We start from the raw sequence: 69104 nt of genomic DNA on the forward strand, positions 1-69104 counted from the left end.
TAAAACTAAAACTCTTAAAAATTCGTAACTTACTAATAATAGTAATTTTACTTTTTATAATAAGTTTCATATGTAGCTTGACCACGTTATTCTTCTAATTATTCTAAGCACTTTTCATGTTGGACACAACTCCTAAAGCCCAACGGATGAAGAATTATAATCAAACTAAAACTTACTATTTATTGTAAAAACGGAAATAAATATGGAATTCCGCCGTCAATATGATGGAATCTCTCAAATTCAGCGTGGGCAACCCAACATAGTAGAGTTGGTTGGCTAAAGTAGCTCCTCCTACCCCAAAATCATATGGTATGTCAAGTAACTCATTGATCTGGTTTGCGAGATATGCCTGTTTTAAGGTTTGACGGTCTTAATGACTTCTGTCTTTGATCATGCCATCTTTGATCCATCTTAGGCATGAAAGTGTCCGCAACACGCTCTACATCAAGTTGGCTCCCTCCTAGATTTTGATAAGATTATTACAATCTTTTTGTCAAATATTTGCTGGCTCCCTAGTAGATTTTGATAAGATTATTACAATCTTTTTGTCAAATATTTGAGGTATAGAAATTGATTACTCATTTTCTATTCGAGTATAAGCTGCCGAATATAACTCAAGATTTGAAATAACCTTAGTTTGTAATCTGAATTTTAATGCATTCCTAATACAAGCTCTTGAAAAAAAAGACCTAGGCTAGCTCCAAGATGTGACCCGAGGTATGCTATTTTGTTACTCAATGGAAATCCAACGGGCAGATTTGCTTAGCCATCCAATACCCACTAGGATGTACGGTTATGAATCTCCGTCAAGGGTTTGGCCTTAGCCAGATGTAGGCAATTAGCTGCGAAGCAGTTTCCACAGGAGCATCTGAGCACTTGGTTGCGTATGGTTTTCTAATATTTCCAGAGGCTGCACTCAACCACACACTAGACACGTGCAAGCTACGAAACACATGAGATCTGAGCTTTCCATTAGGTTTATAATAATGTTCGGATCTTCTACCTTTCAGACAATGATGCTCTGTAGGTGGGCCACACAGCAAAAAGTAAATTGGCCAAACGTTTTTCCTAGCCACTCATTTGTTTAACACGCTCTGGTCGGCTTGACGTGTGAAGTAGTCCAACTCACCCACCTGTTGTTGGGTGCTGATCCCGACCAAACACACCTGTGTTCAGCACTGTGGGCCCCACCGTAATGTATGAGGAGTTATATATCCACGTCGTCCATTCGTTTTGTCAATTCAGTTTAAGAATGTGAATCAAAAAATGAAGCAGATTTGAAGCTTATGTGGACCACACAACATGAAATGGTGAATAGAATGATACCCACCGTTTAAACCTTCCTAGGGACCATTGCAATGGGTCCACTTGGGCTTTTCCTTACTTCACTTTTGAGTTTGAGCAAAATAAGCGGAAAATCGGGTAGACGATGCGGATAAAATACACGTATTATGGTAGGCCCCACAGTGCCAACACTAGCTTGGCTGGGTGGTGTTGGGTCACCACTCAATCCGCTTCCACCTCAGATGTCACTCGTAGAATTATCAAACCATGGTTGGTTCACAGGCTCACATTTATCACAATCCAAACCGTCCAAGTTCGATACAAATCGTCAACCGTTGATGGGTCTTTTTTTATTTTTTTAACGCACGCACACCCACCTCCACACACACACGTTGCAGTGGGATTTCACCATCCATGGATGCTCGAACCCTTGACCGTTGATGGGTATTATCTGGAAAGTAAGATTGGTTTGCGTATCACACCTCCTTGTTAGTGGTTTCGTATTCGTGTGGATGGCGATGCTGGGCCAGTGCGCTCCATCAAAGTGGGTCCCAGTTTGGATTGCTTGAGTGGCATTCATATGCCACGTGTACGGTAGCTATGAGATCTAACTCCTTGAGTTAGATAAAGATAGAACACATCTCATTCTCAAAAGCCAGAGTGCGGCCTCACGATCTCATAAAGCAAAATTAGCTTTCCAAAGTATCCACGTGATTCATATGCACCCGGACAGTCTTCCTTCACCTTCGTTTTAAAAACACATTCGTTTTCATCATAATTTACAAATATAGCCACCAGTCTTTGCGGTCACCTAAAAATGCCGTTGCACTAGCAACGTCTTGCAAAAGGTTGAATTTTACAAGTGTGGTCCACCTCAAACATCAAAAGGATCCACCGTCCGATCTATCTATTCAATGATCAACACAATCTGATCAAGTAGGCCACAAATACATAAAATTTGGATCGTGATCTTGATTGAGGAACGTTTGTTTGTTGAATTTAGACTGCAGACTACATTACGTTCTTTACCATTTATTCTCTACTAATCAAGCATTTAAGATCATAACTCCGGCTTAAATTTCGGCCTATGATGAATCTGCGATGTGTCCCACTTTTTGGACGGTTCTGATTCCATGTACTTGCATTGTAAACATCAGGAGAGACGCCCTCTTGACCGAGCACCAAAATATCAGGACAATACAAAGATGATGCCACAGGCATTTTTGGGTGATAGTCCATCCATGTTAGGGCACAGAAGATGAAAGGTCAGGATTTTACACACGTGTGCCACCCGCAGTGAGATACCATCGGCAATTTCGTCCCGCTGGAGGTGACCGGCTGTAACTCGAGTAACGGAAATCCTCTCTTTGCTTCACGGGGCTTACCGTAATTTTTGAGATATATCCACTCTGTCCATCCGTTTCTACTGTTAGTTTTAGAACATCTTCTTAAAAAATAATAATAAAAAAAAAAAGAGGCCGATCAAATACTGAAGTGGTACACGCCATGGAAAAAGATGGGCCCCACAGCTTATGGGTAGGGGTGCACATCGAGCCGAACCAAGTCAAGCTGGCCTCAGCTCGAGCTCGGCTCGGTCAGCAATCGGACCAGTTCGAGCCGAGTTCGAGTCAGCTTTAAGCTTCGAGCTTTTGAGCTGAGTTCGAGCCACTTTACTTTCCCTTTTTTAATAATGCCCGTGCCAAATTATCAACTGTCCGACCAGGTATGCAGATTCATTCCCATGTAATACATTATGGTTTCGACTCTAATGTCTTTGTTAAGAATTCTCTCATTCAATTTTACTCTTTAATTGGGGACTTATATTTTGCACATAAGCTGTTCTGTGAAGGTCCTCACCGAGACTTGGTTTCGTGTACACCATGATGAATGGCTATAACCAAGGAGGACATCTTACTAATGCGTTGGGTCTCTTTGGAGAGATGCAAGTTCTGGATTTGAAGCCCGATGATTTCACCTTTGTTGCTCTGTTTTCTGCTCGTTCTTTGATAAACGATCTGGAAATTGACAAGCAGATTCGCGCGTTATTATATAAAAACTCGAGTTTCTTTAATTCTAATGGTCTATTGAAGAGTTCACTTGTCAACATGTACGCCAAGTGTGGGTTTAGAGAAATGGCAAACAGAGTGTTTTGCATAGCAAGTGTTAGTATGGGCACCTTCGCTTGGAGTTCTATGATAGAAATGGCAAACAGAGTGTTTTGTATAGCGAGTGTTAGTATGAGCACCTTTGCTTGGATTTCTATGGTATCTAGTTATGCCAAGTTTGGGGAAATTGAGATGGCTCGTTGACTCTTTGATGAGATGCCTGAAAGAGATGCTATTTCTTAGACTGAAAGAGACTCGGTGTGTATATATATATATATATACACTGAGTTGATCCGAGTCGAGCCGAGTATTGATTTGAGTCGAGTCCAACTGGGGTCAGCTCGAACTCATTTTCGAGCAGTAAAAAACAGCTTGACTTGGTCAAACTCAGTTTCGAGTCGAGTCCAGCTTTTTCAGGCCGAGTTGAGCGACTTGACCGAGCTGGCTCGGTTCGTGTACACCCCTACTAACGGGGGATTCCTGTCCCCTCCTACCCACTCGAAAGCCGCCGCTAAATGGCATTTCCGTAGTATATGGGAAAAAGCAGGGCATTTGCAAATTACCATTTCTATTTAATACTCCTCCACTGCTTCCTCCTCATCCCACCAAACGCTCACAGGGAAACAATTCCATCTCTGCTTTTTGAAAGAAAGAAAAGAGAAAAAAGAAATGGAAGGAAACAGAGCGATCGCCGGAAAGCAGCGAAGATTCTCCGGCCGGCCTATCCCAAAGCGCGGCCAGGTGAAAGCCGCGATTGTCATGGGCTTGGCTCACTCCTTCGTCTCTTTCTTCTCGGTCAGCCGGCGCGCAGCTAATCCGAGTCGAGCTGATTTCTGATGCAGGCGATCGGAGAAAGGAAAGTTACACGTTACAGCCAGGGACATCTCGGTTTCCAGGGTGGGAGTGATTGCGTTGTCGAGATGAGATTTGAGCCGCCCATGGAGGAGGAGAGTTTGGATGATGCAAGTGGGCCAATCTGAGCCGTTTGTTTTTGGATATTTTTGTAAAAGATGCAAATAATATGTATATTCTTTTTGCTATACATGGAAGTTAAAAGTTTGGAATATCCGAATTTCTTTTATTTTTCTTTGTTGAAAAGGAAGGACCTTGGTATTCATGGGATGTGCAGTTTAGCTGCTTTTAAGACCGTTTTGCTAACCTGCGCCGAGGGCGAAGGAGTAGGATAGCGCTGACCTGATATTCTGAACTACGAAATTGGAGAGTTACGAGACTGAGAGAGACCAAGCCATGTGAATTAGGGGACGGAGGCAGTAGGAATAGAGTGGAACGTGGCGCACGTTAGCATTTTCAATTTTAAGCGACGGGGACGCGCAACGGCGTCACATACGGGCCTACTGTGTTTGTGCTCGCGCCATCAGCTCCGTCTATCAGGTGGACCTTCTCATATCCACCGTACACTCCAAAAGTAAACCCAATCCAAAACGGACGCAGATTTCCTGCGAAAGCCTTTCGCAGGAAGTTCCTGCCTGGGAACTTAGGTGGGCCCACTGTGATGTTTTTGAGAAATCCTCCCCGTCCATCCGTTTCGTGAGTTCATTTTAGACATGTTTTCAAAAATGAACCGTATACAAAGCTCGAGTGATCCGTACTAAAGGAAAATATGGTTAGGGAAATTCCTACAATTGAAACCTTCCTGGGTTCAACAGTGATATTCAGATGCCATCCATGCCGTTAATAACGTCATTCCTATTGGGATGAACTGAAAACAAAAATATTAGCATGAATCAAAAGTTATGTGGCCCCACAAATATTTCAACTGTGGACATTTAATTATCACTTTTTTAGCTCACTTGGGCTTTGGATACGGTTCATTTTTGGTAACTTGTCCTAAAATGAACTTACAAAACGGATGTACGGATAGGATTTCTCACAAACATCACAGTGGGCCCCACCTAATTTCCCGGTGCAGGAACTTCCGCGTCCATCCAAAACTCAGGTGTTGGAAAGGAACGCTGTGGCCCACCTGTGTTTTGGATGAGTCTGATTATTGGGCTCTCTAGTCTTAGGACGGGGATTGGCTAGTGATGAGACTCACCTGATGTACCGGTTGGATGTGATATACACCATGTGGTCTCGTACGTAAACTTATGGTTGGTGTCCTCACCTCATCCTCCGCTGTGATGTGGCATACCTGAGTTGTGGATCACAAAGATATTTGGCATAAGGCCCTGTATTTGGAATGCAGACCTGATGGACGGAGTGGATGTAAAATAAATAAAACACGGTGGCCCAACGAAGCTCCGATGTCTTATTGTGGATGGACAATCTTTACATTCTTTGGGCGACCTATTCTTCAGTCCACACATGTGGCCCACCTGATGAGGAGAGCAGGCCGTTGATCGTATGGAACCTACTAGGGATGGGAGATTCCCCCAAAATATTCTAGATTGGATAATCTCAACCATTGGATCCATGGATCAGACAATCTCGACCTTTGGATCTATGGCATTGATATAGACGGTGTTGATGCAGTTTCCGGCTCACCCCCTTTGCTACTTGAACACCTACACAGGAAGTGGACAACCGAGACCCTGGCTAATACATGGAACCCTCCGATGCCTAAGTCAGGCTTAGAATCTCGGTCTAGCAATGGTATTAGGGTTAAGGGGTGAGAGAGTGTATTTGTGTATACCTTTCACCATTAGGCATCTCCTTTTTATAGAGGAGGTGAGATCTAGTAGTTTCGGGATCCTTCATTGGAGGGGATTTGATCGTTATCCAAGACAATCCCAATATCCTTAATCTCCTGCATTCTCGAGATCGGAAGTGATCTCCTGAAAATCTTGTAAGTCGCTAAGCGTTCAGCTCAACTCTGAGTCATATATGAATTCGTCGACCTCGGCTCGTTATATCAAAGTTTACCTCTTGTTTGTCGACTAATCTCGGACCATTTATGTATCCAGATGGCTTACACCGATCGACTCGTGCACGAACCATGCTGGGGTCAGCTGAGGATGGCCAAGCCCTAATCGGCAATTAGCTCTGGATAGGATCGAACCGTATTCGATCCATTGCCAACTGATGGCCAACCCATGGCCGACCTAGAGGGTAGGTCAGACTGGAGTCGAGCCTCAGTTTGATTGATTTGTACTCGATCTGTGGCCGACCTATAGATCGGGTCGACATTATATGGCCTCGTAAGGGCTCTTTGGGTGTCCTTAAGGGTGCATTGGCCTCCTTGGAGGTGTGCATCGGCCTTCAGTTTGATTGATTGGAGTCAGGCCTTAGTTTGATTGATTCGTACTCAATCTGTGGCCGACCTATAGATCGGGTCGACATTATATGGCCGCGTAAGGGCTCTTTGGGTGTCCTTAAGGGTGCATTGGCCTCCTTAGAGGTGTGCATCGGCCTTCTCGGAGGTCTCGCCTTTTGGCTTTGGACATGTGGGCCTCGATCAGGCTCGGACCTAGTGAGTCCGGGCCATGTCAGTAGTATTGGTCCATTCTATAAGCCGACTTTTCGACTTGGTTTATTTTCCCCCCAACAAACGGTTTTGATATAATCTTCCAAGCTTTAACTTATGGTTCCAGTGTGAAAAATGAAAAAGAAAAAAAAAAGAAAAAAAGAAAAAGAAAAATCAATCCTTAGATAACCAAAACTGCTTCACCTTACACTGCTAGCACAACGCCTGGTGGGGCCCACCTTAGAGACGTTACGAGCTGAAAATCATAACCATTGCATCCTAAGCTCATTGTGGGACCTACCCAATCATAATTGTCACGCCCCAAACCCATAAATCGGATTCACAGGAGTCCCGATCGCCGAATTCGGTGCCGACAGCCTTCGTAGTACCTCATGTTCGTCTCTCAGCGCCCATATGCGAGGTTTCGATCCTGGGATCCTACAAGGAGAATTTTTCCAACGTACATTTGTTTCGTAAGAAGCATAACCACAAACTTACCCAAATCACAAAAGCAACATCATCATCACATATCCACTAATATAAACTTTGAATACAATGTTGAAAGGGAAATACATATATCAAAATAAAATCAATGCTCCTTAAGACAGCTGCATGCTCCAAGCACAACATCGCTGCGACCAACGTCACCTGCACGCATATATCGTGCATAAGCTTATAAAAAGCTTAGAGGGTGGTGAAAGTGTGTGCATAAGATAAGTGCCAAGCACACAAATACAACGTCATAATCATACAATTTCGAAAATACTGGTAAGATCATGAATCATACGATATCAGAATAAGTAGAAATACTGACAAGTCCATAAGTCAATAATATCAGAGTACATAATACAGATCAACTATGCAAATGAGGAGTCACAAAGAGCCAAATAATGCCAAGGATGCAATGTAATATACAATTCCTGATGAGTTCACGAATACCGTCAGTTGTATCTAGACCATATAAATGCAGAGACACGGTAATCCAAAATACTATATGCCGCTGACGTAATGTAATATGCGGTGTGAATAGAATGACCATGCTGAAGTGTGAAGTTGAGATGATAATACGTAGTATCGCAGGCTAGGGGGTCCATCACAAGGGACTTCTATCCAAACCAGTTTCATACCTAATTTGGATAGTCAGACTCAATGTGGTAAACTCCTGATCTCAGGTTAGTCGCGGGCACCAGCCGAAATCCTGGCCGTTGTAAAGGTACACGTAACAAATAGCTGCGCACCACTAACTCGAGTAGATACTGAATGAATGAGTATGCAACTCTTGCTCAATAAGTCCACATATCAGAACTGTTCATTTCTGGGATCATCACTGGAGTCTAGTACACTCTACATGCAAATTGCTGCCCACTGACGTGCGACCATGCAAGTGGAAGAGACCTCATTATCTACATGACTAGTAGTTAGCTAATATCCACCCGGCACGTCGATAGCGGACCCATTCACGAGCTGGTCAAATTCAGCCTAGCACTGCCCCCTCCTCTAGGGCGGGTAAGGCTACACCCCCTCCCAACTGACTACGACACAGTGGGAGACGCGACCTCCTGATATTTGACACTCGAACGCTCATGTATCCACTTAATCTCGATGTTGGGGCGTCTCCTGGCCTTGGAGGTTTAGGAATTTTCACCCAGGGCCATCTATGACAGCCTGATGTTAATAATAGATTTTCGGTGTCTCATTTGGCCATCTATGATATGCCTGTGGAGGCTACAACTCTAATGTCGCTAGGGCGTACAGTAATCACAACACACAATGCAAGATGCATGAGTCATACAATCCAGTCATGCATCAATCCTTCGCATAACGTGCGCTCATGTGAGATAACCTCCGCCTATTAGGGAATATCATAACAACCTGCCCAATGACATATGCAATGATCAACCACATCTCATAACAAACATACAAATAATGCATGGGCATGTATCATGATGCTATGCTGTCACATACTCATAATCGGTATCAATAACCGGTATCGACAATCGACCTCGATAATGTGGATATTTAACTAACATTGCCCCTAAGGAATAACCCACATAAAGCCTAACATATAGTAGACCCATGGCCTCTCACAAGGGCTAAATATATAACACAATGAGCCTCACTCAAGAGCTTAATACACATCACGATGGGCCTTTCATGTGAGCCTAACATATATCATAATGGGCTCCATCGCCTGGCCCTCAAATGCATCACAATGGGTCATATCACATAGGCCTCTTATACATCACATTGAGCCTTAAACATGGGTTGAATACACATCATAACGGGCCTCAGATACGGGCCGTAAATACATCACATTGGGCCTGAAACACTGGCCGAATGCACATCACAATGGACCTTAAATACGAGCCGCATATACATCACATTAGGCCTCAACAATCGGCCTTAATATCTTGCCTCGACAATCGGAATCAGCTTCGATAATCGGCCTCAATAATCGGAATCGGAATCGACAATCGGAATCGGAATCGACAATTGGCCACGACAATCAAAATCGGCAAATTGGTCACGACAATCAGAATCGATCGATAATCAGAATCGGTAAATCGGTCACATTAATCGAAAATCAGCAATCGACCACGACAATTGGAATTGATCAATAATCAAAATCGACAAATTGGTCACGTCAATCAGAATTAACAATCGGTCATGATAAATGGCCTCAATTGCTAATCGGCAATCGGTCAAGTCAATCGGAATCAGCAATCGGTTATGATACATGGCCTCGATCGCTAATCGGCAATCGGCCACGACAATCGGAATCGATCGATAATCGGCGTCAGCCTCGATAATCGGTACCGATAATCAGTAGATAAACAAAGCGGGGTCCATAAATAATCAGCCAATCAACCATAGTATAAATATCGGCACTCAGTCGTGGTTATATCAAATCCGATAGCACAGGGTCATTCGTCTACGACAAATGGGGCCCACTTATTTGGGTTAACCTACGAAGAGAATGTGCCTAACAAGGCCTAAGGAAAGGTCACAATGAGGACGTCTAACCATCATTATCAAAATCGGTAAATCGGCCACGTCAATCGGAATCGATAATCAGTCACCTCGATAATCAGAATCGAAAAATCGGCCACGTCAATTGAAATCGGCAATCGGTCACGATAATCGGCCTCGATCGCTAATCAGCAATCGGCCACGTCAATTGGAATCGATCGATAATCGGAATCAACATTGATAATTAGAATCGGCATCGATGATCGGAATTGACCTTGATAATCGGCTGAATAAGGCCTAAGGGAAGGTCACAATGTGGACATTAAATCATCATTGCCTATCAATGTGGACATTTAACCAACATTGCTCCCAAGGAGTGGCCCACATAAGGCCAAAAATATATATAGTGGGCTCATAGCCTCACACAAGGGCCTCATAAATATCAAGTGCGCCATATCAATGGGCCGCACTAATGGGCCTCATAAATGTCAAGTGGGCCACATCAACGGGCCGCACCAATAGGCCGATAAACATCAGGTGGTCCTCATCCGATGGGCCTCATGTACATCACATTGGGCCTAATCAAATGGGCCGAATCAATAGGCCGGAATTACATCACAATGAGCCACGTCATACGAGTTGAAAATACGAGACAATGATCCTCAACGCATGGCTTGGAAATATATCACAATGGGCCGCTTATATGGGCCTAATATATATCACCATGGGCCACAACCCATGAGCCTAATGGACATTATAATGGTCCTCATTAAATGGGCTACAAAATATCACAATGGCCATGCCATATGGGCTGGGATACATCTCAATGGGCCACGACCCATGGGCCTTAGTACATCATAATGGGCTGCAACCTATGGGCCTCATATACACAATAAGTGGGCCCTGCACATGGGCCTCATATGCATCAAATGAGCCACGCATCTGGACCTTGAATACATCAAATGGGCCACGCGTTATGGGCTTAATACATATCACAATGTGCCTTACCCATAGGCCACAAATACATTACAATGGGCCTCAAATATACATCACAGGTGGGCCTTGCACATGCAGCAAGAGGGCCTACTTTTCACGGCTGGACCTACCTGCAGTCCAGCCAAAGAACGGCCTGGATAACTACACATCACGGTGGATCATTGGGGGCACCAATGGGCCTCATAGATGGGCTATAAATATATCAAGGTGGATCTCTCAAATGGGCCACAAAATACTTCAAAGTGAGCTTGACGGATGGGCTACAAAATACATCAAGGTGGGCCTCACAGATGGGAGCTTGGATTACATCTAAAATCACTTCAATAATTGCAGGTGCAACATATATATCATTGTATACATCATTCTATGGGGCACATGGCCCACTAATGATGATTTACATTGTCCAAACATTGTCTAGGTAAATCAGCGCTATCCAAACATTTCCCGTGTAAATCAGCTCTGTCTAAACATCGTCCAGCATCGTCCAGCACAATCTGGACGGTGTGGATTAAATACATCCAGGTGTGGCCCACCAGATCAGCTGGACGGCCTGCATACAATAAATATATTAAAGTGGGGCCACGTCAAATGGATGGGTGGTGGATATACAATACATACAACTAAGGTGGGACCCACCACCCCAATCCAGCGGACGGTGTGGATGAAATGAACACGTTAAGGTGGGCCCTGCACTCAAACAACAGGTACGTAGCTGGTGTGAGGGTACTCCAGCCAATTCGTTCCATATCAGGTGGGTCCCACGTACCCACATATAATATTATTTTATTATAATAATAATAATAATTATTATTAGTATTATTATTATTTTTTAAAAAAATCTGCCAATGTACAGGCTTTGGGCAGACGGCTTGGATATACACTGTATAATCAAGGCGGGTCCCACCTACCCACACGTGTCACACGTGTGGTGGGGCCCACCCATCAACAGATGGACAACGTGAATAAAGCACGTATAGCATGGTGGCTCCCACCTTCCCTGATGGACGGTGAGGATACAACAAATGCATCAGGGTTGGGTCTCACTACACGTGGCCCACCAGCCAGACGGCTGGGATTAAATACATACAGTAGGGTGGGCGGTCCTGCAGTTGTTGGACGGTGGATCTGTCCAGCAAGGCTTAGCCCTATAATGGTCTCTTAAAATGGACGGACAAGATGTAACACGTACCTCATGACAGAGCCCACAGGCCTTACTGACATGATACAAATAGATGGACGGTCTAGATGGAATATATAGTCCAGATGGGGTCCACGTGCTGGATGCAGCACTGCATCAGGTGGGTACCACTGTCCATGGTATCTGGATGGTGTGGATAAACATATACATCATAGTATGTCCACACCATCCCACATCCAGATGGACAACGTGGGTGAAACATTCATCTTGGTGGGTCCAGCACCGTCCCCAGGCTGCTGGACGGTGTGGATAATACACACATCAAGGTGGGGTCCATGTCAGCGTGGCCCATCTATTTGAATCAAATTGATATCTGGGATTCCCTTCATCTAGGGCCTGCCAAAATCCAGTAGCAAGGTGGGCCATGTCCCAACACCAAAATGAAAGAGAGAGAAATAGAGAAAAAGGGAGAGGTCGGAGTAGCGGAGGGGCCCCGCCACTATGGGCCCCTCTTGATACATATCATAAATCAAGATGGGTCCCACCATAAGTGAGCCCTTTAATCATCAAAATTAACAAATAAAATCACCCACCGATCGTCTTCTTGGACTTCTTCTTCCACCGATGCATCCTACAGCTCCATGGAATGCACTTCAACAATCGAGATGAATCTTGGATGGTGGAGATAGGAGGTAGGAAGGTGGGCCACAATAGCTTCTCCATGGAAGCTTGAGAAGCTTAGCCATTGGGGCTTGGATTGCTTGGGAGAATGGGAGAGAGAATGAGAGAGAGAGAGGTGATAGGAGAGAAGTGATGGGAGAGAGGGATGGTGAGTGATGGAAGGGTGTACTTTGTTGTAAGAGAAGTTAACTTTTAAAGAGGGGTGGTTGTACTTGGGGATGGGTGAGTGAAGGGGTGTGATGTGTACTTGATTGATGTGATGTGTCGTAGAGATTTTCTCGGTATTTGCAACGCGTGGCGCTTTTCTCGAACTAAACCCAGGCCCACATCCCCTAGCCTGGGTATCACCTCGGCGCGTAATACACGGCGACGGAACCGCAGCGGCGGCGCGGTCGCAAGGGTACAAGTTTAGAGTCGAGCCAACTCTGATATATAGGACACGACTCAAGATTGCACGCAAATGCCGATAACAAATCGTGGGTCACTGAAATTCGACCGAGAGGACCATACAGGCATACGGAACAGTACGGGTTAGGATACAAGTCTCACAATATTAGACCCAGAATAGGCAAGGCCTAGAGTTGGTCCAACCACAGATTTTGATGAGATTATTACAATTATTTTGTTAAACATCATATGTGACACTAATTTGAAATATTAAAGTTGATTTAGTTACCAACTAAAATTCTTATAAATATTTAACATAATTTTAATGTATTTATATTTTTATTTATTTCAATGCATTCCGATTACAAGACTTAATTTGTGATTTGGATTTCAATACATTTTTAATATAAGCTCTTAAACCCGCTATTGAGAAAAAAAACTAAGGAATTCACATGCAAAAATCTTCTATTTTTGCCATAACAAAATTAAACAGGCAGATTTGTTTGGCTATCTAACACCTTAGTTTTAAGGGTTTTTTTTTTTTGTTAGCTTGTTAGTACACCCACTGTAAGTTCACACTTCACTGTTAACCACCCCCACTAGGGAATCCATACCACCTTACACCTTAGTTTTAAGTACTAATAATATTGGCTGATATATCCTACTATGTATCTTGTATTCCATGTGTATGAGATGAAATGTACAAGTGGTGAGATATAACTCACATGTGTTGATTCAACGGGCATTTATTATTATTATTATTTTGTAAATTATGTTAAATTAATGTCAAATTGTTACTGTTCACGAATTTCATGTTTTCCATATATATACAAAAATCCTAAATTATGTTCTTTTATTTCAAAATTTGGAGGAGGTGAGCTAAATTGTTGAAAATTGAAAAAAAATAAATTTTTTTTTTTTCAATTTCTTATAAATAAGTTGTAATCTTTGTCTCTAAAAATAAAATCAACCACATATGTAATATATCAAGTGATTTTTCTTTTACTTTTGAATGTATTGCTTGTTTTTAGATACATTTTTACATTTATAAATTATATGAATAGATTTTGAATAAATTTGTATCAATTCAATTAGACAACGTATAGATTAGGATTCCATAAAAAAATATATTATGTACACTTATTATTATTATTATTATTATTATTTTATAATATTTTGATTTATAAGTGTGCACTGATGTTATTTTTAACAAGCACTGAAGTTTTATTTAAAAATTTGACTAATTTTCAATGTTTCTCATATTTCCCACAACAATAATATATTATATGATACAACCGATATATCTGATGTGATAACCAATATGAATTCACATTCCGAAGAATGCGATACATCACACAATACCGATATTTTGAACATCGTCTAACACCCACTAATGATGTGTGGTATTGAATCTCCCTAAGGGTTTGGCCTTAGCCCGATGTTCGCGAAGTAGTTTCCAGGGGAACATTTGAACACTTGATAATTGCTTGGTTGTATATGATTTCCTAATTCCACAAGCTGCACTCATCCACACACTAGGCAAGTGCTAGCCATGGACCGCATGTGAGATTTGAGCTTTCCATTAAGTTAGAAATAATGTTAGGATCTTCTACCTTACCTTTCGGAGAATGATGCTTTGTAGGGAGCCAACATAGCAAAAAGTAAATTGGCCAAACTATTTTCCTAGCCACTTATTTGCTCGACGCGTTGTGATCAACTTAACGCGTGATAATGGCCTGATTATAATTCACCCACACTTTAGGGAGGCAGATTGGGTGCTGACCCAACCTAACACCATCTGTGTTGGGCACTGTGGACCCCATTATGATGTATGTGTTTTATATCCAGGCCACCTTTTATTTTGCGAGCTCATTTTAGAGTATTAGCCCAAAAAAATAATGATGATAATGATTCCCACCCTTCTATTTCTTGGAATGAGGTTCACTTTAGCTTCCTATTGTTTCATTTTTAGACTCTTGGATTAAAATGAGTTGGTAAAACTAATAGACAATGTGGATAAAATACACAAATTAATTAGGTGATGTTATGGTCACCACCCAATCCGCTTCTAGCTCAGATGTCACCTGGGCTGTTAACCAGCCGGGCCTGGGATATTCTCAGCCTGTATTTTGAACTGTTTCATGCCGGGTTTATTTAAAATTTTAATTTTATCATGCTTGACTCTGGCCCATTGACACTCTTAGATGTCACACATGGAATTCTAGACTAAAATTTATCACGATTTAAATCAGAAATCTCAGTAACAACCATTGATGGGACTTATTTTAAGATATGTTTGGGTGCCAATTAAAAATAAATTCATCTCATTTTAGTTAATGTTGATGCTAAAATTTGGTTCACCCTTCACTGAGCTTCGAGCACTTGAATCGAGCTCCATTAGCCTATGCGAGAGAAGGACAAAGGAGACCCTGGCTAGAGCAGGGGACCCTTCGATGTCAAAGTCAGGCTAGGAATCTGGGCCTAAGTAGTGTAGCATAAGCTTAGGGCATGAGATCTTGCGTAGCTGTCTATGTAAATGAGTCCCTTATTTATACCTTTTTCCTGAAATGAATGTGCCCGTCATTCTCGGCACGATCTTTGTCGTTGACGAGAATGGCGTGTGCGTTAATGTTGGCTGTTATCCGGAGATCGTGCACCGGATGTTGCTCTGGACATGCGTTACTGGAGTTAATTCCTTACTATAATCATCGGACGCTCTTTCGTTCAAGCTGATCCTTACAATCCGAGCCCGCAATTGAGTCGGTTTTAGTCGCTTACTGACAAGGGTCCGATTGTAGTGATCGAGTAAGACGTGTAATGGCTTCTTTCTGATTTCAGGTCGGTGTCAAAGATCTGCAAAAGAACTTGGAAGCTCAACCTATATTGTTATGATTAAATCGGTGCAGACGAACTATTATCAGTCCAAGGCTATGCTCGTTAACTTCTCCAAGTCGAGCTCTGGAGTTTGGCTCGAATTTTTCCATAACATTTAATATCATATTTCTATTAGAAATTATAGTTTAGGATGTGTCTGGTTGCAGCAAATATTATGAAATTTCATTCTTAATTAGTCTAATTCGTGTAAAATATGATTGGTGAAAACCAAACACGCCAGAAGTGGACTGGTTTGAGCTAGTGGTTTCCTATTCGTATGGATGGCGATGCTGGGCAATGCGCTTTATCAAAGTGGCTCCCCAGATTGGATTGCTTGAGTGGCATTCACTATGCCACACGTGTACGGTAGCTGTGAAATGTAATTCCTGTGTTAGATAAAGATGCGACATCTTATTCACGAGAGCCAGAGTGCCGCCTCACGACCTCAAAAAGCAAGATTCGCCCTCCACAGTATCCACGTGGTTCATATGCACCCGGACACCTTTTCTTCGACTTCATTTTAAAAATACATTCTTTTTTTTTTTTTAACCATAATTTACGAGGATTGCCACTCTCTTTATGGTGACCCAAATGCCCTTGCTCTTCTTATCACCTGAGAAATGCGGAGAGAAGTACCGCTCCAGTGTCATTTGCAAGTGTGGTCCACCTTATAATCGAAAAGATCCACCGTCTTATCCTTGATGTGGACCATACACATACATAGAATTTGGATTGCGGTCCTGATTAAGGAACATATGTTCGTTGAATTTAGAGTCGTGTTCCCTTCTCCTCGCTGAAAAACCGCAAATAAATGGCATTTCCGTAGTTTAAGGGGAAAACCATGGCATTTCCAATTTACCCTTTCTATATAATCCTCCACCACTGCCTCTCATGACTCTACCAAACGCCCACAGCGAAATAATTACATCTCTCTGCTTTTTGAAAGAGAGAAGAGAAGAAAGAAATGGCCGGAAACAGAGCGATCGTCGGAAAGCAGCAGAGATTCTCCGGCCGGCCCATCCCAAAGCGCGGCCAGGTGAAAGCCGCGATTGTCATCGTCTTGGCTAACTCCGTCGCCTCTTTCTTCTCCGTAAACCGGCGCGCGGCTAATCCAAGCCGAGCCGACTTCTGATGCAGGCGCTAGGGGAAAAGGAAGTTCCACGTTGCAGCCGGGGCCGTTTTGACATCTCGGTTTCTGGTGTTTTGTTGGGCGGGAGTGTTTGCGTTGTTGAGATGAGATCCGAGCCGTCCATGGAGGAGAAGAATTTGGATGATGCAAGTGGGCCGATCTGAGCCGTTTGTTTTTGGATATTTTTGTAAAAGATGCAAATAATATGTATATTCTTTTTACCATACAGGGAAGTTAAAGTTTGGAATATCTGAATTTCTGAGATGTTGGAATTCATGGGATGTGCGTTTTAGCTGCTTTTAGGATCGTTTTGCTAATCTGCGCCAAGGGCGAAGGAGTTGTGGATGTCGCTGACCTGATGTCCTAAACAATGAAATCCGGCTCCAGCCAAGCCATGTGAATTAGGGTAGGGAGGTAGTAGGAAGAGACTGGAAGAACATGGCGCACGTTAGCATTTTCCCTGATCGACGGTGCGACAACGTCATGGACGGGCCCACTGTTTTTGTGAATACGACATGAGCTCCGCCCATCAGGTGGAACAACTCATATCCACCGTTCATGCCAAAAGAAAGCCCGATCCAAAACTCAATGTGCAAAAAAAAAAAAAAAGACATAAAAAAAAAACACGGTGTGGTCCACCTGTGTTGTGGATGGGTCTGATTATTGGACATGTCTGGTCTTACCGATGAGACTCTCCTGATGTACGGGTTGGATTGAATATATGGGCCTTGGTGGTCCCACGCACATAATCATGACGGGTGGTTCCCATGAGAGATCAACGGTCTAGATCAGATCCTCATGCACCCCACCTTAGGGGAAACGGATTGGCTACTCCCCCAGACACCAGCCCCGAGCTGGTGGTCGGTGCTCTGTGGGCCCCACCATGATGTATGTGTTTCATCCATTCCGTTCATCCATTTTAAAATATCATTTTATGTCTTTATCCGAAAAATGAGAGGGATCTAAATCTCAAATGGATCACACCACAGGAAAAAAATAGTGATTGGATATCCATCATTTAAATCCTCTTAAGGCCTGATGTAGTGTTTATTTGAAATCCAATCCGTTTATTAGGTCATAAAGACCCAGATGAAGGGAGAAAACAAAGAACAACTTGATCCAATAATTTTATGGCCCTCAAAAAGTTTTTAACGGTCGAAGTTCATTCAACACTGTTTCCTGTAATGTGGTCCTGTAATGTGGTCCACTTGAGATTGGGATATATTTCATTTTTTGTGTATTACCATAACTTGATCTGGAAAAATAGATAGACGGAATGGATGAAACACACACATCATGATGGGCTCACAGAGCACCGACCACCAGCTCCGGAGCTGGTGTCAGGGGGAGTAGCCAATCCGTTTCCCACCTTAGGGGGACGCGGAGTAGCTACTGACAGGTTGAGCAGCGGGACTCACTACTGAAGTGACGTCACCAAGTTCTCTAGGAGCGGAGTAGCTACTGACAGGTTGAGTAGCGAGACTCACCACACTGAAGTGACGTCACGAAGTTCTGTAGGACCACCATGATATATGTGTTGTATCCCACGTCCATCCATTTGAAGATATCAATTTAGGGCGTGTTGTATCCAACGTCCATCCATTTGAAGATATCAATTTAGGGCGTAAGCCAAAGAAGTAGTTCGATCCAAGGCTCGAATCGGCCCCACCACAAAAAACAATAGAGAGAGTGACGCCACCATAAAAATTTTCTAAGGGCGGCCACGAAAGTTTTCGATCAAGCTGAAATTTGTATTTTCCATTCTTTCATGTCTGTCTTAACTTACGAGCACGTTGGATCTCAGATAAATTATGACCTGAGGAAGGTTTCAATGGTGGGCGTCACTCTTCCCATTTCCTGTGGTGGGTCTACCCCAAATTTGAATCTGACTTATTCTTTGTCTCATTCCCTGAAATGACCTCACCTCTCCAAAAGATGGACGGTTTACTACATCATGTGGGTCCCACGTAACTTGGTGACATCAGTTTAGTAGGAGTCTCCCTACTCAACCTATCAGTATCAAATCCGCGTCTCTTGTAGGGTGCGCCCTGATGCATGCATCAAGGCCATGATTCCTTGTTTGAACATTAATATCCAGGCGGTGTGTGTGAAGTCCCTATGCAGCGACCAAGAGATCTTAACGTGGTATAAACGACAAGCCACTGGTGCTGGAACTTTGAATTGGATTTTTATAAGAAATGCCAAGTGCATGGAACGACAGTAACAGTGAGCCGTTGACTGAAAATATGCGTGTACATTGCTGGGAATTGCTCCGAGTGTCTAAATTATACTTTCTCATTTACAACGGTGGCTACCTGATGTGATTAGACCAGGCCAAGAGGCCAAGTCAGCCTGTTCATCATTCACCTGGGTCGACCTAGACACAAGCTTAGATTTTGAACTAGTAGAGCCAAAGCCTTAGCTTTACATGAGCCGTCTACTACTTAATCTTTCCATTTACACCCGGCTCACATGGCCCAAATCAAAGAGCAAGATCGCACCATATATTGGCACTTGGCACACTCATACGAATATTAAAGAACAAATCTACTCAGTGTCCAAAGAAACAGTCATAAGATTATAGTAAGCTATCCAAAGAGGATGTGTATTCTGTGAAGAAGGCCAAACATTTAAAAACATACATGAATAGTGGATGTAAGGGACACTCAACTAGCGGCGTAAAGAGAAAAACCTTATTAGCAACATATAGAAGAAACCCTTTATAATGGATGTAAGGCACCCTTGACTAGCGACTACCTGATAGACTCTTGGCTTAATTGTATAGAAGAACTCTTTCTTTAAGAGAATTACATATGGAGAGCATACATGGCATGTTAAAAGGCTACTAAATTGGATTAAGCCATTTGAAGACACACATCATTATTATGGTGGCGTAAACACATAAAGAAATCTAGATTCTAATAAAACATAAGACAATAGTGCCGCTATTTAATTAAAAGATCATTTATGGAAACTACAGAGTTTTCTGTGTGGCCACCTTCTCATCGAAACTTATAAAAACAACAAATATAAGAGCTCGGGGCCTTGCACCAACATAATTAACACAAATCCTTTTCACTTCAATATTGCTTTTTTCTTTTCAACTCAATGCCATCTCTCTTTCTTTTGCCCCTCATTGACACCTAATTCAATTAATTTAATTTAAATCCCTCAACTTTTATCCAACACAATGTTGTGGCAAGTTCAACGCACTTCATGTAGTTTAGTTTTTCACTTTTGTCCAACGCATCACTACAACAAGTCAATTAGTCCAAGTTTAAATATATATGATCTTGTTATCAGATCCCCAACTCTCTAAATCCTAAGTGATCTTCTGGTCATGACTTGTTGACCAAAACCAACAGCTGTCTAAATTTTTCATGACTCTCCAAGTTTGAAAGACCATTAGGGATATCGATAGTTTGACAGCTTAAACACCCTCTTTCTTTTAAAAAATAAAATAAAATAATAATCTACCTTTGCATTGCTTTTGATGAGGAATGTGACTAAGCTATCATTGCTGTTTAAAAAGCTCATATTTTCAAGGCAAAAAGAATCCACCATAAAGATTATCATCTCCTTCACAAATCATTTGATCATCTTATCAATTGGTGGTTGAATAGTCAAGCAAATCTACACAAATCTAGGCCTAATCCTCCATTTCAGCAGCTAGAGTCGCAGGGCATTCAGTTTGATTGTAAGTGGAATATCACTTTGGCATGCCTAACACTTAAATACTTTGCACAAACGTAACTGAAATTATGTCATTTGTTACACATGTGGTCATGTGGCCAAATTGCAAAGCAACACCTTTAATAACCAACACTGCACCACCTTACATTGTGCTGACACAACACCTGGTGGGGCCTACCTAGGAGATGTTGCAAGCTGAAAATCATAACCATCGTATCCTCAAGTCATTGGGGGACTTGCATCATACGATGGGCGGGCCTGGGACTTGCATCATACAATGGGCAGGCCTAGGGTCAGTTCCGTCCTAGATTTTGAACTAGTCAGGTCAGGCCTATTGAAAATATTGATTTTGCCTGGCCCTTTGCCAGCCCACGATTCTATCATTTTCGGGGCCTTTAGAGAATGACTCATGTACAGACGGGCCTAACACAATTCATTCCATCCACGCGACGCAAATGGACAGTTGGAGTCATGACTATAATTCTTCATGGTTTCGAGAACCACTATACTGGTTCGTATATGTAATTACTGACGACCACTGATGCCCATTTATAGATCTGGCCCAGTTAATCTAGCTTATTGCTCCAACAGCAGGTCCAACTTTAGACTATGGTCCAAAAAATTATATTAGATTCAAGATCATACCCGACCGAGTCAGAGCAAGTCGTACTCGTTATAGTCCAGCGAGTCAACATTCCAAAACCGCTACTTGAATGATGAATCCATGCTTGGGTCTCATTTTTGGACCATGGGCTATAGCCAATCTTCTGCAAATAAGACCAGTGTCCGCATTGCTTTTATAAAACCTCAGTCTGAGTTCGGGCTTATTACGGTTGTCATGGGCCGAGCTTGGACCTGATTTTAAGGTCCACAAAATCAGCAGGAGGGAAAAATAAAGGATGAAAAACGGGGCATATTCGATTTTAGTAATAAGGGTGAACTATGAGAAAAAAAAAATCACTCTTACAAAGATTTTATTGGCGAAAAGGAGAAAAAGAACCAAAATTGAAGCTGATGCCATGCATTGCGACCCTCATCGAGAGATTGCAACGTGACATCCAGCTAAGTGTTGAATAGAGTGCCACATTAGCCTATCCTGGTGTTGTCGCGGCCGAAAACGAACGTGGTGGCCCAGTTAACAGCCACGTAGAACCTATTCCTCCAACTGAGGACACGTGTCAGGTATGCGGAACGCCAAATCAGCCAGCTGATAAACCCTGCATGCGAAAGGCCCTTTGTATCCTGCAAATGAAAGGCAAAAGAGAGATTTAAATCTAGTACTAAATTATACAGCTGAATGGGAAGAGATCTCAGCAAAAATCTACAGCATGATACGTCACAATACCAGAAATCTGGATTCTGAATTCTAACTTAGAAAAGAAAATGCATTTTATTACGAGTGATTGATGCACTCTCATTGTTGATCATATGGTTATTAGTGTGTTGTGGTTTCCAATCCGATCGGACGGTTAGCGGAACCAGCCTCCTTCTTCAATAGTTTTGTGAATTTAAAAAAAAATGCTAATTGTGATTAAAAATAAATAATAACTTATTATAAATTAATTGAAGTATTGTATATGTATGTAAATTAATAGTCCCAGACACAATGACGCAATTATCAAGAACACACTCTACCATTGAGCTAATAGATATTATAATTAGATGAAGCTAAGATATTATACTTAGATGAAGCTAAGTCCAGGTATGGGTAGGCACACACTCACACCCAATGCAATTACTAATCGGGCTCACTTTAATACCCAAACCCGCGTCGCTAAGTCCAGGTATAAGTAGGCATATGCCAACACCCATTGTAATTATTAATCGGGCTTACTTTAATACCCAAACCCATGTCGCTAAGTCCAGGTTTAGGTAGGTATACGCCAACACCCATTACAATTATTAATCAGTCTCACTTTAATACCCAAACCCGCATCAGCATCCAGTTAAATACACCGATACCTGGTCTATGTCAAGCCGAGCTCGGATACCCCCTTCAGCCTACCAGCCTATTACCAACCCTACCACACACATTCTATAAGTTCACATGGGTGGTCGACTCGAGCAGAAAATAAAAGGCGCCACACTCCAATGTGTGGGTCTACGGTCTACATGGATTAATCAAAGTGTGCGTGGACACCTCTTCATCCATTCTCACTTAAGTTTAGGTCTATCTTGGTATAATAGCGCAAAGTTAATAAATTAGTCGGATTCTACTACAGATTTCTGACCATGTTCTCCATAAGGTTCTCTTATCTCTTCCTTTTTTGAGCTTGGGCCGTCAAAGGAACTTATATGGAGGTATAGGCAATAACTTGTTTTATTCCAGGACAACTCATAATGTTTATATTAGTGTTTTAAATAGGAAATAGCGTGCAGCATAGTGTTCACCCCTTTAAAGCGTGATGCGTAAGATATATATAGTGTGAGGCATAAGCTACACACTACTAGATTTTTAATCAAGGTTATATTTGGTTGTACCAATTCATGATATTCTGCACCAAAAATAGACTAATTAATAATGAAATTTAACAAAATTTCATGATTTTTGGTGCAACCAAATGCAACCTAAAATAATAGGTAATGGCAATGGTAAAGTATAAAGGTAAAGAAAAAATCAACGAAGTCATTTAATATTATTACTAATATTATTTTATTAAAAGTATTGAAAAGATTAACTTTTTTATATATTGAAAATAGAAAAATATACTGAATTATTGAAAACATTAATTGATCTTAATGTAGTAGTGAAAATAACTTGTCCTATGAGCTATGTAGTGTGTAACATAGTCTATGTAATGTTTAGCGTATGCAACTGATCATGTAGCGTAGGCTACATGCGACTAAAGCTATTTTCATGAGCTATGTATCGTAAACGCTAAACTATACTACATAGTGTAAATATTTAAAACATTGGTTCATATTCATTTATTATGCATTTCTACAAACCTCATATAATAACTAACTTATTTCTACTGTAGCTTTTGTTTCATTTCTAAAACAATAATAACTCAACAATTGATGGTTTGCATGTATTTTTGTTGTTAGAATGATAAGGTAAATTAACTAGATTAGAGTAATATATATATATATATATATATAAAATAAAATGAAGCCTTAATTACCTTGCTTTGGCGTAGATCGACCAGTGCTTTATAACGCCCTACAGATGCCATGCTTCCGAGGTGTTTATAGACAAAAGGATCTCCTAGAGGGATGTCTTTGGCACTGAAAGCTTTGCCTCCATTCTGCTTTCCTATCTTACGGAAAAGCTCTGCTAGGTACTTGCCTTCCCTCTCTGCGACCTGTGCGAAGCGCATAAGTGGTTATATAAAGGAACTATCACAAAAAACAGACTAAGCTAGTTTTTAAAAGTGAACCCAAGTAAATATTTGGTTGAATGTATTGGTGATTTCATTTTGGACTAAGAGAGAGCAGTTGATACCATTTTACCATTTTTATTATTTCTCATTATCAGATATCATACTAAGAACAAAGAAAATAAGAAGATGTTACAATACAATAAAGGTTGCCAACCTGAGCTAGAGCTGGAAGAACTTGTTTCCCTGTCTGTTCAAGAAAACCAGCACAATCTCCAAGTGCAAACACATCTTCTACTGAAGGAACCCGCAACCACTCATCAATACCGATTCTATATCAAACCGTGACAAGTATAATTAGAGGGATGCTCATTGGAAAAGTTAATAAACAAGAAAGAGCATAAAGAATGTAGATGAAAAATATAGTCATTGGATCGCTTTACTACAATACCTTCCACCAGGAGACTCAGGAAGACCTAGTGATTTCACAAACTGCGAGGGGCCGACCCCTGTAGACCAGACTAGTAGACCATAGGGAACATTGGTCCCATCGTTGAGGACTATCTTCTTTTGGTGCACCTCTTTCACGACACCCCGCACAAGGCGAACACCGCACTAATATAAATTTTGAGCATAGAAAATTCAATATCATTTTTTTATAAATAAAATCCTCAATAAGCATTGTGCTCATGTCCAAGTGATGAGCTTGTGCAAGATTACCTTGGTCAAATGCTTGGTTGCATATTGCCTCAATCCAACATCAAATGACGACAAGATTTCATTTGCCTACACAAGAACAAAGCAACAGTTTTATCTAATGATTTCACATCTTTCTTATTTCTCCATTCATTGCATAAAAGAATAGAAAAGATACAAAACATACCTCTATGAGGGTGACACGAATGTGGTCCTTAACATGAGAATACCGTTCATGTACATCTTTCATGATGAAATCACTTAGTTCGCCGCTGAACTCAACACCTGTGGGGCCACCTCCAATGACAACGCAGTGTAAGAGGCGCTTCTTTTCTTCTTCCGATATGCCTATAGACAACAAAGTGAGTTAATACTCTCCATGTTTGTGTAAGAAAAGTGAGTTTTGGCCTTTTGGGTTGCCATAAGAAGAATGAAGCTGAAAACTTTTGCCCCTCTATTAACAAAAAATAAAATAAAATCTAGTGACTTTGTGTTGATGATGAATATAAGGTTGGATATTGTATCAGGGTTGACATTTTTTTGGTGTTGAGGAGGCAAAGGTGTAGGGATGCATTATCACAAACTATTCTCTTAATTATAATACTCAAGATGAGTGGATCAACAAACAAAATGCTTTCATAAGCTTTTATACTAACTCTAGATTCATCAAAGCAGTTTGCTCCATGATAAAATCTCAAGTAGTACAAAATAGCATTTTCCTTCGTGAAAAGGTTGACCTTGACAAACTTTATTCACTTGCACTTTTGTCTCATTCATTGATAACATATTCATTGATAACATTAAAAGATATTGTTAAATAAATATTAACCTAGTAAGTATAGCATATAAAACATGCATGAAGGAAAACAGATAGAATTTACTATTACTGGCGGATAACAATCTCAAAACTAGAAAAAAGAGGACACTTAAGGATTCTGTTTTGATAAGCTCGTCCACTTGCACTCACCAAAGCAAACAACAGTTTTAGAAAAACAGAACAGTACCAATTACCAAAATCATTTAAGATGTAGCTCCTAAACAGTGGCCTTGTTAGATGAACAGAGCAACTGCCACAAAGAACTAAGCCTTAATAAGTAAAAACAAAGGGACTATAACCATAGGAAGCTCATTTGCCTGTGGATTCTTAATTGACCACAAGCATAGTGAAATCTACTGCAATTCTTTACCTTGAGTTGACAGTTTATTTCATTTGTGAAAGTGAGCAAACCAATTGAAGAGCCTTATGAGGGCAATGGAAATTTGTTCCCAACCAATACAGAACAATTTAATTATTCATTTTTGTGCAAGGCTAATTAGGATGCTCAGTTGGACTAAATACCAATAGTTCAACTACATATAGAAGCATTGACCAAAATGGAGGTGGGATTCCATAATGACCACAGACCCAATATGGCAATCTCATGCCTTTCAAGCTGGTCTTGAAATGATCTGAATGGCTATTTGGGGTAGTCCCTCATTATGATGGAGTGGGGTTGGTCCCACTAGGCTTATTTCCACTTGATTTACTGTATTCCAAATCGATTAAGCATGCAAATGTAGCCTTGATTCATATTTAATCACTTGCGAGTCTAAGAGGCATGACTCAGTTCATGAACAGCATCATGAAAATTACCACATTATTGAGGGGTCAACCATTCATAGCCACAAAGTTCAAAATGGATAATTGAATTCTGAAACACCAAATCCATGACAGTCGCTAAAAACTTAATCTTCATATTCCAACCTCTACATACTCCTTTTCTGATACAACTCCAATGTTATAGGTCCCTAGTTCTTAGCTAGAATATAGACAGATTAAATAGCTTTTCAACAAGACATCTTCAATGGTAGAAAAGTAGAATAGTCTAGACTTCCTGATAAGTCAGTCAGTCATCTAAACAAATGAAATTCCTATAGTATCAATTCATTGTAATCCATCAGTAGCGAGAGAGGTAACATAACTCACCAGGATTTTCAGAGAGCATGAGATTCAAAAGGAGCTTCCTTCGTATTTCTTGAGCATGTGGTACGTCACGGAGAAAAAACGCATGTTCCTTCACCCCATTGATGTTGAAAGTTAAGGGATCAGCCCCGGCTGCAATGACTAGCTTATCATACGCCACCTTAAAGCGATAAGGATCATGAAGGAGTCCATCATTGCTAATTGTCTCACAATAAACCTGATTCAAAAGAAATGAAATTAGAGTAGTTTCTGATTATTCCACCCTCAGAAAGGGACACAAGATTAATGGGGAAAAAAGGAATTATACAGTGTTGGATCAATGTGGACCATTTGGTAGTATTAGTCCTTTTGCATAAATAAGGCTAGGATCATCGAATACGAGATAGTGAGGGTACCGATCATCCTTTATGGGATCCTTGATGAACAACTTAAATTTCACAAGTAACCCCATTTCTAGACAATGTTTCTATGGATGCATGAATGCATGTACGTGACGAACAAATGACAAAAACAATTCAAGAGTAGTTTTGCTATGTATGCATGCATGAATGCCTTTGAAAACATAGATGAGCATACTCACTTCATGTTTGTCCATGTCGATTCCTTTACAAGAGGCCAGGTAGAAGTAAGAATTGGGAGAACCTGCCAATGCAGGCTGTATCCGACTGACTGGCTCGGCAACCGACCGGAATTCAAGCGTCCCAACGCAAGTAGACGCGAGTAGAGGAGTGAAAACCATATGATTCCTCGGCGATATGCAAACAACGTCATACATCTTCGTGTCCAGCCCTTTCAGAAACCGGCAGGCGGCCCACCCAGTACCCAAAACAACAACCCTTGGCTTCTCGTGCGGCTTTGTTGGCCCCAACCCTGGTAATAACTTACTACCATCGAACTCCGAGTCGGAATCCTCAATAACGCTCTCGGCTAAAGGGAGTTGGCGGTGAGGCAATATGCTTATTCCCCTTCTCCAAAAACTGATAGAATCCATCGTTTGGGACTTGAAATCGCTGTTTGGCGCAACGTTTCTAGTCAAAGATGAGTAGCGTTGGCTGGCCGACACCACACCATTCTGGTTTATGTCATTGCTAATGGACATTTTTGCTGCTGAATTAGCAGCTAATGACTGTCTTAAGCTACTTCTTAGAATCCTTGACAATGCCATTTTAGAACACTTCACACCTTTTTCTTCAAATGCTCAGCTCTCTTCAGATGGCAAGAGTCAAAGACCAAGCTGCAATCTCTCTCCTTCAAATGCAAAATACTCAGCTGAGAGGACTGTGGGTGTATGCTACTTGAACATGGGCTGCAACAAGAGATTAGAATGGAAGAGAGCATTATTACGACTTGGGTTTTTATAGAGCTTTAATACAATACAACGTTTTTTTCCATGTGGCCTGGCATTGAATTGGGAGCCCAAATAGCTGTTCGTTGAATCCAAAAAAATGGGGCTTGCTTCTAGAACGACGCATGCAACAAAAGCAAAAAAATGTGATTGTCGTTAAGGCCCATACGTTTTCATCATCCATCCAAATCATGTGCCCCACTGTAGAACTCTCGTAAATAAAAAAAAGATGTCTAATGAATGGTTAAAACGAAAACATTCAACTGTCCACATTCAATCAAATTTAAATTGATCGTAGGGTCAGCCCCTTGTCTAACCTGATTATTTATTAGACCCCAATATCAGGAACCCGGCCCAACCTGCCCTGCCAGTCACAAATCAAGTACAAATCCGAATGATGACCTAGAGGTGTGAACCGGTAAAATCTAGGAGGATCAGTGTCAGCCCAAATCCGACTCGTTTATCAATCAGATCCTAGGACAAGGACACAAACCTGAACCGGATCAATGGAACCCAACTACGAATTCAGATCTTGATTCACGTCCAACCCTAACATGAACCGGATCAATGGATCCCAACTGCGAATTCAGATCTTGATTCACGTCCAACCCTAACTTTTGGGCACAAACAGGGATCCACAAAAGGGACACGGACTGGGTACTACCTTCGCCATTCCCGAGCTCGGCAAAAGCTGGAGGGGCCACGCTGATGTATGGGTTTAATCCACACCATCCATCCATTTAGCCATATCGTTTTAGTATATAAGCCAAAAAATGAGGGAGATTCAATGCTCAAGTGGACCACACAAAAGTTTTGGATTGAGCTGATATTTGTGTTTCCTTTCATCCAGATCTATGTGACCTTATGAACAGGGTGGGGCCCTGCTGTTTCCTGTGGTGTGGTCCACTTGAGCCTTGGATTTCCTCATGATGGGCGTCTACCCTATATGAAACGGTAAAATGAATGGACGGTGTGGATAAAACCCACGCATCAGGGTGGGCCCCAGCCTCGGCCGAGCGGGGACAGAAGGGGGTTGTACCCAATCCGCGTCTCGAAAAATGGCACATTGACCCGAAATCTAGGAGGGACAGTCCACCTGAAAGAGTGGGGTCTGCAGTCTACGTCAATAGACAATCATGGATGCTAGCTCTTCTTTGAGACATGTGATGGGTACCCACGGTGTGTCTCTTCTGCAAGGAATCTGAGCTGTTCATCAAGTGGGCCCCTCTTGTATGTCACCAAAATTCAGTCTGACGCGTCTTCAGGTGGTCCCCGCATGTGTGAAAAGAATTCAATGGTTAAAGGTGGCTATTGACCTATGGACATACGAGGAACACGCGACCACAGATGACAAGAACAGTCTCTTTCGGGATCCATTGGATGAACGGCCCACATCTCACAAGTGTCAAATCGGCTTTTGCGGTGAGAGTAGGATTCAACTGTTCATACAGGCAACGGTGCCACAAGTCGCGGTACCGTACCATCCTTTACGCCACTTGTTTACCACATCATTACCGCTAGAACAGTAGGCCAAAGCTGTTGAGAATCACGTGATCCGCTTACTAGGTGGGGAACACCCGTATCTTGATCTGGACCATTGATTCTAATGGTGTGGCCTACCTGCGAACGGCCTGATTTTGTCCCAGATGATATTGACGGTGGGGCCCTATCCTTTTCATGGTTCTGATGTACTGCACAAGCGGCATATCGGCAGGAAACATGGCTACTGTACCTTGCGCGTATGTTATCAGTTCTTAAAGTAGGAAGCATTTTCTTCTTTCCACATTACAGTATGGTGGCCCCTTTACGCCCCGGGTTTCAGCCTTGGAATGATCTCAACCGTTCATGTTCTCATTACTACCGTATGGAAGCTATGGTTTTGTCATCATGCTTCATTGAAGCATTGATGATCCTAACCTTTGAATACGAGCCGTTAAAAATTCATCTTCGGATGCAGTTATTCGATCAACAGATGATTGTAATGATGGCCCGGGGTGCATAGTGGCCAGAACAAGAACGGTTCAGATCATCATTTAAGATGCACTCAGGTTGTGGAGACCTGCCTCGTACCATACAGTAGTAAGGTGGCATCGTACCCGGTCGAAACCCTTGCTGCAACCACCCACCAATACGTACCTGTAAATTCAAAGTCACGTGTGTGGGACATCAGATCCATGCATCACGAGACACGGAAACGAGGCGAGCCCGCTGCCGGAAGCGGATTGCGTCTGAGTAACTCAGTATGCTAAGCGTACTGAGTAAACTCTGTGGGATCCACCGTGATTTATCTATTTGATCCACACCGTCCATCCATTTTAAAAGTAAATTTCATTTCTATATACCGAAAATAAGTTATTTCCAAGATCAAAAAGACCAGACCACAGGAAATAGTGTGAAATGAGTGTCTACCATTGAAAATTTCTAGGGGCCACCGAAGTTTTCGATCAAGCCGATATTTTATCTTTCCCTTCATCCAAGTCTTTTTGATCTTATAAACATGTTGGATGACAAATAAATATCACTGTGGGCACTTAGAAAGATTTCAACGGTCGAAATCATTATTCCCACTGTTTCCAGTGGTATGGTTCACTTGAGCTTTGTATATGCTTTAATTTTAGGCTCAACGTATAGAATTAGCTGAAAGAACGTATGGACGGATTGGATAAGCAGCATACATTCAAGGTGGGCCCAAATGAGTTTACTCAATAAAAGCGTACGGAGTAACTCAGTACGCGATCTTATTACCCCGCCGAATAGGCGTGCGGCGTGCCGCGTGCCACACACGTTCTTTGAACATGGACAGTTGGCAAGATATTTCAATCAATCCATCGATTTCGTGGGCGCGGATTAGGTACTACCCCCCGCCCGTTCCGAGGTCGGGACGCGCAGAGGCCCAGCGGGCCGCTGAGGGGCTACCGTGATGTATTATTTTTATCCACACCGTCCATCCATTTTTCCATTTCATTTTAAAATATTGGATAAAAAATAAGGCAGATCAAATGCTTAAATGGACCACACAATGAGGATTAATTTACTACCGTTGAAAATTTCTCAAGGGCCATAGAAGTTATGGATCCGGATGATATTTATTTTTTCACTTCATCCAGGTATATATGACCATAGCAACAGGTTGGATAGAAAATAAATGACACGGTGGACCCCATGAAGGTTTCAGTGGTGGGCGTCCTTAGCACTGCTACTTCTTGTGGTGTGGTCCCCTTGAGCATTTGATCTAAATTATTTTTTATCCGGTATTTTAAAATCATATGAAAAAATGGATGAACGGTGCGGATAAAAATAATACATCACGGTGGCCCCTCAGCGGCCCGCAGGGCCTCTGCCCGTCCCGAGCTCGGATCGGGCGGGGGTAGTACCTAACCGCGCCCCGATTTCGTAGTGCGTCTAACCCTAGCCGATGAGTCCAACCAGCCGATGTTTTTCGGGCGCGGCTTCGGTGGATCCCGGGGTCCACCTCACGCACAGCCCAGATGTCCAATACGTGCCAGATTCGCACGTTTGAAAACGGGTAAAGGAGTGTTTGGACATACCTTTCTCAAATTACAGACGAAAACGATCCCAATTGTCCTCCGAAGAGCTTCTCACAGTCTCTGCCAAAAAGTCAAAATGCAAGCGTGAATTTACTGCCAAACAGATCCTATTTCGAATACGATAATTTCTATCTTTGCTTTTAAACAATCCATGGATCTGGAAATCATGCAAAACTAACAAGCAGGGAAAAAAAAAAAAACTCTCGGGATGCGGTGTCTAATACTGCACTTAAACATCCAGTGTGGCCTACCCGATGTGATCAATAGAAAGTAAAAAGAAAAAAGGAAAAAATTAGAAGACGAAAGAGCTGATATTCCACTAATCTAACAGTAAAAACGCCTGTCCAGATCTCCTAAACAAACAAACAAAGAACCAAGGGCCTGGATTACACACTAGATCAGCATCTATACAACGAAAAATTCCCGGAATTGCCAAACGCACAAATATTTTCAAATTACATTATGGAAAGAATAGAACTGGAAAGGATCTTACACACCAAAAAAATCGCCTTGAGCTGTCAGATGAAAACAACTCACGGAATTTTCAAAAAAGAAAAAACGAAGGGAATACTCCAACTTCCAAGAAATCTGAAGCATTTCATAACAAAAACGCGCATATGTACCAGAGAAACGTGTATGTTCTTCCGAGATCTAGCTTGGAGAGCAAGAAATTTCAGGCATTCTTTTTTTATGGTTCTTCTCGACACTCGAGCTGGTCGTGGGAGAAAGCTTCCTTCTCTCTTTCTTTATATGGTCGTGACTCGTGAGTCGTTATTACGGAGCGGCACACCGGCTGAGGGGGCGGAATACGTGTCAGAAATCCGTGCGTTCAAAGCACATGTCACAGATCCAGGTCATTTATCAAGGAAGGCGCAATGCGAATATATCACGTGCCAGAAATCGCAGTAGTACGCTTATCAATGATTCACGAATTTATGTTGAATTTTTATTGTTAGGCTTTTTCTGATCGTCCATTTTTTTGTCATAAGAACTTCATGTCTAATTAGCAGATGGATATTATCTTTTGTCCATGGCATATTCTCGGTGGTCCCTACCTGATGAATTGCCTGTATTTCTAACACGTGTGCCAACCTCCCGGATCTCCGACGTTGTTCCATGAGGACGCGGATTTCGCAGGAAGTTCCTGCGCTGGGAACTTAGGTGGGCCCACCGTGATGTTTATGATAAATCCACCCCGTTTATCCGTTTTGTGAGATTATTTCAGGACTTGCAGAAAAAAATGAGACGGGTCCAATGCTCAAATGCGCCGAAAACGTAAGGATTGAACAACGTCTACAGTTAAAATATTTGTGGGGCCAGAGAAGTTTTGAACCAGGATAATATTTTTGTTTTCAGTTCATCCCAGTAGGAAGGACGTTTTGAACAGTACGAATGACATGCAAACATCACTGTTCACCCAGGGAGGTTTCAACGGTAGGAATTTCCTTACCCACCTTTTACTTAACTGCGGCCCACTTGAGTCTTGGAGCCTGCTCAATTTTGGAATCAAGTACTAAAATGAGTTCATAAAACGGACGGACTGAGTCGATGTCTAACAAAAATCACGTTGGTTCCCAAATTCCAGCGCAGGAACTTCCTGCAAAAGGCTTCCGCAGGATATCCGCGTCCTTCCACGAGGGGACTCATCGAAAAAACAAAAACCCTGCATTTAATATTCCATGAAACCGGGAGCTGTAAAGTTCGAGGAAATGGGAGCGAGTTCCGTGTTAGCCGGGTAACAGGGTAACACCTCAGTGGGTGTTACCCTTACCATGTGGGACCTACCTTGATGAATATTTTATATATATCCCGCGGTGCATATGTTTTTTCCATCTCATTTTAGGAATATATTCCAAAATTAAAAAGATTATATCTTAAGTACAACACACCACTGGAAACAGTGGTGAATGGCCGTTAAAAAACCTTTTTGTGGGCCATGAAAATTCTGGATCAATCTGATGTTTGTATTTTCACTTCATCTAGGTTTGATGTAAAATACATATTATGAAAACCTTGCGATGAGCCCTGTGAAGATTTTAATGGTGAAGTGTTCAATCATCACAGCTTCCTGTGGTGTAGTCTACCTGAGATTTATATCTGCTTAAATGTAACGGAGAATCTGATATACGGCGTGGTTATAAAAACATCATCAGGAAGAGCCCCGACGTAAGAGTAACACAACCGGAGGCTTTTACTCGTAACACTAGTCCGCTCCCCTGGGAAAGAGGTTTGCAAACATGCCCTTGGCCTGTTTGATTTTGCCCAAATACCAGGTAGTAATAATTACTTTACAGTGCATTTACAAGACACCTAATTTGACTGCTTACTTTTTCAGTACGGAAATTGAAAACATTACAAAATATATATGGGTCCCACTGTGATGCATTTCGCTTATCCACACGTTTTATCCCTTATGCCTTTTGAATTTATAGTATGAACAAAAAAATAAGGTATGTCGAATACTCAAGTGGACCACACCGTACGAAAACAGGAATCGAATACTTACCGTTAAAAATTTTGTGAGGCCACTCTTTCTTTTGGTGTGGGCCACCTGAGTGTTAGATCATCTCATTTTTTGGCTCATGCCTCAAAATATTGTTGTAAAACATATAGAGGGAATTGATATATCATATACATTAACTTTGAGGTTCAAAAATTTTAAATAACTATTTGAACCGGTTCCCAATGCAAAAGCATCCGAGGATTTTCTGACGGATGAAAGGGTAATAATTAGTTCCTGTCTATTTAATTTACTGGTGAGGTATGTTGCAGTACAGCATGACGTATTGTTATTTTTTAGGTTGAAACTATAGCCGTTGAATGTTAGGTATTTCAACGATCCAAACTGTTTATATGATGGACCTCTAAACGTTGATACAGATGAGACTTCCAGGCTGTAGGAAACTGTCAATTTTCCATAGGAAAAAATGATTAAAAGGCGGCGGTCCATATTCAAAAGAATATATATAGATGGCAAAAGGTGTTGAAATCCTTTAATTAGAGATGATTTTTTTCTTTTTGGTATCACCCAACCGCGATGAGGCCTATTACATAAACGGTTTGGATCATTTGATCATGAACTTATGTCCAGCGGAAAAATCACTCTGAAACGATTTTCAACTATAAATGATTTTGCAGCTGGCAGATGTACGGGTGGCTCGGCAAACCAGCGGTCCTGACTGGCAGCGTTGGAATTTAGATCTCTTGTACGGGGATTAGGTACTACTACTACCCCCATTAGCACGGAAGCAGCTCGCAACCTACCCCATGCCGCCTCCGGCCACGAACGAACGGATTTTTGCGGGGCCATGGTGATGTATCAATTTATGTACACCGTCCATTCCTTTTTCCAGATCATTTTAAGATATGATGCCAAAAATGAGGCACGTCCAACGCTCAAGTGGACTACACCAAATAATAAGCTTGGTTACATAAAATGCGTAAAAGCATTAAATGCCAGAGTTATATATGTGTGTGGCCCACCTGAGCGTCCCATCTAGCTCATATCTTAAAATAATCTTTAAAAATTGATGGACAGCGTGGATAAACAGATGCATCACGATTGGTCCATGCATATCTGCGCGTTCATGGCTAGAGACCGGCGGGCGTTATGACGCAATCCGCTTTCCGCGAGCACCGGCCTGAGACGGACGGTCTTCATGGTCTCTTTTAAATCCACCGTGACGTATGTGTTTGTATGTGTTTTATCGATCAATTTATAAAAGCGCATGAGCCCTGCCGAAGGAATGTTTACGAGAAATCAACTCGTTTACATCTTTTTAAGATTTGAGATCATTTTAAGATTTGAAAAATTCAAATGTACCCCCGCGAGAGGAAACAGTAGGTATTTAGTGACTACAGTTGACATATTTAAATGGTCATGAAAGTTTTATATCAATCTAAGTTTTTAATATTTTCACTTGGTCCCAATGAAAATTATTTTATAAACGGTTTGGAGGACATATAAACATGGTGTAGCCTAAGAAGGTTTCTATGGCAGGCAGTCCTTTTCCTACTATTGGCTAACTTGAATTTTAGATTCTTCTTATAATTGTATGGCCCACTTGAATTTTAAATTCTTTTAGATTCTTCTTATTACTGGTAGCATATATTAAAATGAGCTCAAAAAAATGAATTGACGGGTTGGTTTTCTCGTAAACATAGACGTAGACCCACCTTACATTCCAGTGCAGGAAATCCGCATCCAATTTGGGGGCATTACCCAGGCCACGGCCGTTTGTTTTTACATTACTCCTTTTCTTTTATTTTATTTTAAATAACAAAAAGATTCCACCGCCTCGGCTCGTATATTCCTTTTGACGGGTGGAGTCTTCTGGACTTTTTGGGGAGTCGCTAACAAGCATGATCAGACCCCGGGTATCGTGGGGGCGACAGAAAAAGATTCGTGTTGAAAGCAGGCCACGTGTAGATAAATCAAGAACGTAGATCTAACCGTTCGACTGTTATATATCGACGGTTGACTCAAGAGGCGTTACTTGTGTTATTTTATGGGAAATCGCTGTATTAGATCCATCCCGTCCATCAGGCGCGCTAACCTCTATTTAGATTGGGCCTAAAAACGTGGCGAATCCAAAACAATGAGCAACGGCTCAAAAACTTCCCAATTCTCTTGTTGGCCGGTTTGACGGTTGGATTTGTCTCATTTCCCAATTTCAGGGTTAGCTGCTCTTATGCATGGTTAGATGCCAGACATACACGGCAGCGAGGCATGATGGCCGGTGGATCAGATGATAATAGTCCGGGCTCGGCTGAGATATCCCACGTGCACATGGGCTCATTGGACTTCAATGCTTGCTTTCTACCATTTTCCAAAACGATGGCTACTCTTCGAATGGACGCTTCCTACCGGGTTGGAGTGGGTCGCAAGGGGCCGGTGGAGAAATGACGTGGCGGGGTGGGGGGGAGTACGGGCCTATCAATCAAAACTCTCCCCGACATTTCACCCACAGGAGCGGATTGCCAGTGACTCAGGTTACATAGAAATCTCTGAGTCTTGTGCTGTGTGGGGTCCACGTAGATGGACCTGCATCTGTTTTGGGGAAACGGATTGGCTACTCTCCATGCCACTAGCCCATTGGGTGGTGTCAGTGCTCTGTGGGCCACACCATGATGTATGTGTTTCATCCCTTCCGTTCACCCATTTTTAAAGATCGTTTTAGGGCTTGTTACCAAAAATGAGAGGAATATAAATCTCAGGTGGACCACACCACAGGAAAACAATAGTGATTCGATATCCACCATTAAAATCCTTCTGAGGCCTACTATACTATTTATTTGACATCCAATATGTTGATTAATTCATACAGACCCAGATGAAGAGAAAAAAACAAAGATGAGCTTGATCCAATACTTCTATGCTCAAAAAGTTTTTAATGGTCCACGTTCAATTAATTCTGTTTCCTGTAATGTGGTCTGATTGAGATTGGGATATACCTCATTTTTGTTCTCATACCATAAAATAATCTAGAAAAAATAGATCCACAGCATGGATGAAACACATACATCATGGTGGGGCCCACAAAGCACCGACCGCAGCAATTGCCTGGTGGCAGGGGCAGTAGCCAATCCGTTTCCTTGTTTTGGTCGATTAGATTTTAAAAATAAGGTATACTCAAAACTCAGGTGGGCCAAACCAACAAAACAGTGGGAAAAGCAATATACCCCATTGAAGCCATGGCGGAGCCGACCATGTTATTCATAAGCCATCCAAACCGTTCATAGAATCTTTAACACTCAGATCGACCATTGGTGCAAATATCATCTTCATACAAAACTCTACCGTGGCATTTCAAAACAAATGAACAAAATGGATTTTTCACCCACATTTATGTGGACCCCACACAGCTCCATCTCTATCCCTGGGTCGCAGACAATCCGTTCCCCATAATAAGTGTTGTGAGTGTGACCCCTGACTGTGGGGCCCATCCCATCTTAATGTATACAATGTATACCTACGTAATCTATCCGTTTTTCCAGCTTATTTTAATGCGTTTCCAATGTGATGGAGAACTAAATTTCAAAGTGAACTACACCACTGTAAGTGGTGTTTGCTGAATGCATACCATTAAAATGTCCTAGGGCCTACAGTAATGTTTTTTAACCATCTAACCGGTTGATAACGTCAAACTGATATGGATAAAAGGGAAAATTAAATACCAGCTTGATCCAAAACTTTTGTGGCACACAAAAGACTTTTAATGGTCAATAATCCCTGGTTCATGTGGTGTGGTCCATCTAAAAAGAATTTTACTTTATTTTTGGGAGTATGCCATAAAATACCCTAAACAAACAACTAGACAGCATGGGGATATACAGTGCCTACATTAAGGTGGACCTTACAGTAAGGGTTACACCTGCATCGCTAGATCCGGGTCACAGCCAAGTCGTCCTTGATGGGGAGCCTCACCACCCACTTACCTAGGATATCCATGGAGAAAATAAACACTTTTAAGTAAATCAAATTACACTGACATCAACAGAGAATTACAAAGGGTAAATCAGTGTCCCAGTAGAGGAGCCAGTCTCCTGTCTGACTGAAGAAATAAGAGCTTCAGCCAGTATGTGTATGTCCACACCCATCTAAAACATGGACTCATTTAGATGCACCCATACCTAGACCATGTTGGGTCGGGCTTAAGTACCTTTTGGGCTGGGTTGGATCTAGGCTAACCATTTTTGGGCTTGGGTTACCTGCTATGCTTGGCCCATGCTGCTAGGCCCTGCCTCGGACTCGTTCCTTAAGTGTGGGGCCAGGCCAGGGCCTAATCTTTCCCAGCCCAATGCCACCCCTTGAACTGCGGGGATCTCATGCGGGCATGTGGGCTCACCTGGCCAGGTGGCCACCAGTCGGTTGCCACCGATGGTCATAACCAACTTACCTTTCGAGTTGGAGATATTGGATTGGTGATTTTTGTATGATATTTTTCAGATGGGTAGTAACGGTCATCCTAGCTCACATGCGCAGCCAAGGCACACACATGTGAAATCAGATCTTCTCATGAAAAATCCCCACTCTGTAGATCCATGTCTACAAAGTCAAGCCAATATGATCTTCAAGTGGCCACAAATGTACAAAAATGAACGGTTAAAGAGAAGCTAACCCACAGTCTATATTCCTTGTACACACATCGTCTACCTCAAATAGATGGATGAACGGACAGATAGAGAGCTAGCTGGCTCTTGATTGAATGGCAAGAACGATCACAATGATTTTATGGCCCAGTGCAACACATGGGCCTTAGTCTTTTCAATGGTACCAAAAACTACGCACCTCCCTGTAGAGATGAGGAGTAAGCTCTCTGCCTCCCCCCGAGCTCCCAGGCTTCCATGATCTGACGACCGTCGATCAGAAGATCTGGGAGCTTCGAGGGAGGCTGGAAGCTGGCCCACTCATATACTTCAATGGCTCACTCAGGTTGTGGTAAAAAGCCAAAACCTCCATGGGCTTATATAGGCCTGTGATATGAGGAAGGATTCTCCACCAAGGCATTGCACGTTATACTAAGGTTCTTGGTTCTTACTTATGGGGCCCACAATTCGATAATATAGACCGTTGTTTCATTGTGTTCCACAATGCATGGAATGCCCAGAATCTGATATTTCTCGATTATATTCTCCAAGGATATCAGCATCAAAGTGCATCCCACTTGCTAAAAGCTAATAGAATCCGATGCCTGCTGTCCACATTTTCGAATCTCTTCCGTATCTGATTGTTCTTAATTCCATCAGAACCGGTCTTTAAATAGATAATTCAATCGGATGGCTCGGATCTTCTCATGGGTCCCTTGCAAGTTGGTAGTGGGTTTTGATGCTGATATCCTTGGAGCATATAATCAATAAATATTCAAGCGTTGGTTAGAATCTTCCTATTGGAGTTATTTTTGGAGGGCAGTCCATACAATGTAGAACACAATGAAACAACGGTCTACGATTATCGAATTGTGGGCCCCATGACTAAGAACCAAGAATCTTAGTGTAACGTGCAATGCCTTAGTGGAGAATCCTATAGTTATGACAGGCCTATATAAGCCCATGAAGGTTTTGGCTTTGTACAATAACCTGAGTAGGCCATTGAAGTATATGAGTGGGCCAGCTTCCAGCCTCCCTCGAAGCTCCCAGATCTTCTGATCGACGGTCGTTGGATCATCGAAGCCTGGGAGCTCGGAGGGAGGCAGAGAGCTTACTCCTCAGCTCGATAGGGAGGTGTGTAGTTTTTGCCATCTTTGAAAAGACGCCAGATCAGACTCTCGGTTGGGCTGAGTCACCGAGTTTTTTTAAATCCTTGAGCAACGGTACCACAGCTTGTGGTATTGTAACATCTACTCCACCATCATGCCATTTGTGCAGGACATCAGCACCGTTAAAACAATGGGCCCCTTCAGCCCTATACTCCACAGCGACGCGGATTGCATACTCAGTAACTCAGTACGCTATAGCGGATCGAGTAATCTCTTCGGGGCCCACCGTGACGTATGTTTCTTATCTCTTCCGTCCATTCATTTTATCAGCTCATTTTTGGGTATAAGCCCAAAATTTAAATACATCCAAAGCTCAAATGGACCACACCACATGAAATAGTGGGAATTAGACACATACCGTTGGGAATTTCTTGGGGGCCACAGAAGTTTGTGATCAAGCTGATATTAATGTTTTCCATTCATCCATGTCCATGTGACATTATGAACAGTTTGGATGACAAATAAACATGACTGTGGGCCCTAACAGGGTTTCAACGGTGGACGTCATTATTCCCACTTTTCTTGTTTCTTGTGGTGCGGTCCAATAGAGCTTTGGAATGCCTACCGTTGAAAACTTCATCAGGCCTACCGAAGTTTTGGATCAAGATGATATTTGTGGTTTCCCTTCAACAATGGTCATGTGATCTCATGAATAGGTGGACGTCGTTACCCCACTTTTTCCTATGATGTGATTTACTTGAGCTTTAGATATGCTTCGATTTTGGGCTTATGCTAAAAAATAAGCTGATAAAAGAGATGGATGGCATGGATTAGACACGTACGTTATTATGGGCCCCACAGAGCTTACTCAGTAATCACTCGGGGTCCCTGCAAATCGTTTTTAGTGCTCCGATGGACACTGAATTTCTTTACAACCGTTCTATTCATTGATAGAACTTAATTGTATATATCTGAAGTCAGTTGAGTCTTTTTAACCTACCAGTTGTATCTATTTGGCAGTGCATCACCTAACTGCACCACCTAACCCAAAAAGAAGTGATCCGATGGTCTAGAAACTATGGGCGTGTTTGGTCCGTGGAACAAAATGATATTGAATTGTGTTAGATGGGATTAACATTGTTATGGGAAAAATGGTCATGTTGAGCTTGGCAGAGTCACGGTAGCATTGATGTCACCGACCCTAAAAGTAAAGCACTTTCTCACCGGGCCAATAAGTGTAACTCAGAGTTGGACCCACTTGAAATCCGAGCAGGTCATTTGACAAGTCGGTGTAACATGGATACCGCTAGATCAAGTGCCTGGCTGCCAAGTTCTTTGGTAGAGCTTTCATGTTGGTCTGGAACCCAAAAGAAGACATTACATGCTCCAACCTCTAACCTGATTATATCCACGCCTGCAAGTGATTGGGCTTGGCCTACCCATGGACTCGGATCGTACTTAGTAAGGTTCGGAGCATATGGTTGGCTCCAGATGGAACGACTTATAATCATGCTTAGGAATTATTTCTAGTAATACACATAAGGAGCAACATCCGACGCACGATTTAAGAGTAACCGCCAACGCTTTCAGTTTATTAAATCTTGCATGATGGTAGGGATCATGCCAAGAATGACGGATATGTTAATTCTAACCAAATGGTATAAATAGGGAACTCGTATACAGTAATAGGTACACAAAATCTCTCACCTGAAACCCATCTACACTAGTGAGACCCAGATTCTTAGCCTGCTTTTGGCATAGGAGGGTACCCTGCTCTAGTCAGGGCTTCATTTGTTTTCATTTTGTGCAGGCTTATAAGGCTCGGTACAAGTGCTCGTAGCTCGGGGAGGGTGAGTCAGATTTTTGCATCAACAAATATCATTATTGCATAATGATTGCATGTCTGAAAATACCATGGTATTTTAGCCATCCGATCCCATGTTTGGAATAAAATTCTTGATATGGAAAACATTGTATTAAACAAAATTCTCTTTGGTGGACCATGAAATTGTAATCATTGGACTAAATTCACAATGGATGTCATTCTACAAGTGTATAACTAGAATGTCCGTGTAAACAATGTATATTGATGAACAGCATTGATAAACATATGCATCAATGTGGGGCCCACATCAAAATTCTCCAGAGTCCTGCACAGACCAAATGCAATTCCATCTCATCTAATTCAACCTTTACCATTCTTTCCAAATGGTGGATGGAATTTGCACCGACCAAATGCAATTCTATCCCACCTAATCCCATATAACGACAAACGCCCCCCTAAGGTGGTCCCTACCCCTTCCACCTTGGCTGTAGAACGTGTTGTCACCGTCCAAATTGCAGACTTGAGGACACCTGGCTTACGTGTCAAACATGTACAAAAGATTGCTAGCCTCATCTTTCTAAGTGTCGGCCTCGTCAACCGTCCAAAACATTTAATGTAGAGAGCGTGCAAGTTAATTCAGACCATCCGAATTGGGTCCCAGTCCTGATCATTTCCAACTAACGAGTGGGTCGGGCCAAGTCCTTTGTATGGCATCCAACCTGTCTTTATGGATTTATCCTACCATCAAAGTTGGGCACCTTAAAAATAAAAAAATCAGGTGGGCCACCAAATGAATTTAACAGTCTCGGGCCTCTTGGCTTTTGACGCATGCATCCTGTCATCGTGTGGTGGTGCTCCATTGTTAGATGGAATGGACGCGGATTGCATTATGAGTTACTTAGTATAGCGTACTTAATAAACTCTGTAGGACCTACTATGATGTATGTTTTTATTTATTTAAATCCACGCTGTCCATCTGTTTTATTAGATCATTTTAGGGTATAAATAAAAAATCAAAGCATATGTAAAGCTCATGTGGACCACACCATAGGAAACAATGGAAATTGAATGGCTACTGTTGAAAACTTATTGGGGCTGTGGAAGTTTTGAATCAAGTTGATATTTGTGTTTTCCTTACATCCGTATCTTTGTGACCTTATGAACTGATTGGATGACAAATAAACATCACTGTTATCCCTATGAAGGTTTCAACGGTGGAGGTCATTCTCCCCACTGTTTCATGTGGTGTGGTCCACTTGAGCTTTGGATATGCTTAAATTTTGAGCTCATGATCTAAAATAAGCTGATAAAACAGATGGACGGCATGGATAATACAAATACATCACGGTGCGGCACACAGATTTTACTCAGTACTCAATCTACATCCATATGGAATATACACAACATGGAAGGTAGGCCCCACAGCAGAAAAAACAATGGACGACCATAAATTCATGGGCAACTCACATAATGGTTGGATTGACTGATTTTGGGTCGATGAACTTTCATGGTGGGGCAACCCACAGCCCTTACGGACAAGTGGAATGTCATAAGTACACTCAGGTGGGCCATGCTCAACAGTTGTGGAATAAGCTTATTCAACGGTGACTGGCAGAGGAACCGTTCTCAGATAATAAGAGATGTTAAATGCATACCCGTAAGTGGGGTACGTAGATTTTTTTTTTAGTGTGGATGTCTCAGCCTCACATCTCCTTCCTTCACAGCTAAGGAAGGAATGATATTTCTGCCTACCTATTTCTTAATTATCTGAATTAAATTAGGTGGCATTAATGGACAGACAAATATACAGGTGGCAACTAAACATGTTTTCATCAATTTCCTTTTCTCTGTGGGCCCAGATATGGACTTGACGTACGGATAATGAGACGGATGCCTTGACTGATCAACTAAAAATGACCCAATGGTCAACTGGCCTCTAAACTGCAATTAGATGAATTTCAGGTTGGAGTTGAAAGTTTGTGAATCCAAATGCACCATCAAGATCACCGTCTGAAAGCATGGGCTTACCATCTAGCATAGCACCTGCAATGCTGGTGGAGAGAGAGAGAGGTGCGACTACACGTAAGGAAAACATTAATAATAATGATAATAAAAGAAAGAAAGAAAGAAAGAAAGCCCAAATGATTTCAACAGTGTCTGTAACGAGCTTCACGTTTTACAGTATTTTACCGCTACTCAGAGTTTTATACATGGTTATTTTATTTTATTTTATTTTATTTTATTTCTTGTAAAATTTTATGCCGATTAATGTGAGGTAGCACAACAAATATGTGAAGTAGATTTTACAATATTATCATAATAAAAAAAATACATGAAATAAATTTCATATTGTCTTCACAATGGGTTCTACACAACTAATTTTCCACGAAGGTAAATTGAGTTCTGTGCTTGTAAGGAGGAACTTGGTCCTAGCAACGGCTCTATAGGATCCACCATAAAACATGCATTTTATTCATATTGTCCATCTATTAATTTAATAAATCATTTCAAGTTATGATCCCAAAATTGAGGTAGATTCCAGGCTAAAGTGGGTCACGCCATTGGAAACAATAAGGATTGAACACCCGCCGTTCAAAACTTCATGGGGCCATGAAAGTTTGTTGATATTTTTGTTTTTCATTCATCTAGGCCTATGGGACATCATGAACAGGTTGGATGACAAATAAATATCACGGTGAGCCATGTCATTATCACCACTGCTTCCTATGGCGTGGTCCACTTGAGGCTTGGATATTACTCCATTTTAGGCTTATGCCTTAAAACGATATGTTAAAATTGATGGACTGCATGGATAAAACACATACATAATGGTGGACCCTACATAGTTCTTACCAATACCAATCTCTCTTGATAACGGTAGGAGAGATTGGTGTAAAAGGAGTAACCACTCTTAGAGCTGTACACACGCGTTGAGCAGAGTCGAGCTTGGCCCAATTCGGCCCAGCACCCTAGCTTGAACTCGGCTCGGTCCTGAAGCCTAATTAGTCTACTTGCTCAACTCAGTCAGTAGCACGGGCTAGTTCAAGCTAAGTTCATCCCAACTTGAACTCAATCTTTTGAGCCGAGTTCAAGTTTATGCCTATGAGCTAAGTTTGAGTTTATATTTTAAGATTTTTAATATAAATATGTAATATATATTTTATTTAAATATATAAATATTTATAAAATATTTATATTAAGTGAACTCGATTGGATTCGATTTGAGTCACGCTCTGAGCCAAGCCAAGTCGAGTATGACTTGACTCGACTCAAAATTTTTTCGAGCTCAAAAAATCAGTTCAACTGGCTTGAAACTATCCAAGTTGAGTCTGAGCTTTTTGAAGTTGAGTCAAGCAAGCTAACTGAGCTAATTCAGTTGGTGTGCAGCTGTACTACTCTCATGAAATGAAATGACAAATATAACCTTGGTTGAAAGGCCACACACATTTCAATTTTAAGAGGTTCACTCCTTTTTCCATGACTAATTACAAGGGTGTGAAATTGGCTCAGCACTCACATTACTTACAGTATGGGTGATGACAAGGAAGAGGAAAATAAATAGTTCTTTTTTCTCAGCATTAAGGAACAAAATGAGAGCATACATAAAACCATCGAAGAAAATAAAACCAAGCTACATTATTAATGGGCCAAGTGGACCCAATGGGTCTTTGAAACCAACGGATTTGGAGCTAAAATCAGACATGTTGTTCAGGTTTTGGGTCCAAAACACTCAACCAATTATCAGATGAGCAAGGTTTGGAACCTCCCAAAGATTATTCCAACCCAATTCCAAACCCACAGTTGAAATTCCTATTAATGTAATTCAGGTAAAAATTGAAACCTTGAAACTTATTACTTAAGAGTCATTTGCTTGATGTGATTTTTGGTTGATATGAACTAGCTTAGCAGTTTAGACCATGTTTTGAAAATAATCCATCATCTCCAATACAAAGAGATGGACAATCGATTTAGACATCCAAGCAGCATTACATCTGAACCATTCATCAACTTCTTAGTCAGAATTGTAGATTTAGAGAATTGATAGACGAAAACATTTGGCTCATGATCATTTCGGAGGTGAAGAGTATTGTTTTGGAAAGAAAGTGCTCTTTCATTTTCACACAATATTTTGATTCATGATTTTCAGAGATCCTACTGAGAATACTATAAATCTCTAAACTGTAATAGTTTTGCTCGTAGCCTAATCCAAATACAACCTTCAGTATTAACAAGAATAAAGGAGAATGCCCACCGTATAACTTCAAACAAAACCAAAATCCAATTGATGATTAGACATTTTCTAAAACCAAAAATTGGTTTTTGATAAAAACAATTCGGTAATCTCTCTCTCTCTCTCAGCCTACTTGGGAGTCCTTGGAAAGTACTTGGATGGGAAATACAATTCAAGAATATATATATATATATATATATATATATATATATTCTAATCTTGAATTCAGCTTTTAGTATAAAACATTTCCCTTCCGACAATGTATTTTCTCGGAGAAAGTCCTAGAAGATTTTCCCAACGCTCATTATAGCTTTTTAACTTTTCCAAATGCTTATACGCTATTGCCCGCATGGACTGACCATGTTGTGTGCATGCCATCTAACGCGGGACTAATAGGATACTTAAAAATTATGTCAGACCATAAAAAAACAATGAAAAACTGTCCGATTACCTTCAAAGTCACATGTAATGGTTGGATTGAGCTGATTTTAGGGCTCCGGGCTCCAACTTTCCCGGTGGGGCAGCCCTCCAAAATAGGTTGAATGCCATACATATATCCTGGTGGGCCACGCATAACCTTTATAGAATAAGCATATTGTCACAGGACTTGCAAGGAAAGTACTAGGGCTGAAAGTAGGGCAGGTTCAACCCGGCCTACCTGACATTGGGTTGGACTTGGGCAAAATGTATCGGGTTCAGTCTTGGGCCTGGACTATACAAACACCAACCCCATAAAACTTGGGTTGAGCTCGAGTTGCTCGACTCAAACTGAACTCGAACGATATGTAAGTTACTTATAAATTATATGTGTAGAAGGCATAAGAGATTTCAATGCCATCGGGTTTCATTGGTCCATGTTATTTTGTATGACTTGAGCTAACAAGACACCATGGATCTCTCTCTCCTAAATGGATTGTGTGCCACAAAATATGACTTTTAAAGGAGCAGTTGTGTTATATTTTAGTTTGTTTGTTTAGAAAAAATATAGTTCTTTACTATAAATAATTACAAATATAATTAAGATAATCATAAGTAAAAAAAGGTGTTTTGAAAATATAATAGATTAATGTAATAAAGAAAATATTACCATGTATCAACCCGATCAACCCGACCGAGCCCACTTGGGTTGGGCTTGGGTTAAGAGTTTTTAACCCGAGGTTGGGTTGGCTTGGGTTAGGGTTGAGGTATAGAAACCTTGGGTTGGGTTGGGCACCAACCTGACCCAATTATTGACCGGAAACCAAATGTAATGTAAGGAAATCTTGATTGTTTGTTGCTTTTGCTTACTTCAATCTAAACCAATCATCAGCTAAGGATATTTTGTATCTTAAAATTGAAATAGATTGGACAATCCTGACATTTGGATTGAATAATTTTCAGTTAAAAATAGAGGGAGAAGAAAGTTTTCAATGGCTCACATCCAACTTCAAAGAGTACAGATTAGATCATCCCTGATGGATTCTCACGTGATAACAGCTCAGTGACAGTAACAATAACATAGACGGTTCAGATCGTCAGACTATCTCAGCATGTGGCCCCAGGGGCTGGCCACACGCGCTGTGTTCTGAGTCGCGACAGAGCCCAACCAACTCTCACGTGTACAACGTGAAATGTCCATTAATCAAATCCCATGACCACGTGGCAGACAAATGTACTCACATGTGCCGGATTTTCAACGATGAGGCATCATTCGAACAAGCCTGGCTGTTCAACTGCCCCAAACAAAACGTATAATCAAGTAGAATCCCGTCCACTGAATGGCAACTATCCATTAAACGGGATAAGGCCCACCAATCTGATAAATATAGTATACGAGGAGCTCACCATTAGAAAATATTAGGTTGGATACAACCGAAAATAGAAAAACTAAAATAAAATATGAAATTTGTTTCGTTAGGTTGAATAACGTAAACTGATATTTTTTCCTTAAAAGCATGATTCACCTCTTATCAAAGCATATATGGATCCGAAGAAAGTGCACCAACTAGTGTCACTATGGCCACATTACTCGTACTCGAGCACACTTTGTGTTCCATTGCCAAGCATCTCTATCTCCAAAACATCCAAGTAAGAATACAACCCACAAATCCACATATAACCACTAAAAACTTTTCTACCATTATTAATGTGCGACTGAAAGCATATACAACATTTTTTAATTTGAAATTTCCAAAACCCATTTTAGCGGCAAAATATTAAAATTTTGAAAATTCTAATATTTTTCAAAAAACCACACATTTCAACACCCACCGGATGGTCGATCAGGATCTAGTACTGTTGTAAATTATACAGATTAATATATTTCTGTATAATGTGGAAATCGAAAAATTGCAAAATAATCTAAAATCAGGATAGGCTGAAGCACGTCTGAAATACTGTCCTTAAAGCATTATTTGCCCCTGCTCAAGTGAATTGAGTATGCTGATAGCTTACAGGCAAACCGCTTCTAGGATACGACGAGCCTGGTGTGGGTCTGCGTTCAGCAAACACGAAGGCCCAACAAATAGAACTCTTATACACTTTATTTGGCATAATTACAATATAAAAAAAATCTCAAAAGAGAAAGAAAGAGAAGAAATTTCTTTTGATTTTGAACACTGCACTGGTCAGTACTTCAGCCACTGGTTCAGATGAACCGTTCTAGACCACACCGTTGGTCTGTTCTTCTAGCAAAGGTTGAACCCTTGCTGTCTTGCTGGAACCACTAGAGTTTTGGAGAGAAGTAGTGAGTTGTGTTTCAATTAGTATGGGTTTACTGGAGTGAGTTGAGAGATGGTTTGGAAACCCATCCAGACCCTCCTTTTATAGGCTATGATGGCTGAGGGTTATGGTCCAGGGAATTAAATCGCATGACCGTTTTCTAGCTGTTGGAGAAAACTAGTCGTTTTATGGTCATTTTCTGATTGTTGTGCATGGGCCATTAAGCTACTACTTGCTGACTGTTGTGAGACAGCAGCTAGCCGTTTTCTAGCCGTTGGGTTAGCCACGCAGCAGTTACAGCTGGACCCTGCACTAACTACATAGCTGTTACAGATCTGCTGCAACAGCTCTATTTTTCAGCCCTCTATAGATTCTGAAGGACTCTCATTCAGTCCTCTAGTCTCCTATTCATCCAGCCATCCGTCTTAGTCACTTAGTCGCACCGCGACTCGCACACGTCTCGCTCAAGGTCGCGAATGAGCGACCCTTTGCGACACGATGCGGACGTGTGAAGTGCAAAGTGCGCCATACAACCATACTGCCTCACATGCCCACGTCGTCGCATCGAGCCTGTGCCCGTGACCAAGACCGAGACCAAGACCGAGCGCGAGCGCGAGCGCGCGCGGGTGTTCCAGTGCTACGCACTGGAAACGCAAGGTCCATAGTCCTTGGACTAGGTGAGTAAATATTATAATACTCCACTGTTTTTATTTAAACCATTTTTTCTTCTCTTTCCTTTCCCATGTGGGACTATTCCTAAAATCCCACAAAATGGTGTTTTTTCAAAAATAACTTTTTTATATATCATATATTATTTTTTATTATTAAAATATATTTTATAAAAATCAATATTTTTGCAACAATCATCCACTTGATTTTTTATAACATATATTTTCTCGGTTAAACAATTCTGCCAGAATAATTAGCTTATATGCATAAAGAAAGATACCTTTCGATTTTAATCTTTCCTTAGTGTAAGTATCTCAAAACTCTGTCGAAATGACTGGTAGCCGTAGCGTTGAACCAGTTATTCCTAGATAACAGAGTCAGAGAAATCACACACATATTCGTTATGTGTTTGTTAGAATTTTCACAATCTTGCTCAAAACATTTAATGGCCATGTGCTTATCCTAATTCGTAAATGATCCCGAGAGAAAAATTCCTAACTCTCATGAGAGACGGCACCATCTCTATGTTCATATAGGTGAAATCCTTCTAGTGTCTCCGTTACTATAAGACACTTGTCCTTATAGACTGGATTTCATTAAGAGTTCTAAGACTCAACCCTCTTTCGTAACGTTCAGTACTTATCTATTATGGATGAGGTTATATTATTTAGTACTAAAAACTTTTCATATATCAGTGACTTGTTCTTACCTATTAAATCCAAAATTAGATATTTTCTGACTTTAGGTTGAGTTACCATCACTGGTGGAACTTTGGTTGAAGAGTTTCAACCCCATCCCTCTAAATGTAGTATTTACTACCTCTCTCGGTAGAGGTTTGGTGAAAGGATTTGCCAGGTTGTTGCTTGATTTCACATAAGAAATAGCAATGATTCCATCTCGAATCAATTGTCTGACATAATCATGTCGAAGACTAATATGTCTAGACTTACCATTATAAGTGCCGCTATAGGCTCTAGTTAATGTGGTTTCACTATCACAATATAGTGACACAACAGATATAGGCTTTACACAGAAAGAGATTTCTAATAGAAGATCCCTTAACCACTCAGCCTCTTTGCCTGTTGCAGCCAGGGCTATGAATTCAAACTCCATAGTCGAATGCGTTATGCAAGTCTGTTTCTTGGATCTCTAAGATACAGCTGCACGTCCTAGGGTGAATATCCACCCTATAGTAGACTTGTTGTCCCCTGCACTCGATATCCAGCTCGCATCGGTATATCCTTCCAATACGGCAGGAAACTCTGAATAAAATAGTCTTAAGTCTTTGGTTGCTTTTAAGTAACCAAGGACTCTACTGATTGCATTCAAGTGTTCAGTACTGGGGTTACTAGTAAACCTACTAAGTTTACTCACAGCATATGCGATATCAAGTCTAGTGCATTGCATGGCATACATAAGACTCCCTATCGTACTCGCATATTCTAATTGTGCAACTGTTCTTCCAGTATTTTCTTTTAGCTTGATACTTTGATTAAATGGGATCTTTGCTTCTTTTATACTTAGATGGTTAAACTTGTTTAGTATATTCTCAATATAATGAGATTGACACAAAGCATAACCCCACAATGTTTTTTTAACTTTGATACCTAGGATGGTATCAACTTGTCAAAGATCCTTCACTTTGAATACGGAAGATAGAAACCTCTTTGTTTTCAGTCACACCTTCCATTTTATTACTTATTATTAACATGTCATTAACATACAGATAAATAATAATGATACAACTATCATCTACTTTTGAATATATGCATTTGTCAGCTACATTATGCATGAAACCATGAGAAAGTATTTTAGAATTAAACTTCTCATGCCATTGTTTTGGTGCTTGTTTTAATCCATATAAAGATTTGACTAATCTACATACCTTGTTTTCATTTCCTGTAGAACGAAACTTTTAGATTGTTTCATGTATACCTCCTCATTGAAGTCACCATCTAGGAATGCGGTCTTTACATCCATTTGGTGGATGTGAAGATGATGTATGAAAGCTAGCGCAAATAATATCCTACTGGATGTTATCCTAGCTACAGGAGAGTATGTGTCAAAGTAATTTATCCATTCTTTTTGTCTAAAACCCTTAGCTACTAGTCGAGCTTTAAAGGTTTGGATAGTCCCATTAGTGTGATATTTCTTCCTAAATACCCACTTAAAACCTATGGGTCTAGAACCTAGAGGTAAGTTTACTAGTTTCCATGTTTGGTTTGACAGTATGGATTCCATTTCATCGTTTATAGCTTCTTTCCAGAAAGTTGAGTCTCTAGAGGATACAACCTCTTTATATGTTTTAGGATCATCTTCTATAGTCATCACTATAGGTATTTTTCTTATAATATTTTCTCTATCTCCTTCTACAAGATGGAGAATGACGCGTTGTGAGTCTATGTAGTCAACTCCTAAACTCTTCTCTATTCTTGTCCTTTGACTTCTACGAGATTCAACAGGAGCTTCCACTATCTGTAGAGCTGTGCTATATGATTCTCTATTAGGAGTTTGGATTTTATTATCCTTTGATTCCAAGAATAATGAGTTCTCAAAGAACTCAACATCTCTTGATTCTATTATTATATTAGACTCTATGTCTAAAAGTCTATAAGTTTTACTATTGTGTGCATACCCTACGAAGGCGCACTTAATAGCTCTTGGTCCTAACCTAGTTCTTTTTGGATCAGGGGTTCTGCAATATGCAAGACACCCCCACACTTTTAGATATCTTAGTTTAGGTTTTCTTCCTCTCTATATTTCATATGGAGATATTTTATATTTTTTAGACGGAATTCTTTTTATAATATGGCATGCTGCAAGCAGTGCCTCTCCCCATAAACTTAGTGGTAACTTTGTTCTTATCAGCATTGAGTTGACCATTTCTACTAATGTCCTATTTTTTCTTTCAGCTATTTCGTTTTGTTAAGGTGTGTATGGCGCTGTACATTGATGTATTAGTCAATGTTCTTCACAGAAGTTATCGAATTCATTGGAGAAGTATTCTCCTACTCTATCGCTACAGAAAACTTTTATCTTCTTATTTAGTTGATTCTCTACTTCTGCTTTATATATTTTAAACATGTTTAATGCTTCATCTTTACTCTTTAACAGATAAACATACACATATCTAGAGTAATCATCTATAAAGGTTATGAAGTACCGTTTACCTCCACGAATAAGAATGCCGTTTAACTCACAGATATCACTATGCACAAGATCCAATACTTGAGACGATCTTTCAACACTTGGAAAAGGTTTCTTCGTCATTTTGGATCTTATGCACACTTCACATTTATCGGTTTTATTATCTATGTATGAGATTAAACCATTCTTATCCATGAACTTCAAGGTGCTATACCTTGTATGGGCTAGCCTATCATGCCACAGTCCAGCAGATTCAACTATATACGCAAAAGTGCTACTTTCATTCAGAGAAAACTTAGCCATCCCATTACAAGCATATCTCTTTCCTACAAAATTCACATTCTTGGATAGAATTAGTTTACCTGACTCGTACACCACCCGTATGCTTGGTTTTCCTAGAAGATCCCCAAAAACTAAGTTTCGCCTCATGTCTGGGACGTGCAGTACATTAGTCAGAATCACTTTCTTTCCAAAGGTGCATATCAGTTCGACAGTTCCTTTGCCGACGACTTTCGATTGGACTTCATTACCCATTTGGACTTCTTAACCATCGGTCAATTCTTTATAGGTTTTGAAGGCTGATTTGTCGTAGCACACATGTACAGTAGCGACAGTATCATACCACCACCCTGGAACTTTGCCTTGGATGGTATTCACTTCAGTGATCATGGCTACGATATCGCCTTCTTCTACTGTACTTGCCTCCTTTTTAGATTTGCGATATCGGCATACTCGAGCATAGTGCCCGATTTTCCGACAGACATGGCATGGGCCTTTGAACTTTCCGTTCTTTTTTTGGGTGTTTTTCTTGAATTTTCGGTTCTTTTTTTGGGTGTTTTTCTTGAATTTTCCGTTATTGGGTTTCAGGAAATCGTCCTTCTCAGGATGTTTGTTATTAGTATTTCTCTACCGCATGTATCTTGGACGAAGCATTCCCGTTATCATTCTTTCTGTCGCGATTACGAGATTCTTCTTCAATTCTGAGGTGTTTTTGGATTTGTTCCAGTATGTAGTCCTCAGTTTTATGTAACAACTTCTTTCTATAGTCTTTCCACATCGGTGACAATTTGACGATTATAGCCCCGACTTGGAATGTTTCAAGAAGATCGATTTTTATCGCTTTGATTTTGTTTACTATTAGCTGCAGTTCTTGGATTTGAGGCAGCAGCGGTTTATTATCTACCATGCTGAAGTCAAAATACCTGGCGATGAGAAACTTGTTGGTACCTTCTTCTTCAGCTTTATATTTGAATTTCAGAGCAGCCCAGATCTTCTTTACTGATGACGTCGGTCGGTACAGATTGTATAGGCGGTGGAGAGAGCGTTCAGAATGTGTCCTCAATACAAGAGTTTATCTTCGGCTCGTTTGGTGCAGGCAGCTACCTATTCAGGTGTGTCTTTGTCGGATGCTTCAGGTAGCGCTTGTAGATTTGGATCTAATATGTAATAGATCTTTAGCGTCATTAGGAGAAATTTCAGCTTGTCTTGCCATCGTGTAAAATTGGTTCCATCGAACCGATCAAGACGTATCAAGTCCTGATTCATCAACTTGATGGATGAAACACTGTCGGCTTCCATTACAAATTAACGCTTTAAGATTGTTGTAAATTATACAGATTAATATATTTCTGTATAATGTGGAAATCGAAAAATTACAAAATAATCTGAAATCAGGACAGGCTGAAGCACGTCTGAAATGTTGTCCTTAAAGCATTATTTGCCCCTACTCAAGTGAATTGAGAATGCTGATAGGTTACAGGCAAATCGCTTATAGGATACGACGAGACTGGTGTGGGTCTGCGTTCAACAAACACGAAGGCCCACCAAATGAAACTCTTATATACTCTATCTGGCAGAATTACAATATAGAAAAAATCCCAAAAGAGAAAGAAAGAGAAGAAATTTCTTTTGATTTTGAACACTGCACTGGTCAGTACTTCAGCCATTGGTTCAGATGAACCGTTCTAGACCACACCATTGGTCTGTTCTTCTAGCAAAGGTTTAACCCTTGCTGTCTTGCTGGAACCACTGGAGTTTTGGAGAGAAGTAGTGAGCTGTGTCTCAATTAGTATGGGTCTACTGGAGTGGGTTGAGAGATGGTTTGGAAACTCATCCAGATCCTCCTTTTATAGGCTATAATGGCTGGGGGTTATGGTCCAGGGAATTAAATCGCATGACCGTTTTCTAGCTGTTGGAGAAAACTAGCCGTTTTATGCCCATTTTCTGACTGTTGTGCAAGGGCCATTAAGCTATTACATGCTAACTGTTGTGAGACAACAGCTAGCCATTTTCTAGCTATTGGGCTAGCCATGCAGCAGTTACAGCTGGACCCTACACCAACTGCATAGCTGCTACAGATCTGCTGCAATAGCTCTATTTTTCAGCCCTCTATATATTCTGGAAGACTCTCATTCAGTCCTCTAGTCTCTCATTCATCCAGTCATTGTCTCAGCACTTAGTCGCACCGCGACTTGCACACGTCTCGCTCCGGTTCGATCAATGTCACGAATGAGTGACATGATGCGGACGTGCGAAGTGCGCCACTAGCGCTTCTACAGCCACACTGCCTCACATGTCCACGCCTTCGCACCGAGCCCATGCCCGAGACCGAGCGCGAGCACGCACGCGTACCCATTGGAACAAGTAAGGTCCATAGTCCTTGAACTAGATGAGTAAATATTATAATACTCCACTGTTTTCATTTAAATCATTTTTTCTTTTCTTCTTTTTTCCATATGGAACTATTTCTAAAAACCCATAAAATGATATTTTTTCAAAAACAACTTTTTTATAAGTCATATATTATTTTTTATTATTAAAATATATTTTATAAAAATCAATATTTTTTCGACATGTAAGGGATGCAGCGCGACGAGGGAATGCCAACCAGAGAAGTAGAAAGCAAGCCGGCGCCGTTGATTTCTCGTGCCTTTGAAATATATGGACATGTTTCCATATGATTGACAGAGGTGGTTTTGCGTGATTGTCATTAGGTATCCATCTCTTCAATCATTTAATGCGATATAGACAGTAAAGGACAATAACACATCGCCACGTGGCATTTCTTATCAACCATAAGCGAGCCCAAATGTCTCAGATAACGCGCCGTGGTTGAAAAATCATACGCGACGTTGTCCGTCCGGAACCCGTCGGGGAGGACGTGACCGTGGGGCCCACCTTGATATTTTTTGTATATCCACGCCGTCCAGAAATTACGCCGGATCACTACAGGGCATGAGGAGCTCAAAAACAAAGCAGATCCAAAATTTGGGTTGACCACACTAAAGGAAAAGTGGTGATTGAACGCCAACCATTAACAACTTCTAATGGGCCACCGTAATGTTTATTTTCCATCCTACCTGTTAATAAGATCTTACAGACCTGGATGAAGAAAAAACTCAAATATCACGTTGATCCAAAACTTTCTGGCCCACAAGAATTTTTTAACGGTGGACGTTCAATCACCACTGTTTCCTGTGGTGTAGTCCAAATAAGATTTATATGGGTTTAATTTTTGGAACCATCGACTAAAATAATCTAGGAACTTTGATGGACGGCGTGGATATACAAAATATATGTCAAGGTGGGCCTCATGACGCCCATCATAGACCTCACATCAGAAGGCCGAAGTACCGTACCATAAATATATGTTGAATATGGGCCGTTAGTTAATCACTTTAACTGTTCAAAAATCAGCCTCATCCATTCCCCGATTGAGTGGTCCAGGATGATTTCTTAGCCATTAAGAATACACAGTGTAACATCAACCTGCGGAACGGCTTGGATCTTTCTCACGTGTGCAGACATGTGAGCAGAACTCCGTGACAAGAGAGTGTACTCGCGGGAGTTCACTACTACGTACTCGGAATGCATAGTAGGCGAGCACACAGCGCCGACATCAGTAGTTGTGCTGCTGGAAAATTGTGTGGACCCCACCATGCTGTATCTGTTTTATTCACGCCGTCCATCCATTTTTCTATCTAATTGTATGAAATCATCTTAAAAATGAGGCAGATCTGATTCTCCGGTGGACCACAACATAGGAAACAACCGTGACAACGCTCGCCATTAAAAACTTGAGGGCTACGAAAGTTTTGGATAAAAATGATATATATGTTTTTCATTCATCCAATTTTTTGTGACCTAATCAACAGGTTGGATGGAAAATAAAAAACACAGTGGGCGTTAGGAAAATTTTAATGGTGGGTGTTCAATCATCACTGTTTCCTGAGGTGTGGTCCACATGAGATTTAGAACTTCCTCATTTTTTGGATCATACCTTATAATGATATAGGAAGATAGATAGACAGGGTGGATAAAATATACGAATCATGGTGGGGGCTACAGAGCTTTTCTACTAGCACGCAGCATGGCACTACGCAATCCGAGTCTATGTCCAAACCAGTTGGATGGTTAGGAACGTGGGTGCATCGTTGCAGTGGTCTCGCACGTGTACGGTGGTGATGGTGGGTGTCGATGTCACAGATCAACTCGCAACTAGAATATTGCAGAATTCTCAATCGCCAAATCACCGCCCTTCACGGTCTCGAAAAATATCATCCCTGCAAGCATTAAATGGACGGTTATTCAGAGCTTATTCACAGCCACGTGTATGGTAGATTCCTCCCCTATCGCTCTTTCATTTGCAGCGCCCCAACTGTATTTCACACGAGGCAGAAAAGCACACGGTCCTCATGAAACCCAAGAAGATCTGCGGTGAAAAGAGCATGATCCATATCGAACTCCTACGAACCACGTGTCAATCATCCGCCGGTCTGATTTTTCCATTCTCCCTCGAACTTGCTCGACCTTTAACACCGTTCGTCTAGTTAAACCCCCGCCCAACCCCCAACGTCAAAGGCATCCCAAAAACCTCCCAGACCCGATACTCTATCCAAACGACGAAACGTACCGTAACGGACCCGAAACAGACCGAAATCCACTGAATTTTGGCCGAAATTCAAACGACACAGATGGTTTTCTTCTGCTTTCTCGTGGATCAAAAGCGTGTGGTGAGGAACAGCAAGCCGGCAGCCGGGACCTGCTCGCGGTGCGGCGGAGGAGCGAGTGTCGCTGACATGAAAACAGCTACGAGGTTCTGTTACATCCCGTTCTACTGGCGGTCTTGGCGCGCAATCATCTGCACGTTCTGTGGAGCAATTCTCAAATCCTACCGATGAAACACGAAATTACAAAAAACCCATTTCGTATTGGCATCGGTTTTTTAAATTTTCTCTCTGTAAATATCAGATCGGCAAGAGTTTCCTCTTTCTGCATGTTTTTCATGCTTTTGCAACAGATATTTAGCTAGAAATATATGAAGAAAACACATCTCTACATCTTCTTCTTTTTTTCTTCATTTTTTAAAATTAAAATGACAGAATAATTATGTAATTTTTTAAAGTTTTGAAATATATGAAAAATCGGATATTTTTGCATTTTTGATGTTATAAAAAATTGTTGTAATTCTTAATAATATACAATTTCAGGGTTTTTTTTTATAAATAATTTTAAAGAGCTTGAAATCTTAAGATGACATCCCTAAGTGCCGCAATTTGTTATATAGTGGCCGCACATCCATCTTACATGCAGCATATATGAATGTCAATCTAGACCGTCCAAAATTTCCTGTTGAATTTGGACAGCTGAAATTTTGATCTTCAACCGCCCAGTGGATGACTACACAATGGACGGTTGTGATTGCCCAATTACTTGCTTATCATTGGATCACGTAAAGTTATTTTACTCTTTTTTTTTCGTTTTTTTTTTTTTTAAATACTACTTAAATATAAGAACAAAAATTAACATGACTTAGTCAATGTGGAAAATAAAATTTTATGTATAAAAGTGTTTTTTTTTTTGTTGCTGTTTAAGCGCAGGTAGATGAGAGAAGTTGTGAATGATTTATAGTTAATTAATTACACTCTGCATCCTTTGCTCGTAAATCACCTAGAAGTTATTAATGATTTACATCATTTATTCTTATTTTACTTTTAGGCAAAAGGTGAAATTTTATTTACAAGCTCTCCAACTACCTTTGTACAAGATTTCATTTTTATGCTCTTCATTTATTATATAATACCTATATTTTCAAAGATCAACTCAAATCCTTGGCTTGCCACTTGTAGAAAAATCATGCTTTCCTTCATCTTGATTGGTGAATGTCACTAATAGCATTGTTAGCATTGTTGCATTAAATGCAATGTGTGATGATATGGTCTAATTAAATTAAAATAGTTTTCCTGCTTGTGGGCGGGCATAAATTCGAATTCTACAAAGATTGGCTCTTCCTATATAAAATAGAAATAATTTATAAGCTACTCAAATACATACAGCTATTTACACATAATTCAGCTTACAACCTGATAATATAAGGTTGTAAATTCTTTATATTAAATTATTTATGGGCATCCAAACGATCCTTTATATTTGAAATATATAACAAATTAATATTATTTTAAAAATCTCATTGGTTTTAGATTTTCCATTGTTTTGTAGTGAAAACGATGTTAATGCAATAATTATTTCAAAATTTGAAAATTTTACTATATGCATATATCTATAATTTAAAATTATTTATTAATTTCATTTTATTATTTTTATTATTTTTTTGAATTTTTTGGGATATTCCGAGAAAAAGCATTGAAAATGTTTGGGAAATTCCTGAACCGAGGGTGGCCTGTGATTTGAAGTGCCATTCCATGGGTACCCATTTGAATGGCCTAGTGTCCAATAATTACTCTGAAAACATGATCTGGGCCACTGATTTATTAAAAACGATGCATGATCATTAGCTACTCAGTGGTCCGATTTCAGCCACACGCATCAATTTTACTATCATTTTCTATGTATCTCGCTCGGAATAGCTTCCAAAAGATGGACGACTGCGATCGTCTGACCGTCTCTGGGCCCCAATACGGCAACACATCAAGCCGCAACGTCGGCAAATACTCTCATAGCCTACTGTGGAACGAAGACTACAAAATCTTTGTATAGATTTGAGGTATCTGAAACGAGCATCCATTCCAAGGTGACATGTATGGACCATACGACATGAATGGTGGGATTAAGTGACCATGTGTGGAACATACTACATGAATGGTGGTGATTGAATCCCCACCATTAAAATTTTCATAGGAGCCACCTGAATGTTTATTTGCCATCCAACCTGTTGATTAAGTCACAAAGACCCGGATGAAGAGACAACACGAATATCAGCTTAATCTAAAACTTTTGTAGCTGATGAGAAGTTTTTAATGATCGATTACCACTGTTTCCTAGTTGGGCTAGGCCCATGTGAAAACTCAACGATGTGGCCCACACATGGTCAATCCCACCCGTTTGTATGAACAAGTTACTGGAGTTCTTCATATGGTACCTATGTTTGCATAGGTTACTAACTTGATTAATGGCTCATACATCGCCACATGTCATGGGGTTTCTTGACCAGGACCCTTCAAACCAATGTAAGAATTCTATGAGGTGGGCTTTATTTATCAACGGTCTAGATTGTCCTAAGGGTTGGATAATGTGATCGGGTATACTAGTGGGCTCCACTGAGTTGTGATACATTCAGAAATTCGTATAAGGGGTAGAGTGCTACAACTGTGATACACACACAGTATTCTAGAGGAACTAAGATTATCAACTTTGTGTGGAGCATAATGAGAGGAGTTTTGATGGGTTTCAAACTCCTCTACCCTCTGCATTATAAAAACAGGCTGGGTCTCTAATTCAATACCATCGACAGAAGTTTCAGCCCCATCACAGCTTCTCTAAAGAGTGTAAAGAGAGGAAGACCTCAGCATCCTATCTTCAGCAATGGCATCTCAATAAGATAAGCTATTCAGTCCTTCCGATCTCCATATCCGATGCATAGTACGATCCTTGCTATTCCGTATATAGACTAACAGCCAACACTTCCTAACAACCCCTGAAACTCCTCATCAAGGAAATGTTAGTTGCGTGCATAAACCATTTAATTCAACATTGGTTCGGTAGATACGAGATGGTCCTACCGCTTACCTAATGTCATGGTTGCAGATTGTGTGGTGACCTGCCCCCAACAAACTCCGGGTGGCAAAACTATGTGCTATGATGTATGTGTTTTACCTGCATTCTCCTTTTATTTTACCAATTAATTTTAGGCCCAAATTAAAATTGAAGCATTTTCAATTGTCAAGTGGACTACACCATAGGAAATAATGGGGATTAAATGTCTACCATTGAAAACTTATTGGGGTTCATAGTATTTTCGAATAAGCTGATATTTTTGTTTTTCCACTAGAAGTCTATCTAACATTATGAATTGGTTGATGATAAATAAACATCACAGTGAATCCTATGAATGTTTTAATAGTGGATATCATTATTCCTGATATTTTTTGTGTATGGTGTGGTCTACTTGAGCTTTGGATATATTTCAATTTTGGGCTCATGGCTTAAAGTGAGATGGCAAAATGAATGGACTGCATGGATAGAATATGCGCATCATGGTGTTGACACTCATGAGGCTTGCCTCTTTGGAGGTCGATAGCAGCAAGGGTCACCATGCAATGTGTGTTCATTGCCCAGGGACCATTATTGGGTCCCTATTCATGACTTAGTGCTAGACTCTTTTAGTTTCAGATCTAAGATCATGAATTCAAGTACGTACCTATGTGATCCTTGTGGGTGTGAGTAAAAGAAAAAAGAAAAAAGAAAAAAAATCCAGAGACCATTGCCATTAGGGTGGTCCTCAAGATCTAAGAATCCTTAGATGGCGATCAAATGTCACATTAATGCATGACCTAAGTACTCCTTTACTATTTTATAAGTTTAGTTGATCTTATTAATGGAATGGAAAATATGGACAGCTCATATATCCTACCGTACGTCTAATTAGGATGAAATGGGTGGGAATCCAAAAGGTGCTTTACAATTCCCATTTCAAAATGTAGTACCACACTGCATGTTTTTGGCCTAAAATCTCATTTACAAATCCCATTTCACAATATGAGGACAAAAAAAAAAAAATGCAAGTGTAAAAAAAAAAAACAAAAAAAAAAAAAAATTTAATAGAAATAATACTATTATACTAAATTGTAAAAATTAAATAGATCATGCATGGGTGGAAAGCCGTGGACGTGTGAAGTCCATTTAATTTGGATCTTGTGCATCGTACATCACAACTTCTACTTGCGTCAAAAGTCTTCACATAGTTAATGATTCATGTTTATCCAAAGGCAGTGGATAGGAACGCAACGAACCAAACCTATCTTTAAAGAACATGATCATGATGAGCCCATTGGTATGATTATTATTATGGGAAAATATTATCCAACCACTTTTAAGATCAGCTGGGTGAAGCTACTCACAGAGACTTCTCGAATCCACGAGGAAAGAAAGCAGAAAATAGAAATAAATTCTAATAAATTCGAAATTGATTGATGAATAATTGATCATTCCATAATGTGTGTCCTTACACCATTAATATAGAAAAAAAATAAACTAAAATTCGTAATTACCAAAAATAGCAAAATTTCAACTCTAATAAAAATCCTAATTCTAATAAAACTCTTCTAAGTCCTAATTTCTAAAAATAAAAATTGCAACTAAACTTTCTCTAGAAGAGTCCTAGTATAATTAAAATTTATTTCTAAAAGGAAAGAAAATCTAAAACTCTAAAAAATATTAAAAAATCGGAATTACTAAAAATAGTAAATTTTTTCTAAAAATTCGTTTTTGAGCTGAAAGCGCACGTTTTCTGACGAAACGGACAGATGCGACCCACTTTTGTGGGTCGGTTCACCTCGGATGACCCGTTTCAGTAAAGATTGATAGGTTGCATGCCCCATAACAATACCCGGATCAAAAGTTATGGTTAATTCACCATCCATCTTCTTTTGTCTCAACCATGCTGGGAACATATCTGTGATACGTTCTACATCACAACCACTTTTAAGATCAGCTGGGTGTAGCTACGGTTATGAATGGCGGGACCGAATAGCCTTCAAGGTTGGCTCAGCCAAATGAATAGGTGTTCAGGAGATGTCATAGAAAGGGATGTGAATAAGACCAATCCGAGCCATGACGTAGAATGAGGGGGGCTTAGATAAATCTACCCAAACCGTCCACAAATGAACAATCGTATAATACTCTGACCACTCCAGTCTAGACCGCCTCAACCGACCTAACATAGCCCAGGCTCAGTTCAAGAAAGATCAGAGCAGCCCGTCTTTAGTCAACTAGGAGTTTTATCGGCTGAGCCGAGCTCATTCCAATAACGCACGATAGCATTGAGTGACTTGCTACGATCATGAGGTAGTTGACAATGCAATTACATGTATAGATCATGCCTCATGGCTAAGATCGTGCCGAGATTAACAGATGCCCACATCCCGCCAAACAATATAAGTATGAACCACATCTAATGAAACAGGTACACAAAATCTCTTACCCAAAACTCCATCCACACAACTTAGACCCAGATTACAAGTCTGACTTTCGCATTGGAGGGTCTCTTGCTCTAGCTAGGGTCTCTGCTGTCGTTCATATGTGCAGGAGCTCGGATCTAAGATCTCAGAGAGGGTGGACCAGATTTTTGCATCAACAATTATCATTGTAATTTAATAGTATGTTCTAGTCTTATGATCTTGTAAAAGCTAACTAATAGAAGTTTCTATAGATACAACCACATGTCAATGGTAGATGATACGATTTGTCAAAACCAATTTTTAAATCATTGTGGAGAATTCACGCAACTCCATGTGTGGTATGATGTTATCTCATGGTGTGGACCATGGCAGCCGAGCTTGGCTCACTAATAACAATCTTTTAAGGTCTATTCGTTGCCACAAAGCCTCCTACTCTCTTTTAAGCATTAAAAGCATGTGGTTCCCACCATGGCATGCAACATCATCACATACGTAGGAGTGTACGTGAACCGAGCCAGCTCGATCAACTTGCTCAACTCGGCTCGGTTTGAAGCTGAGTTCGATCCGAATCGAGCTGGTTTTTAGAACTCGAAATTGAGTTCGAGCCGAGTTCGAGCTAGCTCGAGCTCGACTTTGCTCGGATCGATATATGGCATGAACTCGGCTCGACTCGGATCGACTCGAATTGACTCGATAAGATAGTATATAAAGAAAAAAAGAAAAACCTAAATCTATTGCTTTCCCTTCAATTAAAAAAAAACTCCCACCCGGCCGCCCCTAGCTCTTAACTCTCTAGTCTCTACCTCCCTCTCTCTCTGCTCATCCCTGATTTCGAGCTCGAACCTCTCTCAGCATCCCTTAAGCTATTCTCTACTCCTGCTGCCTTGAAATGAGGAGAGGGAGTGCTACCTTCAAGTATATAAGATACCTGCTTGCATGTGCCGCGACTTAAAAAACCCAGGCACAAGTGCTTCATAGTTGAGATCCTCCACCTTTGGGAGGCACTGACAGACACCTGATAGAAGGCTAGACACTTGTAAGGAGATCTATTGCTTCCAAGTTGAGCCGGGCAGTTGTTAGAACATGTGGAAGATTTTCCACCATTTTCTTGCCACCTACCCCTGCTCATCCCTCCCCTCTTGACACGTTACCTGATCATCTCTTTGTATTTCATTGGAGCATTGAATCTGTGCTCCGTCATCTTCTTCATCCCACCTCGGCCTTGTCCTCCACTGGAGCTCTAACTCGGCTCGAAAGCTCGAGCTCGAACCTGGCTCGACCTCAGCTTGAATTGGTCTGATTGCTGACCAAGCTGAGTCGAGTTGGAGATGTTGGCTCAGTCTTTGAGCCGAGCCAAGTTCGAGCTATGTGTGCCTGGTGATCTAGCCGAGCCGAGCTAAGTCCACCTCGACTCTTCGACTGGATGTACACCCCTACTCACGTAATTTGAAATAATGAAAGAACTTTTGGGTATTGATTTTGAAAATGGTGATAGATGGGAATTGATTTTTTTTTTTTTTTTTGGGTTAGCTTGTTAGTACACACCCATGTTAGCACACACACTCCATAGATGGGAATTGATTGTTTAGGAGAAATAACATCCACTTCGATGTGGCTTTTAGCCTGTGGTCAATCTACTGTGGGGCCCACTAGATTAATGGTTGAGATGATTACAAGCAACATGGTAAAAGTTACACCAAAGTCACGATTCCCGTGTCTGATAAATGTACTTGCCAGTTAGTGTAGTTCGCTGGCCGGATGTTTCTAACCCTCCCTTTTATTGCAATAATCGAGAGTGAGGATCTCAAATGGGCGTGTCTTTTAGCATTAGTCTACCTACTGTGGGCCCCAATAGAATGATGGTCGAGATCACGGTCAGCATGGCAACATATGTAGTGTGCCACCAACATCTTATGGAAGTCTCGATTTTCATGTGTGGTTCATGTACATCCTCGTTTAATGTAGATTGCTACCCAAACCAAACGGCTCCCAACCGTCTGATTTATTATATTTCTCGATCCTGAGGATATCCATACTTGTGTGACTACTAACACCTGGTGTATCCACTTTGGGCTCACTACATTAATGGTCAGGATCCATCATCGAGGAAACATCCGCAGCACTTTATAACAGTTCATAAAAAGGCATTTTGATGGTTCTCGTTAGGGACCAATCCACGTGGTCTCATCACAGATTGCTTAACGAACAATTACTCCGATGAAATGATCCTAACCGTTGAATGTGAACCATTGCGTGTGTCTCTATTTACACTCATCAGGGTACCATCTTTTGTAGCAAAAGTATCAAAACCGGTTATTTTTTGGGAGGCGGATTGCGTGGTGTGTTGACGTCGCCAGGTTTTGTGGGCCCACCATAATGTATGCATTTTATGAGAATATCTCAGGGCATGGACCAAAAAATAAGGAAAATCCAAAGCTCGAGTGGACCACACCAAATAAAGCAGTGGATAAAAAAAAAAAAAAAAAAAAAAGAAGCTTCCTTGTGTCCACCACCATTATGTTTATTTGCAACCCAACCTGTTCGTAAGGTTACACAGACTGGGATGAATGGAAAACACAAATATCAATTTGATCCAAAGCTTCATTGGTAGGCGTTCAATCCTCATTACTTTCTTTTGTGTAGTCCACTTGAGGCTTGGATCTTTCTCAATTTTGGGCCCTTGCTGATCTCGAAAAATGGATGGACGGTGTGGATATAACACACGTCATGGAAGGGTCCACACAACTTGGTGACGTCAACACACCACCTAGCACTGACATCCACATCACCAATATTGGCCATCTATTGGATCCAGTCCACTCTTCATAAGTTGTCTTGTGAAAAAGGAAAAATACATTTTGAAGGAATGATCCAGACCTTGTAGTGGTTAGCATGCAAAACTGGACGTACAAGATCGCTGGATAGAAGATATGTCCAATCACAGAATGTTTTCATCATTTGATTGCCTTTTTCTCACAATAGTGGAACAAGAAGGGAATGGACGCAATGGACGGTTTAGATAGGTAACGTAAAAACCAATAAGTCCAAATGGACAGCTAGAAAGATCATATAAGCCATGCAGGCATATCGTTGTTTCTCTTTTCATTCGTCCATTGATAGGCCACTAATTAAGAGGGTGCCCAACTCTCAAACACGTGTGCAAAACACGTGTGTTGCATGCATCCAGCAACCAACATAAATGCATGCGAACACGTATTCAACATGCATGCCTCCAGCAGTATGCAGCGGGTACAACACCCAAGATCTTTGGGGCCCACCTTATCGTGTGTGACATCCGTTCCATCCATCCATAGCCACCTTCCAGATTCAACTTTTCAGTGGTTGGCCAAAAAGACAAAAATCTAAGCGGTTTGGCCCTGAATTTTGAATAAGTTTAGCTTGTCTTCTTGAGATAAAAAGTGAGGCATGGTCCATCAACGACGAAGACACATCATACCAACGGTCAGAATTGCCAAAACCATGGGCCCCACTTGCCAAAATTGAAAACCCTGCTTTATGTAATTTTCAGGTGGACAAGCCACTGTATGACTGAGGAACGCCGATTAAATGGGACCCCAGATACAGCCGGGTGGGTGTGCCCTAATTATAGGGCCCACCTCCATTTATGTGTTGTACATCCATGCCCTTCATCATTTTTGTCAGCTCATTTTGGGACATGATCCCAATCATGAAGCAGATGCAATCTCAAGTGGACTACTCCACAAGAAACATAGGTTATTGAACGCTTGCCTTTGAAAACTCCCTGAGATCCCATAATGCTTATTTGCCATCCAACCTACTTGTAAGGTTACAAAGACCTGATGAATGGAAAACATGCCCCGAGAAGTTTTTAACGGTGGGAATTCAATCCCTATTATATAGTCCACCTGAGATTTGTTTTGTCTTCATTTTTGAGACCATTCCCAACAATGAGATGAAAAGCAAATGGAGGGCATGGATATACAATGCATGCAACCAAGGTAGGCCCATGGTCAGGGCACACCCACTTAGCTGGATTATTATTATTATTATTATTATTATCATTATTATTATTATTAAAACCATGCTTAGCAAACATATCTCAGCTTAATTGCTACATATCAAAGTCATATATAAAATTACTTTCCAACTGGATAATTTTATGTATTTAGGGGACATGAAAATGTGTGCAATTAATAGTCACCTGCAAATCCAACTTAATGCAGGCATCTTGCAACGACTTCTCCTCCCTTCCGTGTGCACCTCACATGAAGACGAGATTGTACAACGCTGTTTGTTTTCTTATTTACCACCATTTACGGTGGTAAATAGGTAGTTATAATCTATTTCCTTTGTTTGGAGGATGAGAAAGTGATATGGTAATGGCGCATCCATTTTCGGAATTTCCTTTTGAAAAAAATGAGTTGAACCTAGTGAGTGAAATTTGTGGGTCCCACCATGATGTATGGGATTAATCCATGGTGTCTATCTATTTTATCGTATCATTTTAGGGTGTGTGCCCAAAAAATTAGGTAGATTATAAGCTCAACTGGACCACACTGCCACAAACAAGGGGATATTGATGCCCATTGTTGAAATGTGAAGCCATTCGTGGGTCCCACACTGATGTGTATATGTGATCCAACCTATTCATATGATCACATGGACACAGATGAAGGGAAAACACAAATATCAGCTTGATGCAAAACTCCTATGGCCCACAATAAGTTTTCAATGTTGGTATTTAATCCCCATTTTTCTTGTATTGTGGTCCACATCCACTTTAGATTTTCCTCGATTTAAGGTTGATACCCTAAAATGAATGGACGGCTTGGATCATACACATGTATCATGGTGTGCTGGCAAAATTTTAAACTTTCTTTTTTGATATTAGTATCAAGTCAAATCAAAGGTCATGTAGAGGGACTGCCGTGTATTTCAAATGGAAAAATTATTATTATTTATTTGCTTTTATTTTTTTGCTGTAAATAAGAAAACAAACATCCCCTAAAAGTCTAAATGTAAAATTCACTCCATCTATCATATGAAAGACATTGTTTTAACTCTACATACAAAATATGCACCTACGACATGATGTGAAGTTACTTTCAAAATTATTAAGGCTTTTAACGGGCAGATTTTTGCATCTTCCTCTCTATACTTGACTTAGACCTGACTAATGAGAGATACACCACAAAGTGACCAACACACAAACCTATAATCGGCATCCCATTCAGATTGTTCCCTGTGATGTGGCGCATATGAGCTGGGAACCTAGTTGATTATTTACCTAATGACCTAACATCTAGTTTAAAATTTTATGAGTAGACTTTGCAATTAAAACACAATGAGAACAGGTTTAGAGATCCAACGGCTGTGATTGCTTGAAGGAAGAAGCCTCTTGGCCTACCACCCATCCAAGGTAGGCACGCCAGTTCATGCCATTGAAAGATGGCCACGTGCACTAAACGCTAGCCCAATGGAAAATGCAATTGGGTCTCGTTGAAGAATAGACTATCAAACACACCATCTTGTTAGTTAGCTCAAACGATTTTGTACACACAGACTCAATTTTCTGTGATCCAAGCCGTTCATCTGGTGAGAGCTTATGAGTGTGGCATTCTCTGAAATCTCCCCAACCAGAAAATCTTATCCAATCTGATAATGAATTCTGTATTAATAGACATGGAGCTTTGATTTGCAAGATGAGCTTTGCTGAGTGCACATACCTGTATAAATTAGTTCCCGTGCATACAGCACCACCAAATATGCTAGTGTGGTAGACAGGCCTAATATCCATGCCATCCATTAAGTAGCACTCGATATTACTGCCCAAGGATAAAAACGGCTTATTCAGTGGGAGTTCTATGATAGAGTCGTTTTAGAGTGTGTATTTGATATGCATTAGCAACTAAAAAATAAAAAATACAAAAAAAATCATATGAATTAGAATTACTAGTTACATTTGGCAATTGTAAATTAGAATTTGCCAGAATTCGGCAATTACTGACTTATTAAATCATGTTTGAAAGAGAGAGAGAGCAAGAGAGATGATTGTAACTTGCAAATGAATATAAATTAAAATCCATGTAAAATGAAATCAAACAATTTTATGGATATTTGCAAAATTCAATATGAAATTAAAGCTCATTCACATCAAATACTCCCAATTACCACTCATTTATACCAAATCACACTCCTTAACGACCCATCTTAAAAACAAGTGTGTTGAAAGGTTTGGAAGATTTTTTTTTCACAACAATGCATTTGTTTAGTTAATTGTGGCCCACCTCCCTAACGGACTGATCCCTTTCCTTGGGAATGCGTACTCTATGATATTTCATCAGATGAACGGTTTGGATCTCACAAAGATGGACCCCACCTATA

At 40.8% G+C, this 69104-nt stretch overlaps 2 protein-coding genes and 1 long non-coding RNA gene across 4 annotated transcripts; 1 reads left to right on the forward strand and 2 right to left on the reverse strand.

Annotated features, from left to right (window-relative positions):
- Positions 1 to 21629: 21629 nt before the first annotated feature.
- Positions 21630 to 32293, reverse strand: LOC131232363 (internal alternative NAD(P)H-ubiquinone oxidoreductase A1, mitochondrial-like). Of its 2 annotated transcripts, XM_058228617.1 has the most exons (10): positions 32177 to 32293; positions 31554 to 31613; positions 27241 to 27966; positions 26664 to 26877; positions 24885 to 25045; positions 24722 to 24787; positions 24453 to 24616; positions 24219 to 24333; positions 23807 to 23986; positions 21630 to 21923 (listed from the first exon to the last, which is right to left on the reverse strand). In XM_058228617.1, exons 3-10 carry the CDS (start codon positions 27823 to 27825, stop codon positions 21768 to 21770), a joined length of 1641 nt encoding a protein of 546 aa, XP_058084600.1. In that variant the 5' UTR covers positions 27826 to 27966; positions 31554 to 31613; positions 32177 to 32293; the 3' UTR covers positions 21630 to 21767. The 2 variants fall into 2 exon arrangements, with proteins under 2 accessions (XP_058084600.1, XP_058084650.1); XM_058228667.1 differs by lacking the exons at positions 31554 to 31613; positions 32177 to 32293 and having other exon boundaries at positions 27241 to 28304.
- Positions 32294 to 37232: 4939 nt separating this feature from the next.
- LOC131222346 (uncharacterized) lies at positions 37233 to 38091 on the reverse strand. Its single transcript, XR_009161205.1, has 2 exons — positions 38046 to 38091; positions 37233 to 37991 (listed from the first exon to the last, which is right to left on the reverse strand). It is a non-coding gene; the product is annotated as an uncharacterized LOC131222346 (long non-coding RNA).
- Positions 38092 to 57158: 19067 nt separating this feature from the next.
- LOC131232480 (uncharacterized) lies at positions 57159 to 57662 on the forward strand. Its single transcript, XM_058228781.1, has one exon. It carries the CDS (start codon positions 57297 to 57299, stop codon positions 57501 to 57503), a length of 207 nt encoding a protein of 68 aa, XP_058084764.1. The 5' UTR covers positions 57159 to 57296; the 3' UTR covers positions 57504 to 57662.
- Positions 57663 to 69104: the final 11442 nt, after the last annotated feature.

Source organism: Magnolia sinica, chromosome 1 (assembly GCF_029962835.1).
Source record: "Magnolia sinica isolate HGM2019 chromosome 1, MsV1, whole genome shotgun sequence".
NCBI lineage: Eukaryota > Viridiplantae > Streptophyta > Magnoliopsida > Magnoliales > Magnoliaceae > Magnolia > Magnolia sinica.

Coding starts and splice junctions, on each gene's coding strand:
- LOC131232480 (XM_058228781.1), top strand. CDS start 57,297: ATGGTTTTCTTCTGCTTTCTCGTGGATCAAAAGCGTGTGGTGAGGAAC.
- LOC131232363 (XM_058228617.1), bottom strand. CDS start 27,825: ATGGCATTGTCAAGGATTCTAAGAAGTAGCTTAAGACAGTCATTAGCT. Junction 24,788..24,884: donor TTCGTGTCACCCTCATAGAG/GTATGTTTTGTA, acceptor GTTCTTGTGTAG/GCAAATGAAATCTTGTCGTC. Junction 24,617..24,721: donor CAACCAAGCATTTGACCAAG/GTAATCTTGCAC, acceptor AATTTATATTAG/TGCGGTGTTCGCCTTGTGCG.